This window comes from Hordeum vulgare, chromosome 5H (assembly GCF_904849725.1).
Source record: "Hordeum vulgare subsp. vulgare chromosome 5H, MorexV3_pseudomolecules_assembly, whole genome shotgun sequence".
In the NCBI taxonomy this organism is placed as follows: Eukaryota; Viridiplantae; Streptophyta; class Magnoliopsida; order Poales; family Poaceae; genus Hordeum; species Hordeum vulgare.
The window spans coordinates 542,121,416-542,193,504 of NC_058522.1; the positions used below are offsets into that span (position 1 = coordinate 542,121,416).

Consider the following 72,089-nt stretch of genomic DNA (forward strand, 5'->3'; position numbering starts at 1 on the left):
GGACTAGACCCAAACTAATAGACGTAGCATGTTGATCGTGTCATTTTGTTGCTACTGTTTTGTGCGTGTCAAGTATTTGTTCCTATGACCATGAGATCATATAACTCATTGACACCGGAGGAATACTTTGTGTGTATCAAACGTCGCAACGTAACTGGGTGACTATAAAGATGCTCTACAGGTATCTCCGAAGGTGTTCGTTGAGTTAGTATGGATCGAGACTGGGATTTGTCACTCCGTGTGACGGAGAGGTATCTCGGGGCCCACTCGGTAATACAACATCACACACAAGCCTTGCAAGCAATGTGACTTAGTGTAAGTTGCGGGATCTTGTATTACAGAACGAGTAAAGAGACTTGCCGGTAAACGAGGTTGAAATAGGTATGCGGATACTGACGATCGAATCTCGGGCAAGTAACATACCGAAGGACAAAGGGAATGACATACGGGATTATATGAATCCTTGGCACTGAGGTTCAAACGATAAGATCTTCGTAGAATATGTAGGATCCAATATGGGCATCCAGGTCCCTCTATTGGATATTGACCGAGGAGTCTCTCGGGTCATGTCTACATAGTTCTCGAACCCGCAGGGTCTGCACACTTAAGGTTCGACGTTGTTTTATGCGTATTTGAGTTATATGGTTGGTTACCGAATGTTGTTCGGAGTCCCGGATGAGATCACGGACGTCACGAGGGTTTCCGGACTGGTCCGGAAACGAAGATTGATATATAGGATGACCTCATTTGATTACCGGAAGGTTTTCGGAGTTACCGGGAATGTACCGGGAATGACGAATGGGTTCCGGGTGTTCACCGGGGGGCAACCCACCCCGGGGAAGCTCATAGGCCTTGGGGGTGGCGCACCAGCCCTTAGTGGGCTGGTGGGACAGCCCAAGAAGGCCCTATGCACCATAGGAAGAAAATCAAAGAGAAAAAAAAGAGGAGGTGGGAAAAGGGGGAAGGACTCCTCCTTCCAAACCTAGTTGGACTCGGTTTGGAAGGGGAGGGTTGCCCCCCTTGGCTCGGCCGACCCCCTTGGGAGTCCTTGGACCCCAAGGCAAGGTCCCCCTCCTCCCCCTATATATACGGAGGTTTTAGGGCTGATTTGACACAACTTTGCCACGGCAACCCGACCACATATCTCCATGGTTTTACCTCTAGATCGCGTTTCTGCGGAGCTCGGGCGGAGCCCTGTTGAGATAAGATCACCACCAGCCTCCGGAGCGCCGTCACGCTGCCGGAGAACCCTTCTACCTCTCCATCTCTCTTGCTGGATCAAGAAGGCCGAGATCATCGTCGAGCTTTACGTGTGCTGAACGCGAAGGTGCCCTCCGTTCGGCACTAGATCGTGGGACTGATCGCGGGACGGTTCGCGGGGCGGATCGAGGGACGTGAGGACGTTCCACTACATCAACCGCGTTCACCAACGCTTCTGCCGTACGGTCTACAAGGGTACGTAGATCGAATATCCCCTCTCGTAGATGGACATCACCATGATAGGTCTTCGTGCGCGTAGGAAATTTTTTGTTTCCCATGCGATGTTCCCCAACAGTGGCATCATGAGATAGGTTCATGCATAGATGTCTTCTCGAGTAGAACACAAAAGTTTTTGTGGGCGGTGATGTGCGTTTTGCTACCCTCCTTAGTCTTTTCTTGATTCTGCGGTATTGTTGGATTGAAGCGGCTTGGACCGACATTACTCGTACGCTTACGAGAGACTGGTTTCATCGCTACGAGTAACCCCGTTGCTCAAAGATGACTGACAAGTGTCAGTTTCTCCAACTTTAGTTGAATCGGAATTGACCGAGGAGGTCCTTGGATGAGGTTAAATAGCAACTCATATATCTCCGTTGTGGTGTTTGCGTAAGTAAGATGCGATCCTACTAGATACCCATGGTCACCACGTAAAACATGCAACAACAAAATTAGAGGACGTCTAACTTGTTTTTGTAGGGTATGATTGTGATGTGATATGGCCAACAATGTGATCTGATATATTGGATGTATGAGATGATCATGTTGTAATAGATAATATCGACTTGCACGTCGATGGTACGGCAACCGTCAGGAGCCATAGGGTTGTCTTTATACTAACGTTTGTGCTTGCAGATGCGTTTACTATTTTGCTAGGATGTAGCTTTTAGTAGTAATAGCATGAGTAGCACAACAACCCCGATGGCGACACGTTGATGGAGATCATGGTGTGGCGCCGGTGACAAGAAGATCGTGCCGGTGCTTGGTGATGGAGATCAAGGAGCACGTGATGATGGCCATATCATGTCACTTATGAATTGCATGTGATGTTAATCCTTTTATGCACCTTATTTTGCTTACAACGACAGTAGCATTATGAGGTGATCTCTCACTAAAATTTCAAGACGAAATTGTGTTCTCCCCGACTGTGCACTGTTGCTACAGTTCGTCGTTTCGAGACACCACGTGACGATCGGGTGTGATAGACTCAACGTTCACATACAACGGGTGCAAAATAGTTGCGCACGCGGAACACTCGGGTTAAGCTTGACGAGCCTAGCATGTGCAGACATGGCCTCGGAACACATGAGACCGAAAGGTCGATCATGAATCATATAGATGATATGATTAGTATAGGGATGCTTACCACTGAAACTATACTCAACTCACGTGATGATCGGACTTGAGCTAGTGTAAGTGGATCATGAACCACTCAAATGACTAGAGAGATGTACTTTTTGAGTGGGAGTTTAGCGAGTAATTTGATTAAGTTAAACTCTAATTATCTTGAACATAGTCTAAGTCCACTTTGAATATATTTGTGTTGTAGATCATGGCTCACGCGACAGTCACCCTGAATTATAATACGTTCCTAGAGAAAGCTAAGTTGAAAGATGATGGAAGCAACTTTGTAGACTGGGCTCGTAATCTTAAGCTAATCTTACAAGCTGGGAAGAAGGATTATGTCCTTAATGCTGCGCTAGGAGATGAACCACCCACTACAGCTGACCAGGATGTTAAGAACGCTTGGTTAGCACGTAAGGAGGACTACTCAGTAGTTCAATGTGCAGTCTTGTATGGCTTAGAACCGGGACTTCAACGTCGCTTTGAGCGTCATGGAACATTTGAGATGTTCCAGGAGTTGAAGTTCATCTTTCAGAAGAACGCCCGGATTGAGAGGTATGAGACCTCCGATAAATTCTATGCTTGCAAGATGGAGGAGAACTCGTCTGTCAGTGAACATGTGCTCAAAATGTCTGGGTACTCAAACCGTCTAGCTGAGCTGGGGATTGAACTCCCGCAAGAGGCTATCACTGACAGAATCCTTCAATCACTGCCGCCAAGCTATAAAGGCTTTGTGTTGAACTACAACATGCAAGGGATGAACAAGTCACCCGGCGAGTTGTTTGCGATGCTGAAAGTCGCAGAGTCTGAACTCCGTAAAGAACATCAAGTGTTGATGGTGAATAAGACCACTAGTTTCAAGAGAAACGACAAAGGCAATAAGGGTAATTCAAAGAAGAGCGGCAAGCCTGTTGCCAATCCGACGAAGAAACCCAAAGCTGGACCCAAGCCTGAAACAGAGTGTTACTATTGCAAGGGTATGGGTCACTGGAAGCGCAATTGTCCCAAGTATCTGGCTGATAAGAAGGCGGCCAAAGAAAAATCAGGTATATTTGATATACATGTTATTGATGTGTACTTAAGCAGCTCTCGTAGTAGTGCCTGGGTATTCGATACCGGTTCTGTTGCTCATATTTGCAACTCGAAACAGGAATTGCGGAATAGACGAAGGCTGGCGAAAGATGAAGTGACGATGCGCGTAGGAAATGGTTACAAGGTTGATGCAATCGCCGTCGGCATAGTTTCACTTCAGTTACCATCAGGATTAGTTATGAACTCGAATCATTGTTATTTAGTGCCTGCGTTGAGCATGAACATTATATCTAGATCTTGTTTATTGCGAGACGGTTACTCTTTTAAGTCAGAGAATAATGGTTGTTCTATTTCTATGAGTAACATCTTTTATGGTCATGCACCCAATGTGAGAGGATTGTTCATATTGAATCTTGATAGTGATACACACATACATAACATTGAGACCAAAAGAGTTAGAGTTAACAATGATAGCGCCATATTTTTGTGGCACTGCCGCTTAGGTCATATTGGTGTAAAGCGCATGAAGAAACTCCATGCCTATGGACTTTTGGAGTCACTTGACTTTGATTCACTTGACACGTTCGAACCATGCCTCATGGGCAAGATGACTAAAACTCCGTTCTCCGGAACAATGGAGCGTGCAAGTGACTTGTTGGAAATCATACATACCGATGTGTGCGGTCCGCTGAGCGTAGAGGCACGCGGCGGATATCGTTATTTTCTCACCTTCACTGACGATTTGAGTAGATATGGTTATGTCTACTTAATGAAGCACAAATCTGAAACATTTGAAAAGTTCAAGCAATTTCAGAGTGAAGTTGAAAATCATCGTAACAAGAAGATCAAGTTCCTACGGTCTGATCGTGGGGGTGAATATCTGAGTTTCAAGTTTGTGCTCACTTAAGACAATGTGGAATTGTTTCACAGTTGACACCGCCTGGAACACCACAACGTAATGGTGTGTCCGAACGTCGTAATCGTACATTATTAGAGATGGTGCGATCTATGATGTCTCTTACCGATTTGCCGTTATCATTTTGGGGCTATGCATTAGAAACAGTTGCATTCACTTTAAATAGGGCACCATCAAAATCCGTTGAGACGACACCATACGAACTGTGGTATGGCAAAAGGCCAAAGTTGTCGTTTCTTAAAGTTTGGGGATATGATGCTTATGTCTAAAAGCTTCAGCCTGAAAAGCTGGAACCCAAAGCGGAAAAGTGCATCTTCATAGGCTACCCAAAAGAAACAGTTGCGTACAACTTCTATCTCAAATCCGAGGGCAAAGTGTTTGGTGCTAAAAACGGAGCTTTTCTCGAGAAGGAGTTTCTCTCGAGAGAATTGAGTGGGAGGAAGATAGAACTTGATGAGGTTGTTGAACCTCTCATCCCTCTAGATGGTGGCGCAGGGCAAGGGGAAACCTCTGTCATTGCGACGCCGGTTGAGGAGGAAGTTAATGATGATGATCATGAAACTCCGGTTCAAGTTTCTGTCGAACCACGCAGGTCGACGAGACCACGTGCTGCTCCAGAGTGGTACGGTAATCCCATCTTGTCAATCATGTTGTTAGATAACAACGAACCTGCAAATTATGAAGAAATAATGGTGGGCCCAGATTCCAACAAATGGCTAGAAGCCATGAAGTCCGAGATAGGATCCATGTATGAGAACAAAGTGTGGACTTTGGAAGTACTACCTGAGGGCCGCAAGGCTATTCAGAACAAATGGATCTTTAAGAGGAAGACGGACGCTGACGGCAATGTGACCGTTTATAAAGCTCGACTTGTGGCAAAGGGTTTTTCACAAGTTCAAGGAGTTGACTACGATGAGACATTCTCACCCGTAGCGATGCTTAAGTCCGTCAGAATCATGTTAGCAATAGCTGCATTTTTCAATTATGAAATCTGGCAGATGGATGTCAAAATGGTGTTCCTTAACGGTTTCCTTAAGGAAGAGTTGTATATGATGCAACCCGAAGGTTTTGTCAATCGTAAGAATGCTAACAAGGTGTGCAAGCTCCAGCGATCCATTTATGGACTGGTGCAAGCATCTCGGAGTTGGAACAAACGCTTTGATGAGGTGATCAAAGCATTTGGGTTTATGCAAGTGGTTGGAGAATCTTGTATTTACAAGAAAGTGAGTGGGAGCTCTGTGGCGTTTCTAATATTATATGTGGATGACATATTGCTGATTGGAAACAACGTAGAGTTTTTGGAGAGCATAAAGGATTACTTGAATAAAATTTTCTCTATGAAGGACCTAGGAGAAGCTGCTTACATTCTAGGCATTAAGATCTACAGGGATAGATCAAAATGCCTGATAGGACTTTCACAAAGCACATACCTTGATAAAGTTTTGAAGAGGTTCAAAATGGAACAGTCCAAGAAAGGGTTCTTGCCAGTTTTACAAGGTACGAGATTGAGTAAGACTCAGTGCCCAGCAACTGATGAGGATAGAGAGCATATGAGCACCGTCCCCTATGCTTTAGCCATAGGTTCTATCATGTATGCAATGCTGTGCACTAGACCGGACGTTAGCCTGGCCATAAGTATGGCAGGTAGGTTCCAGAGTAATCCAGGAGTGGATCACTGGACGGCGGTCAAGAATATCCTGAAGTACCTGAAAAGGACTAAGGAGATGTTTCTCGTGTATGGAGGTGACGAAGAGCTCGCCGTAAAAGGTTACGTCGATGCAAGCTTTGACACAGATCCGGACGACTCTAAGTCACAAACCGGATACGTATTTACTCTTGATGGGGGTGCGGTAAGCTGGTGCAGGTCCAAGCAGAGCGTCGTAGCAGATTCTACATGTGAAGCGGAGTACATGGCTGCCTCAGAGGCGGCTAAGGAGGGTGTCTGGATGAAGCAGTTCATGACGGATCTTGGAGTGGTGCCAAGCACACTGAATCCAATAACCTTGTTCTGTGACAACACGGGTGCCATTGCCCTAGCAAAGGAACCACGGTTTCACAAGAAGTCCAGACACATCAAACGACGCTTCAACCTCATCCGCGACTACGTCGAAGGAGAGGACGTAAATATATGCAAAGTGCACACGGATCTGAATGTAGCAGACCCGCTGACTAAACCTCTTCCACGGGCAAAGCATGATCTACACCAGAACTGTATGGGTGTTAGATTTATTACAATGTAATTCACATGATGATGTGAGAGCTAGATTATTGACTCTAGTGCAAGTGGGAGACTGTTGGAATTATGCCCAAGAGGCAATAATAAATATAGTTATTATTATAATTCATGTATCAAGATAATCGTTTATTATCCATGCTATAATTGTATTGAATGAAGACTTATATACATGTGTGGATACATAGACAAAACACTGTCCCTAGCAAGCCTCTAGTTGTCTAGCCAGTTGATCAAAGATAGTCAGTGTCTTCTAATTATGAACAAGGTGTTGTTGCTTGATAACTGGATCACGTCATTAGGAGAATCACGTGATGGACTAGACCCAAACTAATAGACGTAGCATGTTGATCGTGTCATTTTGTTGCTACTGTTTTCTGCGTGTCAAGTATTTGTTCCTATGACCATGAGATCATATAACTCATTGACACCGGAGGAATACTTTGTGTGTATCAAACGTCGCAACGTAACTGGGTGACTATAAAGATGCTCTACAGGTATCTCCGAAGGTGTTCGTTGAGTTAGTACGGATCGAGACTGGGATTTGTCACTCCGTGTGACGGAGAGGTATCTCGGGGCCCACTCGGTAATACAACATCACACACAAGCCTTGCAAGCAATGTGACTTAGTGTAAGTTGCGGGATCATGTATTACGGAACGAGTAAAGAGACTTGCCGGTAAACGAGATTGAAATAGGTATGCGGATACTGACGATCGAATCTCGGGCAAGTAACATACCGAAAGACAAAGGGAATGGCATACGAGATTATATGAATCCTTGGCACTGAGGTTCAAACGATAAGATCTTCTTAGAATATGTAGGATCCAATATGGGCATCCAGGTCCCGCTATTGGATATTGACCGAGGAGTCTCTCGGGTCATGTCTACATAGTTCTCGAACCTGCAGGGTCTGCACACTTAAGGTTCGATGTTGTTTTATGCGTATTTGAGTTATATGGTTGGTTACAGAATGTTGTTCGGAGTCCCGGATGAGATCACGGACGTCATGAGGGTTTCCGGAATGGTCCGGAAACGAAGATTGATATATAGGATGACCTCATTTGATTACCGGAAGGTTTTTGGAGTTACCGGGAATGTACCGGGAATGACGAATGGGTTCCGGGTGTTCACCGGGGGACAACCCACCCCGGGGAAGCTCATAGGACTTCGGGGTGGCGCACCAGCCCTTAGTGGGCTGGTGGGACAGCCCAAGAAGGCCCTATGCGCCATAGGAAGAAAATCAAAGAGAAAAGAAAAAAAAGAGGAGGTGGGAAAAGGGGGAAGGACTCCTCCTTCCAAACCTAGTTGGACTCGGTTTGGAAGGGGAGGGTTGCCCCCCTTGGCTCGGCCGACCCCCTTGGGAGTCCTTGGACCCCAAGGCAAGGCTCCCCCTCCTCCCCCTATATATACGGAGGTTTTAGGGCTGATTTGACACAACTTTGCCACGGCAGCCCGACCACATATCTCCACGGTTTTACCTCTAGATCGCGTTTCTGCGGAGCTCGGGCGGAGCCCTGCTGAGATAAGATCACCACCAACCTCCGGAGCGCCGTCACGCTGCCGGAGAACTCTTCTACCTCTCCGTCTCTCTTGCTGGATCAAGAAGGACGAGATCATCGTCGAGCTGTATGTGTGCTGAATGCGGAGGTGCCGTCCGTTCAGCACTAGATCGTGGGACTGATCACGGGCGGTTCGTGGGGCGGATCGAGGGACGTGAGGACGTTCCACTACATCAACCACGTTCACTAACACTTCTGCTGTACGGTCTACAAGGGTACATAGATCGAATATCCCCTCTCGTAGATGGACATCACCATGATAGGTCTTCGTGCGCGTAGGAAATTTTTGTTTCCCATGCGACGTTCCCCAACATCTATACCATGGGCTCATATTAGTCGTGAAGAACTCACATACTTATTGCGAAAGTTTTTATTAGTAACCGAAACAAAGTGCTAAACGCATACTTCGAGGGGAAGGGTTGGTAGGTGTAAACCATCGCGCGATCCCGACCTCAACACAAAGGATGACAATCAATAGATCAATTATGCTCCGACTTCCTAACATAGCGGTTCACCATACGTGCATGCTACGGGAATCACTAACTCCAACACAAGTATCTCTAGATTCACAACACCCTACTAACATAACTCTCAATATTACCGAATCCACGTCTCAAAACTAATTGAGAGGAATCAAAACTTCTCTTCCTACTCAATGCACATGAAGATGGAGGTTTTTGCATCCTCTTTGGGTACCTAGCACATTTGGGACTACTTTCATAGCATAAGCCAACTACCAAATCATGCACCTCCGTGCTCTAAAGATATAAGTGAAGCACAAGAGCAAAAGTATCTAGCTCAAAAGATATAAGTGAAGCATAAGAGCAAAAGTATCTAGCTCAAAAGATATAAGTGAAGCACTATGAGCATTCTAGCAAAATCACGATGAGTGCATGTCTCTCTCTCTCAAAAAGGTGTGCAGCAAGGATGATTGTGACCAAACAAAAAGAAAAGACTCGTATGATACAAGATGGTCCAAGAAAAACGCATATCATGTGGTGAATAAAAATATAGCTCCAAGTAATGTTACCGATGGATTGAAGACGAAAGAGGGGATGCCTTCCCGGGGCATCCCCAAGCTTAGGCTTTTTGGTGTCCTTGAATTTGGCTTGGGATTCCTTGGGCATCCCCAAGCTTGAGCTCTTTCCACTCCTTATCTCTTTGTCCATTAGAACATCACCCAAAACTTGAGAACTTCACAACACAAAACTTAAACGGAAACTTGTGATAACATTAGTACAAGAAAACAAACTACCACTTCTTTTGGTACTGTAGCCACTTGAATTCCATCTATATTGATGATGGGCTACTGTATTCTCACTTTTCCATGGCTAGTACCCCCCGATAGTAACCATTGTTTCATCAAAACAAGCAACCAACTCAACAAAAACATACCAGTCTGTAGCAATCTGTATACTTCGTATACTTCTGGTACCTCAAAAAATCTGAAATATTACGACGGCCTGGGAAAAAAGCATATCAATCAGCACCAAAAAGAATCAACTCAAAAGCTCTTTCTGAATAAAAATGAAAAATCATCTCGTGAGCAAAAAGTTTCTGTCTTTTTCCAGCAGGACCAAACAACCACCAAGACTAGTCATAAAGGCTTTGCTTGGCTCAATCAAAAAAGAAACACACACAAAAAAACACAATTAGAACAGAATTATGAAAGTGTTCCAACAAGCGCTATTGTTTAACGCCCTTAGCTAGGCATAGAAGCGATAGAATCACGTATCGTCGTCTTTAGTGCTCAAACCATAAGTGGCCCTCATCATCTTAAGGTTTTCATATTTCTTGCTAGAAGATTCACCACTACTTTTAGGAACAAAAACAGACTTGGTGATTTTATTGTGGGCAAAATTTGGAGTATTCTGCACAGCAGCAAAAGCAGAACCCAAGTTGGTTATAACATCCTCTAGTTTGCCAATCCTAGCGGAATCATGACCTAGCTTTTTGTTAACTGTGGGTTCCTTCTCCTTTAAATTTTTCAAAACCATTCCCACCTTGGATCCGTACTGAGTGATTTAATTGTGGATCTTTTTATCCAAATTCTCAATGAGTTCAATTGTGGCAACTTTATTTTCAATAACATCCAGCCTATGCATCACATGTTCCAGAGTTAAGGTAGTTCCATTAACCAAGAGTGGGGGTGAGCCTACCAAATTTATCACAGCTCCGTAAGAATCAACGGTATGGCTAACCAAGAAATTTCCACCTACGATGGTGTCAAGAATATACCTATTCTAAGGAGAAACACCCACATAAAACTGCGAAGCAAGACGGTAGTGGATTGCTTATGAGTAGATCTACTCTGAGCGTTGCAAATCCTTTACCAAGCGTCCTTTAGGTTTTCTTTCTCAATTTGTTTGAAATTGAGGACTTCGCTCTCGGGAGTATCATTTGAAGTGGTGGATCTATCCATCAGCATAGACTATCCCACACAGACGAGCAGAAAGCAAGCGAGAGAAAAGGGCGAACAAAAAGGCGAACGAAAAAAGGCAAATTGGTGAAGTGGGGGAGAGGAAAACGAGAGGCAACTGGCAAACAAAGTAAATGCAAGAGATGAGTTTGCGACACCTACTTGGATGAGTTCTCAACTTGATCTTCCTCCCCGGCAACGGTGCCAGAAATTCTTCTGCTATCCCACAGACAACAGCGCCAGAAATTGACACGTTGACAGAGGCTGGGCTTGCCTTGTTTTTTCCCTTGAAGAGGAAAGGGTGATGCAGCACAGGAGCAGTAAGTATTTCCCTCAGTTTGAGAACCAAGGTATCGATCCAGAAGGAGGGTCTCGTCAAGTCCAGAGTACCTGCGCAAACACAAACAAGCTTGCACCCAACGCTTCAAAGGGGTTGTCAATCCCTTCAAGATTGTTTGCAAAGTGAGATCTGAAGGCGAAAAGTGCAACGAAGAAAAAAGTGTAAGGCTGAAACTATGGTGTGAGTAGACCCTGGGGGCCATAGTGTTCACTAGAGGCTTCTCTCAAAATAGCAAGTGTTACGATGGGTGAACAAATTATTGTCGAGCAATTGATAGAACCGCGCAAAGTCATGACGATATATAAGGCAATGATCATACATATAGGCATCACGTCCGAGACAAGTACACCGATACTTTCTGCATCTACTACTATTACTCCACACATCGATCGCTATCCAGCATGCATCTAGTGTATTGAGTTCATGACGAACAAAGTAACGCTTTAAGCAAGATGACATGATGTAGAGGGATAATCTCAAACCAATGATGAAAACCTCATCTTTTTACCCTTGATGGAAACAACACGATGCGTGCCTCACTACCCCTTCTATCACTGGATGAGGTCACCGCACGGTATGAACCCAAAACCAAGCACTTCTCCCATTGCAAGAATCATAGATCTAGTTGGCCAGGCAAAACCCACAACTCGAAGAGAATTACAACGATATGAAATCATGCATAAGAGAGATCAGAGGAAACTCAAATAAGATTCATAGATAATTTGATCATAAATCCACAATTCATCGGATCTCGACAAACACACCGCAAAAGAAGATTACATCAGATAGATCTCCATGAAGATCATGGAGAACTTTGTATTGAAGATCCAAGAGAGAGAAGAAGCCATCTAGTTACTAGCTATGGACCCGTAGGTCTATGGTGAACTACTCACGCATCATCGGAGAGGTCATTGTGTTGATGGAGAAGCCCTCCGTGTATGAATCCCCCCTCCGGCAGGGCACTAGAACGTGCCCCAGATGGGATCTTGTGGAGACAGAAGCTTGCGGCGGCGGAAAAGTACTTTCGATGATCTCCTGATATTTTCTGGAATTTATGGGAATATATAGGCGAAAGACCTAGGGCAAAGGGCGTCCAGGGGGCCCACAAGCCTGGATGGCGCGGCCTCCCCCCTGGCCGCGGGGTGGGGCTTGTGGGTCCCCTGAGGCTCCCCTGCCTTGGCTCCCAAGCTTCCCGATCTTCTTCCGTTCCAGAAGAAATCTTTTCGGGGATTTTCTTCCGTTTGGACTCCGTTGCAAAATCTCCTCTGAAAGGGGTAAAAAACATGGAAAAAACAGGAACTGGCACTTGGCACTGAGTTAATAAGTTAGTCCCAAAAAATATATAAAAGGCATGCAAAACATGCAAAGTTTGACAAGATAAAAGCATGAAACCATCAAAAATTATAGATACGTTGGAGACGTATCAATAATATGGTGGAACCCAATGAGTACGCATAACAGTTTTCAAAGCAGCCCAAGTAGTTGGAATATTAGCATGGTGTATTCTAAATGTTCAGACCACCAAACACAAGAAAAACTAGTGAATGAATAAACAGCAGCAGCAATACGTCTATCCTCATGAAATTGTAAGCATGTAAAACGTTGCTCTGTTTCTAACTCCCAAGTAAGATATATATCAGGAATATATCTACCATCAGATGTAGGAATATACAATTTAAGTTTAGGGAGATGGTCATGATTCCGTACTTGAGGTGGGGTGCAGCCCTACCATTGCGATTTTATCCATGTGGACGGCCCGATGCTTGTGGCTGTGGTTGTTGTCCCTTGTGCTGATTTGGAGCAACCTCTCCCTTATCATCGTTATCACCATGATAATCCTCATTCTGCTCAGCCACAGAAACCTCGCTAGTAGCAGCAGGAGCAACAACACCTGAATTATGTGCTTGGCCGGAAGGCACACGTCGCGCTCGTCCCAAAAAATCGGGGCCTCATTGTTGTTGTCGTTGTTGTTGTTCGAGAGGAACGGAAGCTGCAGGTGGTGGTGGTAGACGGGCAAGTACCTCATTTAATGTGGCATCCATCCTGGTGTCGAACATCTCCAAACCGTCTAACTTCTCCATGGCCTCTCCAAGGCTGGTCATGAAGTCTTGTACATGGCCAGCCATCATTTGCTGAAATTTATCATGGAGCTTCCAGTTGGTCAGGCTCTCCCAGTCGATCTCGTTGGCTTGTGATCCTGGCATGGTTAGCAGCAACAGAAACACCAAAATATGAACCTACAGACTACTAGTATTGGTGGTGGTGGTGGTGGTGGTGGTGTGTCACAAATCCATCAAGCAAATCTCAAGTTCTTACCAGTTCTTACCGACCAGCAGGTGGTGATCGGCAACCGGTGTAGTCAAAACTCTCAAAGCTTGGATAGAGCGATCGTCAGGTGGTGTCAAACACACGATGTAGACGTATGTGGAGCTTGCAAGGCTTATAATATGGTAGAAAAAAGGATCAACAATAATCAGTTTAGCGATGCAAAGTTGAAAGGACGCTCAACGACGATACCGTGCTATTCCTACGCTAGACCGTACTAGAGACGCGAGCCTAGAACACCAACAAAATCACGACGCTACACGTAATCAAGGGAAGAGCCACTCTGATTTTCCTTTTTTTCTTTTTAATGCGGTTTTTGTGCCCTATTTTTGTTCAGAAAATCACTATAATGGCGAGTGTCTCAAAACTCTTCCGAAGGACTCAAAACAGGATAGGCACGAAATTATTTATTTGACTAAAAAGAATTCTGGAGCAATTCAGGGGTGCAACAATAAAAAATTGTGACAAAAATTACTATGGTGGCGAGTATCTCAAAATTCTCTAAAAAGCCTAACAACACGACAGGGGAAAAAAATCACCCTCAGAAATTTTGGCCTAAAAAGTGCTCTGAAAAGCGTGCCAGACTCTTTCCAAAACCAATTCAAGTAAGGAAACGGGAAGCCGAAAACAAGAGGATCTCGAAATTAACCTAATACATGAAGGACTCAAACTAGGATTGGTGGTGGATATGTGGTGGTGATATATGAGAGCAAGGATGACGGTGGCGTGCTAGTGGTATATGGCAGCAAGAATGATGGTAGCGTGGTGGTGGTATATGACAGCGTTGAAAGATGGCGCGATGGCGACGTGACAACTTGTGAACAGAACTCGAAACTCTAAAGGACTAGACACTAAGACCAGCAACTCGACACGACGATGTAACCACAAATTCAACAAAGCAAAATACTTAAAAGACTATGCAAAGGCTAAGATTGGTTCGGATATGATGATCTAACCTTAATTTTTTTGTGGCTTTTCTGTGGACTATAGTATTGGAAATATGCCCTAGTGGCAATAATAAATTAGTTATAATTATATTTTCTTGTTCATGATAATCGTTTATTATCCATGCTATAATTGTATTAATTGGAAACTCAAATACATGTGTGGATACATAGACAACACACACTATCCCTAGTGATCCTCTAAGGACTAGCTCGTTAATCAAAGATGGTCAAGGTTTCCTCACCATAGACATGAGTTGTAATTTGACAATGGGATCACATCATTAGGAGAATGATGTGATGGACAAGACCCAAACTATGAACATAACATATGATCGTGTCAGTTTATTGCTACTGTTTTCTGCATGTCAAGTATCTGTTCCTATGACCATGAGATCATGCAACCCTCGGACAATGGAGGAATGCCTTGTGTGTATCAAACATCACAACGTAACTAGGTGACTATAAAGGTTCTCTACACGTATCTCTGAGGGTGTTTGTTGGGTTGGCGTGAATCGAGACTCGGATTTGTCACTCCGTATGACGGAGAGGTATCTCTAGGGCCCACTTGGTAATACTACATCACAAGAAGCTTGAACGCAATGTGACTAAGGAGTTAGTCACGGGATCTTGTATTACGGAATGAGTAAAGAGACTTGCCAGTAACGAGATTGAACTAGGTATGTAGATACCGTCAATCGAATCTCGGGCAAGTAACATACCGATGGACAAAGGGAACAATATACGGGATTGATTGAATCCTTGACATCATGGTTCGACCGGTAAAGATCTTCGTAGAATATGTAGGAGCCAATATGGGCATCCAGGTCCCGCTATTGGTTATTGACCGGAGAGTTTCTCGGTCATGTGTGCATAGTTCCCGAACCCGCAGGTTCTCCGCACTTAAGGTTCGGTGACGGTATATATAGAGATAGTTGAGTTATAGTGCTGGTGATCGAAGGTTGTTTGGTGTCCCGGATGAGATCGTAGATGTCACGAGGAGCTCTGCAATGGTCCATAGGTAAAGGTTTGTATATAGGAAAGTGGTATTCGGGTTTCGAAATAGTTTTGGGGTTTTCTGCTATTGTACCGGGAGTGCCGAAAGGGTTCTGAGGGTCCATCGGGAGGGGGCCACCCATCCCGGGGGACACGTGGTCCTGGGAGGTGGCACCCCAACCCCTAGTGGGCTTGGGAAGCCGGTCCCAAGAGGCCCATGCGCCCAAGGGTAGGTTGGAGGAAGCGCCTTGGTGGAGGAGGATTCCTCCCTAGGGTGTCCACCTCCCTTGTGGGAGGAGGGCTCCTCCCTAGTTTGTCCGAATGCTCTCTCCTTGGAGCAGGGGTCAAGGCTAGCCCTACCTACCCCTTCCTCCTATAAATAGAGAGGGAGAGGGAGGCAACCAATACACAATTGCTTGGCGGGGCCCTACCTCTCTCTCGTTGTAATTCTCCGCCATAGCGATCACAGTAGTGCTTGGCAAAGCCCTATTGAAATTGCACCACCACCGTCGCCACCATGTCGTCGTGCTACCGGAGTACTCAACCTTTACTTCACCATCACTCGCTGGTTCAAGGAGGTGAAGGCGTCATCGAGCTGTACGTGTGCTGAACGCGGAGGTGTCGTTCGTTCGACACTAGATCGGGAAGGGTCGTGATGGGATCGCGGGACGGATTGTGATGAGATCGCGCGACGGGTCGTGATTGGATTGTGAAGACGTTTGACTACATCAACCACGTTATATACACTTCCGCCTAGCGATCTACAAGGGTATGTAGATGCATCCCCCTTCTCGTAGATGTTAGTCTCCATAGATTGATCTTGGGTGAGCGTAGGAAATTTATTGTTTCCCATGCGACGTTCCCCAACAGTGGCATCATGAGCTAGGTCTATACGTAGATGACATCACGAGTCTGCACGTGCACCAAGATGGATAACCTTGCGCTTTCGAGGTTTCTTCGGAGCCAGAGGAGGTAGCCCCTCCTCGACCCCCTTTGGTGCCACCCTCTTCCTCGCCTGAAGAGAGTCTTTCTCTGCCTCCTCATCTACCTCCTCCCCCTCATAGGTACAGGAGGCATGGGTGTCCTTGGATTTTGTATCCAGGGGACCCCTTGAATGGAGACCCCCGCGGGTATCCTTCTTCTTGTTGTCCGGCGCCACATACGGCAGCTCTACTAGCATCTGATCTAGCTAAGGAATCCGGGGTTCCTCAGGCAGAGGAGCTGGGCCTTCTATGTTCTCGGCCAATTCTAGCCACTCCTTCGAAAGAGAAAGGATAGTAAGATCTTTAACAAAAATAAAGCTCCGGGTAGATAAAAGAGCTCGGGCGTACCTCACCGGGGGAGTGTTGTCGTATAGGCCGGTATCTTCGTCCTCGGTCGGCAATTCCTCCTATGGTTTAAGTAGTACCCGCCACATGTCCTCATGGGTGGTGCGGTAGAACTCAAGCACTGTCCAAGGCTCGTTGGCCTTGTGAGACCACATCGGGTTGTCCTGATGCTGGCAGGGAAGGATGTGGCGATGAAGCACGACCTGGATCACATCGGCCAGCCGGATATTGGATTCCACCATTTGCCTGATCCGGTTTAGCAGCTGCCGCAAGTCCGAAGACGACCCACAGTCTAGGCCTTTCCTAACCCATGAGGTCAGCCTCATCGGTGGACCATACCTGAACTCGGCGGGCGCTGCCCAGTTTTCTTCTTGTGGTTTTGTGATATAGAATCACTCCTTTTGCCAGCTCTTGATTTCTATCGAACAGTGTGCCCTTCGGCCATGTTACGCGGTAGATCTTGCTTATCAGGGCCCCGCCACAGTCGGCATGTTGGCTATTGACCGACTTCGGCTTAACCCCAAAGACCATGAGCCAAAGACCAAAGTGCGGATGAACCCATAGAAAAGCTACGCGGACGGTAATGAAGACCGATATGTGCATGATGGAGTTCGGGGGGAGATCATGAAAATCCACCCGATAGTAAAACATCAGACCCCTGACGAAGGGGTGAAGCGGGAAGCCAAGTCCCCAGAGGAAGTGGGGGACGAACACCACCCGGTCCCCGGGCCTTGGTGTAGGAACCACCTTCCCTTTTTCGGTACTCGGTGGGCGATGTCGGTGGCGATGTAGCCACAGTGCTTTAGCTCCTGAATATCTCCTTCGGAGACGTTGGAGACCTCCCATTTGCCATGAGTGCTCTAGCCATGACGGTGCTTGAGATGGAGGGTGACTTGAGGGATGGGAGGAGGAATGGATCTGGGCACTTGAGCGAGGAAGAAGAAGGAGCAAGGGTTTGGAATGCGTGTGGTGGGCTTTAGATCTCCTTTTTCCTTTTAAAAGGGAAGGTCGCGAAACCAAGGGTTTCCGCTTGCTATGCCACCAGCTCCTCCCCTTCCCAAAACAATCACACCGTTGGGACGTGCTTAGATTGGCTTGGGTAATTAAATCGAAATCCCCTTAAATACGAGACACGATCTCTGTTGATGATGGAATGTGCCGCAGGGAAAGTGGCCTCGATCCGCGACTCGAGCTTTACTCATTATTTGTTATTATGACTTAGAAGAGTTGTCAGATGGGTTACTATTCACCTTCATGCCTTTAAAAGCCTTAGGATTTAATGATGCCTGTTTTCGATAATATTATGTCGGTAAAACGACTAAACTGATGTCAGCCGAATATAAAGGGAACTCGTTGTGCAAGCCGATTTGTTTATGTGCTCGGGTGCCAAAGACCACACACATCGGCGTTGAAGGCCAGTTCGGGGACTACTCACGGATTTTCGGATTAAGGGGTCCTCGGGCAGTCGGGTTATCCCTCATGGGCCGATCATATGGGCTTCATCATTGAAGACCAGATTTGTTGGGGAACGTCGCATGGGAAACAAAAAATTTCCTACGCGCACGAAGACCTATCATGGTGATGTCCATCTACGAGAGGGGATGAGTGATCTACGTACCCTTGTAGACTATACAGCAGAAGCGTTAGTGAACGCGGTTGATGTAGTGGAACGTCCTCACGTCCCTCGATCCGCCCCGCGAACAATCCCGCGATCAGTCCCACGATCTAGTACCGAACGGACGGCACCTCCGCGTTCAGCACACGTACAGCTCGACGATGATCTCGGCCTTCTTGATCCAGCAAGAGAGATGGAGAGGTAGAAGAGTTCTCCGGCAGCGTGACGGCGCTCCGGAGGTTGGTGATGACCTTGTCTCAGCAGGGCTCCGCCCGAGCTCCGCAAAAACGCGATCTAGAGGAAAAACTGTGGAGGTATGTGGTCGGGCTGCCGTGGAAAAGTCGTCTCAAATCAGCCCTAAAACCTCCGTATATATAGGTGGGAGAGGGGGGGCCTTGCCTTGGGGCTCAAGGAGCCCCAAGGGGGTCGGCCGAGCCAAGGGGGAAGGTCTCCCCCCCCCAAACCGAGTTGGACTTGGTTTGATGGGTGGGAGTCCTTCCTTCCCTTCCCAACTCTTTTTTTTTCTTTCTCTTTTGATTTTTCTTTCTTATGCGCATAGGGCCCCTTTGGGCTGTCCCACCAGCCCACTAAGGGCTGGTGCGCCACCCTCAAGGCCTATGTGCTTCCCTGGGGTGGGTTGCCCCCCCCCCCCCGCGGTCAACTCCCGGAACCCATTCGTCATTCCCGGTACATTCCCGGTAACTCCGAAAACCTTCCGGTAATCAAATGAGGTCATCCTATATATCAATCTTCATTTCTGGACCATTCCGGAAACCCTCGTGACGTCCGTGATCTCATCTGGGACTCCGAACAACATTCGGTAACCAACCATATAACTCAAATACGCATAAAACAACGTCGAACCTTAAGTGTGCAGACCCTGCGGGTTCGAGAACTATGTAGACATGACCCGAGAGACTTCTCGGTCAATATCCAATAGCGGGACCTGGATGCCCATATTGGATCCTACATATTCTACGAAGATCTTATCGTTTGAACCTCAGTGCCAAGGATTCATATAATCCCGTATGTCATTCCCTTTGTCCTTCGGTATGTTACTTGCCCGAGATTCGATCGTCAATATCCGCATACCTATTTCAATCTCGTTTACCGGCAAGTCTCTTTACTCGTTCCGTAATACAAGATCCCGCAACTTACACTAAGTTACATTGCTTGCAAGGCTTGTGTGTGATGTTGTATTACCGAGTGGGCCCCGAGATACCTCTCCGTCACACGGAGTGACAAATCCCAGTCTTGATCCATACTAACTCAACTAACACCTTTGGAGATACCTGTAGAACATCTTTATAGTCACCCAGTTACGTTGCGACGTTTGATACACACAAAGTATTCCTCCGGTGTCAGTGAGTTATATGATCTCATGGTCATAGGAACAAATACTTGACACGCAGAAAACAGTAGCAATAAAATGACACGATCAACATGCTACGTCTATTAGTTTGGGTCTAGTCCATCACGTGATTCTCCTAATGACGTGATCCAGTTATCAAGCAACAACTCATTGTTCATAATCAGAAGACACTGACTATCTTTGATCAACTGGCTAGCCAACTAGAGGCTTGCTAGGGACAGTGTTTTGTCTATGTATCCACACATGTAAATGAGTCTTCATTCAATACAATTATAGCATGGATAATAAACGATTATCTTGATACAGGAATTATAATAATAACTATATTTATTATTGCCTCTAGGGCATAATTCCAACAGTCTCCCACTTGCACTAGAGTCAATAATCTAGCCTTCACATCATCATGTGAATTACATTGTAATAAATCTAACACCCATACAGTTCTGGTGTAGATCATGCTTTGCCCGTGGAAGAGGTTTAGTCAGTGGGTCTGCTACATTCAGATCCGTGTGCACTTTGCATATATTTACGTCCTCTCCTTCGACGTAGTCGCGGATGAGGTTGAAGCATCGTTTGATGTGTCTGGACTTCTTGTGAAACCGTGGTTCCTTTGCTAGGGCAATGGCACCCGTGTTGTCACAGAACAAGGTTATTGGATTCAGTGCGCTTGGCACCACTCCAAGATCCGTCATGAACTGCTTCATCCAGACACCCTCCTTAGCCGCCTCTGAGGCAGCCATGTACTCTGCTTCACATGTAGAATCTGCTACGACACTCTGCTTGGAACTGCACCAGCTTACCGCACCCCCATCAAGAATAAATACGTATCTGGTTTGCGACTTAGAGTCGTCCGGATCTGTGTCAAAGCTTGCATCGACGTAACCTTTTACGGCGAGCTCTTCGTCACCTCCATACACGAGAAACATCTCCTTAGTCCTTTTCAGGTACTTCAGGATATTCTTGACCGCTGTCCAGTGATCCACTCCTGGATTACTCTGGAACCTGCCTGCCATACTTATGGCCAGGCTAACGTCCGGTCTAGTGCACAGCATTGCATACATGATAGAACCTATGGCTGAAGCATAGGGGACGGTGCTCATATGCTCTCTATCCTCATCAGTTGCTGGGCACTGAGTCTTACTCAATCTCGTACCTTGTAAAACTGGCAAGAACCCTTTCTTGGACTGTTCCATTTTGAACCTCTTCAAAACTTTATCAAGGTATGTGCTTTGTGAAAGTCCTATCAGGCGTTTTGATCTATCCCTGTAGATCTTAATGCCTAGAATGTAAGCAGCTTCTCCTAGGTCCTTCATAGAGAAACTTTTATTCAAGTAATCCTTTATGCTCTCCAAAAACTCTACGTTGTTTTCAATCAGCAATATGTCATCCACATATAATATTAGAAACGCCACAGAGCTCCCACTCACTTTCTTGTAAATACAAGATTCTCCAACCACTTGTATAAACCCAAATGCTTTGATCACCTCATCAAAACGTTTGTTCCAACTCCGAGATGCTTGCACCAGTCCATAAATGGATCGCTGGAGCTTGCACACCTTCTTAGCATTCTTAGGATCGACAAAACCTTCGGGTTGCATCATATACAATTCTTCCTTAAGGAAACCGTTAAGGAACGCCGTTTTGACATCCATCTGCCAGATTTCATAATCGAAAAATGCAGCTATTGCTAACATGATTCTGACGGACTTAAGCATCGCTACGGGTGAGAATGTCTCATCGTAGTCAACTCCTTGAACTTGTGAAAAACCCTTTGCCACAAGTCGATCTTTATAAACGGTCACATTTCTGTCAGCGTCCGTCTTCCTCTTAAAGATCCATTTGTTCTGAATAGCCTTGCGGCCCTCAGGCAGTACCTCCAAAGTCCACACTTTGTTCTCGTACATGGATCCTATCTCGGATTTCATGGCTTCTAGGTATTTGTTGGAATCTGGGCCCACCATTGCTTCTTCATAATTTGCAGGTTCATTGTTGTCCAACAACATGATTGATAAGACGGGATTACCGTACCACTCTGGAGCAGCACGTGGTCTCGTTGACCTGCGTGGTTCGATAGAAACTTGAACCGGAGTTTCATGATCATCATCATTAACTTCCTCCTCAACTGGCGTCGCAACGACAGAGGTTTCCCCTTGCCCTGCGCCACCATCCAGAGGGATGAGAGGTTCGACAACCTCGTCAAGTTCTATCTTCCTCCCACTCAATTCTCTCGAGAGAAACTCCTTCTCGAGAAAAGCTCCGTTTTAGCAACAAACACTTTACCCTCGGATTTGAGATAGAAGGTGTACCCAACTGTCTCTTTTGGGTAACCTATGAAGATGCACTTTTCCGCTTTGGGTTCCAGCTTTTCAGGCTGAAGCTTTTTGACATAAGCATCACATCCCCAAACTTTAAGAAACGACAACTTTGGCCTTTTGCCATACCACAGTTCGTATGGTGTCGTCTCAACGGATTTTGATGGTGCCCTATTTAAAGTGAATGCAGCTGTTTCTAATGCATAACCCCAAAACGATAACGGCAAATCGGTAAGAGACATCATAGATCGCACCATCTCTAATAAAGTACGATTACGACGTTCGGACACACCATTACGCTGTGGTGTTCCAGGCGGTGTCAACTGTGAAACAATTCCACATTGTCTTAAGTGAGCACCAAACTCGAAACTCAGATATTCACCCCCACGATCAGACCGTAGGAACTTGATCTTCTTGTTACGATGATTTTCAACTTCACTCAGAAATTGCTTGAACTTTTCAAATGTTTCAGACTTGTGCTTCATTAAGTAGACATAACCATATCTACTTAAATCGTCAGTGAAGGTGAGAAAGTAACGATATCCGCCGCGTGCCTCTACGCTCATCGGACCACACACATCGGTATGTATGATTTCCAACAAGTCACTTGCACGCTCCATTGTTCCGGAGAACGGAGTCTTAGTCATCTTGCCCATGAGGCATGGTTCGCACGTGTCAAGTGAATCAAAGTCAAGTGACTCCAAAAGCCCATCAGCAATGGAGTTCCTTCATGCGCTTTACACCAATATGACCTAAGCGGCAGTGCCACAAAAATATGGCGCTATCATTGTTAACTCTAACTCTTTTGCTCTCAATGTTATGTATGTGTGTATCGCTATCAAGATTCAATATGAAAAATCCTCTCACATTGGGTGCATGACCATAAAAGATGTTACTCATAGAAATAGAACAACCATTATTCTCTGACTTAAAAGAGTAACCGTCTCGCAATAAACAAGATCCAGATATAATGTTCATGCTCAACGCAGGCACTAAATAACAATGATTTAAGTTCATCACTAATCGTGATGGTAACTGAAGTGAAACTGTGCCGATGGCGATTGCATCAACCTTGGAACCATTTCCTACGCGCATCGTCACTTCATCTTTCGCCAGCCTTCGTCTATTCCGCAGTTCCTGTTTCGAGTTGCAAATATGAGCAATAGAACCGGTATCGAATACCCACGCACTACTACGAGAGCCGGTTAAGTACACATCAATAACATGTATATCAAATATACCTGATATTTCTTTGGCCGCCTTCTTATCTGCCAGATACTTGGGGCAATTGCGCTTCCAGTGACCCATACCCTTGCAATAGTAACACTCCGTTTCAGGCTTAGGTCCAGCTTTGGGCTTCTTCATCGGATTAGCAACAGGCTTGCCGCTCTTCTTTCAATTACCCTTCTTGCCTTTGCCGTTTCTCTTGAAACTAGTGGTCTTATTCACCATCAACACTTGATGCTCTTTACGGAGTTCAGACTCTGCGACTTTCAGCATCGCAAACAACTCGCCGGGTGACTTGTTCCTCCCTTGCATGTTGTAGTTCAACACAAAGCCTTTATAGCTTGGCGGCAGTGATTGAAGGATTCTGTCAGTGATAGCCTCTTGCGGGAGTTCAATCCCCAGCTCAGCTAGACGGTTTGAGTACCCAGACATTTTGAGCACATGTTCACTGACACACGAGTTCTCCTCCATCTTGCAAGCATAGAATTTATCGGAGGTCTCATACCTCTCGATCCGGGCGTTCTTCTGAAAGATAAACTTCAACTCCTGGAACATCTCAAATGCTCCATGACGCTCAAAGTGACGTTGAAGTCCCGGTTCTAAGCCATACAAGACTGCACATTTAACTACTGAGTAGTCCTCCTTACGTGCTAACCAAGCGTTCTTAACATCCTGATCAGCCGTAGCGGGTGGTTCATCTCCTAGCGCAGCATTAAGGACATAATCCTTCTTCCCAGCTTGTAAGGTTAGCTTAAGATTACGAGCCCAGTCTACAAAGTTGCTTCCATCATCATTCAACTTAGCTTTCTCTAGGAACGTATTAAAATTCAGGGTGACTGTCGCGTGAGCCATGATCTACAACACAAATATATTCAAAGTGGACTTAGACTATGTTCAAGATAATTAGAGTTTAACTTAATCAAATTATTCGCTAAACTCCCACTCAAAAAGTACATCTCTCTAGTCATTTGAGTGGTTCATGATCCACTTACACTAGCTCAAGTCCGATCATCACGTGAGTCGAGTATAGTTTCAGTGGTAAGCATCCCTATGCTAATCATATCATCTATATGATTCATGATCGACCTTACGGTCTCATGTGTTCCGAGGCCATGTCTGCACATGCTAGGCTCGTCAAGCTTAACCCGAGTGTTCCGCGTGCGCAACTATTTTGCACCCGTTGTATGTGAACGTTGAGTCTATCACACCCGATCATCACGTGGTGTCTCGAAACGACGAACTGTAGCAACGGTGCACAGTCGGGGAGAACACAATTTCTTCTTGAAATTTTAGTGAGAGATCACCTCATAATGCTACCGTCGTTCTAAGCAAAATAAGGTGCATAAAAGGATTAACATTGCAATTCATAAGTGACATGATATGGCCATCATCACGTGCTTCTTGATCTCCATCACCAAAGCACCGACATGATCTTCTTGTCACCGGTGCCACACCATGATCTCCATCAACGTGTTGCCATCGGGGTTGTCGTGCTACTCATGCTATTACTACTAAAGCTACATCCTAGCAAAATAGTAAACGCATCTGCAAGCACAAACGTTAGTATAAAGACAACCCTATGGCTCCTGCCGGTTGCCGTACCATCGCTCCTGCCGGTTGCCGTACCATCGACGTGCAAGTCGATATTATCTATTACAATATGATCATCTAATACATCCAATATATCACATCACATCGTTGGCCATATCACATCACAAGCATACCCTGCAAAAACAAGTTAGACGCCGTCTAATTTTGTTGTTGCATGTTTTACGTGGTGACCACGGGTATCTAGTAGGATCGCATCTTACTTACGCAAACACCACAACGGAGATATATGAGTTGCTATTTAACCTCATCCAAGGACCTCCTCGGTCAAATCTGATTCAACTAAAGTTGGAGAAACCGACACTTGCCAGTCATCTTTGAGCAACGGGGTTACTCGTAGCGATGAAACCAGTCTCTCGTAAGCGTACGAGTAATGTCGGTCCAAGCCGCTTCAATCCAACAATACCGCGGAATCAAGAAAATACTAAGGAGGGAAGCAAAACGCACATCACCGCCCACAAAAACTTTTGTGTTCTACTCGAGAAGACATCTACGCATGAACCTAGCTCATGATGCCACTGTTGGGGAACGTCGCATGGGAAACAAAAATTTTCCTACGTGCACGAAGACCTATCATGGTGATGTCCATCTACGAGAGGGGATGAGTGATCTACGTACCCTTGTAGACCGTACAGCAGAAGCGTTAGTGAACACGGTTGATGTAGTGGAACGTCCTCACGTCCCTCGATCCGCCCCGCGAACAATCCCGCGATCAGTCCCACGATCTAGTACCAAACGGACGGCACCTCCGCGTTCAGCACACGTACAACTCGATGATGATCTCGGCCTTCTTGATCCAGCAAGAGAGACGGAGAGGTAGAAGAGTTCTCCGGCAGCGTGACGGCGCTCCGGAGGTTGGTGATGACCTTGTCTCAGCAGGGCTCCGCCCGAGCTCCGCAAAAAACGCGATCTAGAGGAAAAACCGTGGAGGTATGTGGTCGGGCTGCCGTGGAAAAGTCGTCTCAAATCAGCCCTAAAACCTCCGTATATATAGGTGGGAGAGGGGGGCCTTGCCTTGGGGCTCAAGGAGCCCCAAGGGGGTCGTCCGAGCCAAGGGGGAAGGTCTCCCCCCCCAAACCGAGTTGGACTTGGTTTGGTGGGTGGGAGTCCTTCCTTCCCTTCCCACCTCCTTTTTTTTTCTCTTTTGATTTTTCTTTCTTATGTGCATAGGGCCCCTTTGGGCTGTCCCACCAGCCCACTAAGGGCTGGTGCGCCACCCTCAAGGCCTATGGGATTCCCCGGGGTGGGTTGCCCCCCCCCCTCCGGTGAACTCCCGGAACCCATTCGTCATTCTCGGTACATTCCCGGTAACTCCGAAAACCATCCGGTAATCAAATGAGGTCATCCTATATATCAATCTTCGTTTCTGGACCATTCCGGAAACTATCGTGACGTCCTTGATCTCATCCGGGACTCCGAACAACATTCGGTAACCAACCATATAACTCAAATATGCATAAAACAACGTCGAACCTTAAGTGTGCAGACCCTGCGGGTTCGAGAACTATGTAGACATGACCCGAGAGACTTCTCGGTCAATATCCAATAGCGGGACCTGGATGCCCATATTGGATCCTACATATTCTACGAAGATCTTATCGTTTGAACCTCAGTGCCAAGGATTCATATAATCCCGTATGTCATTCCCTTTGTCCTTTGGTATGTTACTTGCCCGAGATTCGATCGTCAGTATCCGCATACCTATTTCAATCTCGTTTACTGGCAAGTCTCTTTACTCGTTCCGTAATACAAGATCCGGCAACTTACACTAAGTTACATTGCTTGCAAGGCTTGTGTGTGATGTTGTATTACCAAGTGGGCCCCGAGATACCTCTCCGTCACACAGAGTGACAAATCCCAGTCTTGATCCATACTAACTCAACTAACACCTTCGGAGATACCTGTAGAGCATCTTTATAGTCACCCAGTTACGTTGCAACATTTGATACACACAAAGTATTCCTCCGGTGTCAGTGAGTTATATGATCTCATGGTCATAGGAACAAATACTTGACACGCAGAAAACAGTAGCAATAAAATGACACGATCAACATGCTACGTCTATTAGTTTGGGTCTAGTCCATCACGTGATTCTCCTAATGACGTGATCCAGTTATCAAGCAACAACACCTTGTTCATAATCAGAAGACAATGACTATCTTTGATCAACTGGCTAGCCAACTAGAGGCTTGCTAGGGACAGTGTTTTGTCCATGTATCCACACATGTAAATGAGTCTTCATTCAATACAATTATAGCATGGATAATAAACGATTATCTTGATACAGGAATTATAATAATAACTATATTTATTATTGCCTCTAGGGCATAATTCCAACAAGATTATCTCACAACTGCGTGATCAAGATGGAAAGCCCTGAAGATAGGCGTGCACTCCAAGGCCGGAAGATCAGTTCGGCCCATCTACCCCTGGGTCTACGTGTTGGAAATATGCCCTAGAGGCAATAATAAAATGGTTATTATCATATTTCCTTGTTCATGATAATCGTCTATCGTTCATGCTATAATTGTATTGACAGGAAACAGTAATACATGTGTGAATGAATAGATCACAATGTGTCCCTAGCAAGCCTCTAGTTGGCTAGCTCGTTAGTCAATAGATGATCATGGTTTCCTGATCATGGGCATTAGATGTCATTGATAACGGGATCACATCATTGGGAGAATGATGTGATGGACAAGACCCAATCCTAAGCCTAGCACTAGATCGTATTGTTCGTATGCTAATGCTTTTCTAATGTCAAGTATCTTTTCTTTCGACCGTGAGATTGTGCAACTCCCGGATACCGTATGAGTGATTTGGGTGTATCAAACGTCACAGCGTAACTGGGTGACTATAAAGGTGCACTACGGGTACCTCCGAAAGTGTCTGTTGGGTTGGCACGAATCGAGATCGGGATTTGTCACTCCGTGTGACGGAGAGGTATCTCTGGGCCCACTCGGTAGAACATCATCATGAGCTCAATGTGACTAAGGAGTTAGTTGCACGATGACGTGCTACGGAACGAGTAAAGAGACTTACCGGTAACGAGATTGAACAAGGTATAGGTATACCGACGATCGAATCTCGGGCAAGTTCTATACCGACAAACAAAGGGAATCGTATACGGGATTGATTGAATCCTTGACATCGTGGTTCATCCGATGAGATCATCGTGGAGCTAGTGGGAGCCACCATGGGTATCCAGACCCTGCTGATGGTTATTGGCCAGAGAGGTGTCTCGGTCATGTTTGCCTGTCTCCCGAACCCGTAGGGTCTACACACTTAAGGTTCGATGACGCTAGGGTTATAGGGAATTGTTATACGAGGTTACCGAAAGTTGTTCGGAGTCCCGGATGAGATCCCGAACGTCACGAGGAGCTCCGGAATGGTCCGGAGGTAAAGATTGATATATAGGACGGATGGTTTCGGACACCGGAAGTGTTTCGGGCATCACCGGTAACGTACCGGGACCACCGGGACCACCGAAGGGGGCAACGACCCCGGGAGGTAAGGTGGGCCAAGTGGGGGTGGGAACCAGCCCCTAGGTGGGCTAGTGCGCCTCCCCACTCAGCCCATGGCGCAAGGGAAAGGAAAAGGGGGGGCAAACCCTAGGCCAGGTGGGCCTAAGGCCCACCAGTGGGTGCGGCACCCCCTCCTCCCCTTCTGGCCGCCGCACCACCCATCTGGGAGGGCTGCCGCACCCCCTAGGGTGGGAACCCTAGGGGTGGCACTACCTCTCCCCTTCCCCTATATATAGTGGGCACTTTTGGCCTTTGGAGGACACCGTTTTCTCTCTCTCTCTCGGCGCAGCCCTGCTCCTCTTCCTCCTCCTCTCCGTCGGTGCTTGGCGAAGCCCTGCCGGGAGACCTCGTCTCTCCACCGACACCACGCCGTCGTGTTGCTGGACTTCTTCCCCAACCTCTCCCTCCTCCTTGCTGGATCAAGGTGCGGGAGACGTCACCGGGCTGCACGTGTGTTGAACGCGGAGGTGCCGTTGTTCGGCACTAGATCGGAATCGCTGCGAGTACGACTCCATCAACCGCGTTCTAGCAACGCTTCCGCTTAGCGATCTTCAAAGGTATGAAGATGCTCTTACCCCTCTCTCGTTGCTGGTCTCTCCATAGGAAGATCTGAACACGCGTAGGAATTTTTTTGAATTTATGCTACGTACCCCAACAGTGGCATCCGAGCCAGGTTTTCTATGCGTAGATTCTATGCACGAGTAGAACACAAAAGTTGTGGGCGATGGTTTGTCAATTTGCTTTCCGTTACTAGTCTTATTCTTTTCCGGCGGTATTGTGGGATGAAGCGGCCCAGACCGACCTTACACGTACGCTTACGTGAGACTGGTTCCACCGACAGACATGCACATTGTGCATAAAGGTGGCTAGCGGTTGTCTGTCTCTCCTACTCTAGTCGGATTGGATTTGATGAAAAGGGTCCTTATGAAAGGTAAATAGCTTTGGCATATCATCGTTGTGGCTGTCACGTAGGTAAGAAGGCGTTCTTGCTAGAAACCCAAATCAGCCACGTAAAACTTGCAACAACAATTAGAGGACGTCTAACTTGTTTTTGCAGGGTTTTACATGTGATGTGATATGGCCAAAGTTGTGATGTTGCATGTATGATGTATGAGATGATCATGTTATTGTAATAGGTTTCACGACTTGCATGTCGATGAGTATGACAACCGGCAGGAGCCATAGGAGTTGTCTTAATTTATTGTATGAGATGCAACGCCATGTGCTTACTACTTTTACTTCATTGCTAACGGTTAGCCATAGTAGTAGTGATAGTAGTAGTTGGCGTGACGACTTCATGGAGACACGATGATGGAGATCATGATGATGGAGATCATGGTGTCACGCCGGTGACGATGATGATCATGCGGTGCCTGAAGATGGAGATCGAAAGAGCAAAGATGATAATGGCCATATCATGTCACTATATGATTACATTGTGATGTTTATCATGTTTTACATCTTATTGCTTAAAACGACGGTAGCATAATAAGATGATCCCTCTTAAAATTTCGAGAACGTATTCCCCTAAGTGTGCACCGTTGCGAAGGTTCATTGTCTCGAAGCACCACGTGATGATCGGGTGTGATAGATTCTAACGTTCGCATACAACGGGTGTAAGCCAGATTTACACACGCAAAACACCTAGGTTGACTCGACGAGCTTAGCATGTACAAACATGACCTCGAATACAAGAGACCGAAAGGTCAAACATGAGTCGTATGGTTGAATACGATCAGCATGAAGTTGCTCACCATGGTGACTAGTCCGTCTCACGTGATGATCGGACACGGGTTAGTCAACATGGATCATGTATCACTTAGATGACTAGAGGGATGTCGATTTAAGTGGGAGTTCATACTTAATTTGATTAAATGAACTTAATTGTCATGAACTTAGTCTAAAAGTTGTCTTTATAAATATTGTAGATGTCCAACGTCAACCTCAACTTCAACGCATTCCTAGAGAAAAACAAGCTGAAAGATGATGGTAGCAACTATGCGGACTGGGTTCGCAACCTGAAGCTCATCCGTGAAGAAGCTAAAAAGGCTTATGTCCTTAATGCGCCGCTCGGTGACCCTCCCGCTCCCGCAGCAGCCCAGGACATTCTAAACGTCTGGCAAGCGCGGAGTGATGAGTACTCTCTGGTCAGGTGTGGCATGTTATACAGTTTAGAAACGGGGCTCCAAAGACGTTTTGAGCAACACGGGGCATATGAGATGTTCCAGGAGCTGAAGCTAGTTTTTCAAGCTCATGCCCGTGTCGAGAGATATGAAGTCTCCGACAAGTTATTCAGCTGTAAGATGGAGGAGAACAGTTCTGTCAGTGAGCACATACTCAAAATGTCTGGGTTACACGATCGTCTGACTTCACTTGGAGTCGAACTTCCGGATGATGCTATCATTGACAGAATCCTCCAGTCTCTCCCACCAAGCTACAAAGGCTTTGTGCTTAACAACAACATGCAAGGGATAGAGAAAACCATTCCCGAGTTGTACTCGATGCTCAAGTCTGCAGAAGTAGAAATCAAGAAGGAGCATCAAGTGTTGATGGTCAACAAGACCACTAGTTTCAAGAAAGGCAGGGGTAAGAAGAACTTCAAGAAAGACGGCAAAGCTGTTGCAGCACCCGGTAAGCCAGATGCCGGGAAGAAGAAAAAGAACGGACCCAAGCCTGAGACTGAGTGCTTCTATTGCAAGGGAAAGGGTCACTGGAAGCGGAACTGCCCCAAATACTTAGCGAACAAGAAGGCCGGCAACGTTAAAGGTATATATGATATACATGTTATTGATGTGTACCTTACCAGCGCTCGTAGTAGCTCCTGGGTATTTGATACCGGTGCTGTTGCTCACATTTGCAACTCAAAGCAGGAACTGCGGAATAAGCGGAGACTGGCCAAGGACGAGGTGACGATGCGCGTCGGGAATGGTTCAAAGGTCGATGTGATCGCCGTCGGCACGCTACCTCTACATCTACCGTAGGGATTAGTTTTAAACCTTAATAATTGTTATTTAGTACCAGCTTTAAGCATGAACATTGTATCAGGGTCTTGCTTAATGCGAGACGGCTACTCATTTAAGTCAGAGAATAATGGTTGTTCTATTTATATGAGTGATATGTTTTATGGTCATGCTCCGCTGGTGAATGGTTTATTCTTGATGAATCTCGATCGTGATGTTACACATATTCATAGTGTGAGTACCAAAAGATGCAAAGTTGATAATGATAGTCCCACATACTTGTGGCACTGCCGCCTTGGTCATATCGGCGTTAAGTGCATGAAGAAGCTCCATACTGATGGACTGCTAGAGTCTCTTGACTTTGAATCATTTGACACATGCGAACCGTGCCTCATGGGCAAGATGACTAAGACTCCATTCTCAGGAATAATGGAGAGAGCAACCGACTTATTGGAAATAATACATACTGATGTGTGTGGTCCAATGAACGTTGAAGCTCGCAGTGGTTATCGTTATGTTCTCACTCTCACCGATGATTTGAGTAGGTAAGGGTATATCTACTTGATGAAGCACAAATCTGAGACGTTTGAAAAGTTCAAGGAATTTCAGAGTGAGGTTGAGAATCAACGTGACAGAAAAATTAAATGTCTACGATCTGATCGTGGAGGAGAATATTTGAGTCACGAGTTTGGCACACACCTAAGAAAGTGTGGAATCGTTTCACAACTGACTCCGCCTGGCACACCGCAGCGCAACGGAGTGTCTGAACGTCGTAATCGCACTTTATTAGATATGGTACGATCTATGATGTCTCTCACCGACTTACCGCTATCATTTTGGGGATACGCATTAGAAACTGCAGCATTCACTTTAAATAGGGCACCGTCTAAATCCGTTAAGACGACACCGTATGAACTATGGTTTGGCAAGAAACCTAAGTTGTCGTTTCTTAAAGTTTGGGGCTGCGATGCTTATGTGAAGAAACTTCAACCAGAAAAGCTCGAACCCAAAGCGGAGAAATGCGTATTCATAGGATACCCTAAGGAAACTATTGGGTATACCTTCTATCTTAGATCCGAAGGTAAAACCTTTGTTGCCAAGAACGGATCCTTTCTAGATAAAGAGTTTCTCTTGAAAGAAGTAAGTGGGAGGAAGGTAGAACTTGATGAGGTAATTACGCCCCCTCTCGAACAGGAAAGTAGCGCAGCGCGGGAAATTGTTCGTGTGGCGCCTACACCGACTGAAGAGGAAGTTAATGATGATGATCATGAAGCTTCGGATCAAGTTACTACTGAACCTCGAAGGTCCACAAGGGTACGCTCCGCACCAGAGTGGTACGGCAACCCTATGATGGAAATCATGTTGTTAGACAACGGTGAACCTTCGAACTATGAAGAAGCGATGGCGGGCCCGGATTCCAACAAATGGCTTGAAGCCATGAAATCCGAGATAGGATCCATGTATGAGAACAAAGTATGGACTTTGGTGGACTTGCCCGATGACCGGCGAGCCATAGAAAATAAATGGATCTTCAAGAAGAAGACTGATGCAAACGGTAATGTAACCGTTTACAAAGCTCGACTTGTCGCAAAGGGTTTTCGACAAATTCAAGGAGTTGACTACGAAGAGACTTTCTCTCCCGTAGCGAAGCTGAAATCAGTCCGAATCATGTTAGCAATTGCCGCCTTTTATGATTATGAAATTTGGCAAATGGACGTCAAAACAGCGTTCCTTAACGGGAACCTTAAGGAAGAGTTGTATATGATGCAACCAGAAGGTTTTGTCGACCCTAAGGGTGCTAACAAAGTGTGCAAGCTCCAGTGCTCCATCTATGGTCTGGTGCAAGCATCTCGGAGTTCGAACATTTGCTTTAATGAGGTGATTAAAGCGTTTGGGTTCATACAGGTTTACGGAGAAGCCTGTCTATACAAGAAAGTGAGTGGGAGCTCTGTAGATTTCCTCGTACTATATGTGGATGACATATTATTGATGGGGAATGATATAGAGATGTTGGAGAGCATAAAGGCCTATTTGAACAAGAGTTTTTCTATGAAGGACCTTGGAGAAGCTGCATACATATTAGGCATCAAGATCTATAGAGATAGATCGAGACGCCTCATAGGTCTTTCGCAAAGTACATACCTTGACAAGATATTGAAGAAGTTCAATACGGAAAACTCAAAGAAAGGGTTCTTGCCAGTTTTGCAAGGTATGAGATTGAGTAAGACTCAGTCGTCGACCACGGCAGCAGACAGAGAGAAGATGAGTTCTGTCCCCTACGCTTCAGCCGTGGGCTCTCTAATGTATGTCATGCTGTGTACCAGACCTGATATAAACCTTGCCATAAGCTTGGTAGGGAGGTACCAAAGTAATCCCGGTGTAGAACACTGGACAGCGGTCAAGAATATCCTTAAGTACCTGAAAAGGACTAAGGAAATGTTTCTCGTTTATGGAGGTGACGAAGAGCTCGTCGTAAAGGGTTACGTCGACGCTAGCTTTGACACAGATCCGGATGACTCTAAGTCACAAACCGGATACGTATATGTGTTGAATGGTGGGGCAGTGAGCTGGTGCAGCAGCAAGCAAGAAGTCGTGGCAGCATCTACATGTGAAGCGGAGTACATAACTGCTTCAGAAGCGGCTCATGAAGGAATTTGGATGAAGGAGCTCATCACCGACCTTGGAGTGGTTCCAAGCGCGTCGGGTCCTATGACACTCTTCTGTGATAACACTGGAGCCATTGCCATAGCCAAGGAGCCCAGGTTTCACCGGAAGACGAAGCACATCAAGCGCCGCTACAACTCCATCCAGGACCATGTCCAGAGTGGAGTGATAGATATTTGTAAAGTACACACGGATCTGAATATTGCAGGCCCGTTGACTAAACCTCTTCCACGAGCAAAACATGATCAACACCATGATGCTATGGGTGTTCGATACATCACAATGTAACTAGATTATTGACTCTAGTGCAAGTGGGAGACTGTTGGAAATATGCCCTAGAGGCAATAATAAAATGGTTATTATCATATTTCCTTGTTCATGATAATCGTCTATCGTTCATGCTATAATTGTATTGACAGGAAACAGTAATACATGTGTGAATGAATAGATCACAATGTGTCCCTAGCAAGCCTCTAGTTGGCTAGCTCGTTAGTCAATAGATGATCATGGTTTCCTGATCATGGGCATTAGATGTCATTGATAACGGGATCACATCATTGGGAGAATGATGTGATGGACAAGACCCAATCCTAAGCCTAGCACTAGATCGTATTGTTCGTATGCTAATGCTTTTCTAATGTCAAGTATCTTTTCCTTCGATCGTGAGATTGTGCAACTCCCGGATACCGTATGAGTGCTTTGGGTGTATCAAACGTCACAACGTAACTGGGTGACTATAAAGGTGCACTACGGGTACCTCCGAAAGTGTCTGTTGGGTTGGCACGAATCGAGATCGGGATTTGTCACTCCGTGTGACGGAGAGGTATCTCTGGGCCCACTCGGTAGAACATCATCATGAGCTCAATGTGACTAAGGAGTTAGTCGCACGATGACATGCTACGGAACGAGTAAAGAGACTTACCGGTAACGAGATTGAACAAGGTATAGGTATACCGATGATCGAATCTCGGGCAAGTTCTATACCGACAGACAAAGGGAATCGTATACGGGATTGATTGAATCCTTGACATCGTGGTTCATCCGATGAGATCATCGTGGAGCTAGTGGGAGCCACCATGGGTATCCAGACCCCGCTGATGGTTATTGGCCAGAGAGGTGTCTCGATCATGTCTGCTTGTCTCCCGAACCCGTACGGTCTACACACTTAAGGTTCAATGACGCTAGGGTTATAGGGAATTGTTATACGAGGTTACCGAAAGTTGTTCGGAGTCCCGGATGAGATCCCGGACGTCACGAGGAGCTCCGGAATGGTCCGGAGGTAAAGATTGATATATAGGACGGATGGTTTCGGACACCGGAAGTGTTTCGGGCATCACCGGTAACGTACCGGGACCACCGGGACCACCGGAGGTGGTCCCGGGGGACCACCGAAGGGGGGTAACGACCCCGGGAGGTAAGGTGGGCCAAGTAGGGGTGGGAAACAACCCCTAGGTGGGCTGGTGCGCCTCCCCACTCAGCCCATGGCGCAAGGGAAAGGAAAAGGGGGGGCAAACCCTAGGCCAGGTGGGCCTAAGGCCCACCAGTGGGTGCGCCACCCCCTCCTTCCCTTCTGGCCGCCGCACCACCCATGTGGGAGGGCTGCCGCACCCCCTAGGGCACTCCCTCTCCCCTTGCCCTATATATAGTGGGCACTTTTGGCCTTTGGAGGACACCGTTTTCTCTCTCTCTCTCGGCGCAGCCTTGCTCCTCTTCCTCCTCCTCTCCGCCGGTGCTTGGCGAAGCCCTGCCGGGAGACCTCGTCTCTCCACCGACACCACGCCATCGTGTTGCTGGACTTCTTCCCCAACCTCTCCCTCCTCCTTTCTGGATCAAGGTGCGGGAGACGTCACCGGGCTGCATGTGTGTTGAACGCGGAGGTGCCGTTGTTCGGCACTAGATCGGAATCGCTGCGAGTACGACTCCATCAACCGTGTTCTAGCAACGCTTCCGCTTAGCGATCTTCAAAGGTATGAAGATGCTCTTACCCCTCTCTCGTTGCTGGTCTATCCATAGGAAGATCTGAACACGCGTAGGAAATTTTTTGAATTTATGCTACGTACCCCAACACTACGTTGGTAACATGTAACCCTAGGGGACATGGTCTCTATATAAACCAGGGGCCCTTATACGTAGAGCCATCTTATCTCATCTAGGGTTTTAGCTCATACGATCTCGAGGTAGATCAACTATGTAATCATCGTTCCCCATCAATATAATCAAGCAGGACGTAGGGTTTTACCTGTTCAAGAGGGCCCGAACCTGGGTAAACATCGTATCCCCCGCTCTCGTGCAACCCATCGATCTAAGCTCCATAGTTCGGGACCCCCTACCGAGATCTGCCGGTTTTGATGCTGACACTAGGGGAACACCATGTCGAGCCTACTTTGAAGACATCCATGATTTGAAAACTAGATCTACGCATCCACATCAATAGATAGGAGTGTTAATGACAATTGTAGGCATTGTAGAACATTATATCGGAGAGGACACTCAAATGTGTAACCTACTTCCTCCGCTCTAAATTAATCAAATTTCTAACATCTTTTCTTGCAAAAATCAAAGTTCTAACTTTGGTTGTCTCTATCATCAGGGCTCCCCATCACCAATGTACTTCCTTCACTTCGGCCAGATATCTGGATGTCTTCCACAGGGGATGAGAACTTGACGTACCATTGGCTCTCGTTGGGTGCCCGAAGCCAATGAACAAAATCGTTTGCTCCAAGACAACCCCCCCCCTTGGTGAGCAATCCTAGTCACCATGGCAATACCAACCCGCGCGCAAACCCGCCTCTTTCAATTTGTTGTGCCCCACCCTATCAGCAAACCTACCCAAAAACCTATCACATGCCTTGATATCAACCTTCTTGCTAAGAGCATCTCTAGCACATCCCGGAAACAATTTTTTCACAGCGCAAAATGCATAGCAACAATAGATCCTGCAACCGACACCGAATATTCAAATTTGTTGTTCACGCTTTAAACATAGATCACCGGAGTTCAAACATAGCATATGGGAGTTCATCCTACTCCATACCATAGCATAGGGGAATACAAATCAAATTTAAAAGTTATGCTAATAAAATGGAAAGCACAATAGTATACTACATCTACTCATCATCGTCGTCCTCGCGCGGGGGGGGGGGTCATTGATGTGGAGGGCGTAGTACATGAGCGTGTCAGCGAGGGTCTGCACGAGCTGGAACTCCTCCAAGAGCCCAGTACGCACGCGACCATAGCTTGATCTCTGGCATCGGCGACGGTCTTGGCCTCCCACCAAGCCTTCTACACGTCCCGGCAACGCTTGAGCATCGGATAGAAGATCTGCTCGAGGCGGTGGAAGTTCTCCCACGCTGGCACTACGGTGTTGTGGGACTACGCGGCGCGGTGGCACGCCTGCTCCTTGCGCCATAACGACACTGGAGGGTGGAGGGAGGAGCTTCTGGCCTCGTCCTCATTGTTCCGCTTGCGGTAGCCGAACCCCCTGCGGTCGCCATGACCGGGACCCGCTGGCGCCATCTCCGACAGCTTCCAGTGGTTAAACTCAACGCAAATCGATGCCGAAGATCTAAGATTTCTCGTCCGAGGAGATGTTTTGTGACGGAGCTAGATGGGAGAGACCTGATGCATACCCTAAATTGACCCGGATCCGACATATATACCAAAATCGCGGGCTATTTACGAGCCCCGTGTAAATAATTTACGGATTGAACCCCTTTTAGCGGACCTGCTCAGGCCGTATTTTTAGGGCATCCCTAAAACGGACAAAAAAATACACTTCATCAAAGTTCTACGGGGTCTGCTAGAGATGCCCTAATCAGGCCTGCCTCTCCTTGATCTATCGCCGCTCAATCTGCTCCCCCTCCTCCTTCACTATCCCTGGTCGATGTGGCAATCTGGCGTGCGTGAAGATTCGTGCAGAGAAACCGACGACGATGGGAGCGTTCGTTGAGAGGTTGCAAATATCTGCAGTCAGCCAGGTATCATCAATTTTTGGCGATTGCTACGAATCAGCCGCATGATTTCTTAGAGAAATCATCCGGCTTGACAGCCGTTTGATCAGCGCGTTGGTGCCGTTGGATTACAGTGACGTGCGCAGCAGTAAGACGCGCGGCCGCTTTGACTCAGCGATGTTGCACCTCGGCAGAACCTCCCCTTCAGCTTTGATGGTGCACCGACGACGTCCGGTCAAGCTCCAACGCAACATCGACAACATCTGACGAAGTTCCAATGTAACTCCGGCAGAGCTCCAATGCAGCTCCCACGACGACCGACGAAGCTCCAATGCAACTCCGGTAGAGCTCCAACGCAGCACGGATGGCGTCCAGCCAAGCTCCAATGCAACTCTGGTAGAGCTCCAATGTAACACCGACGGTTTCGCTGAAGCTTCGGTAGAGCCGGCTCTCATGAAGCGCCATGGCAGCCGGAGTTGAGGGAGAGATGCCTCGTCGCAACAGCAGCTCCGTCGCCCACCAACGTGTTGTATTGCAACTCTGTCGTCTGTCGAGATCTGTGAGAACGCAACATCATGCGGGCTAGGGTTGGAAGCATCCCCGCCGCCGACGAGATCCACCAGTTGCAGCACTCCTCCTCGACAGCACCGGCGGCGTTGCTTCCGACGTGCTCGCGACGGCAACCGCGGGACAACACCGGACGCGTTGGAGCACCGGTGCTGGCACGACGGACCTCGATGTTGTGCAACTCCCCTCTCCTTGCGGCAATGGTGGAAATCCCCCATGGATTGCAACTAGGAGGGGGCAGCAACACGCATGGACTAGAGGTGGGCACATGCCTAGCGGCAGGGACGTTGGGGAAGAAGATGAAATTGAGGAGGGAGTGATGGAGAAAAAGAGAGCGCAGAGGGGAGTAGAACCAGAGGAGGAAGAAGACCAGAGACATGCTGCTTCGCAAGATAAGGGAAGGAAAGCGATGCGTGGGGCCTGACACGTGGCATGCATAGTGAGCGGCTTACGGAGAGGAAAAATGAGTCGGTTTATTTAAAGCGTTTTCCTTAATTTTCTTACTTTTTTGTTTAATCTTTTTAATGGAAAATGCTCAGTCAGCCCAAAAAATCACCACTCGATTCTAGTACAATGCTCGGTCCAGCTTGGTCGCCAAAAACAGGGGAGCCACGCCCAAGCTGTTTGTGAAGCTAGCTGATGGAGATGCTCACACACCGCTGCCGAGAATGGAAATGTGAGTTGGAAAAACATTCTGGCCAGCGCCGCTGCGTGCAGATTTGCGAGCAGTTCGTCACATGCGCCAACGGCCTGAACCGCCACGGCCGGCGCCGCTCACCCGTAGAATAGATCCTGTAAATCGACGCGCGCGTCGTGTCCCATGTCGTTGCATCTATATATAACCACCCGGTCGATGCGGCGGTCGAATCCCTCGATCGGCTTGACGGTCGGAGGAGGCGACACATGCCCGGCGGCGACGACGCCGGCATGGGAGCCTGCGGTGCCGACGGCCTGGAGCTTAGCCTCCGCCTTGGAAGCCCGACGATGGCCCCCGCCCCGGCGCCGGCGCCGGCACGGAGGAACCTCGCGATTGTGTACGACCGGCGCGTGCTGTGCGCCGTCGACGTGGTCGAGCTACAGGTTCGTCAACATGCACATGCGTTACGTTTACGTACGCCATGAATGAGCGGTGACCATGGCCATGGCCGGCTAATTAACTGCTAACCTGATTAATTGCAGGCAATGGCAATCATATCCATGGCGAACCAGGAAACGACGGGGAAGATCACAGACATGGACGAGGCCGGCATCGCGCAAGGGGCGTGGCGCGCCGCTCGCGCGCCGACGAGGGCACCTCCGAATCACGGCGGCATCGTGGCGCCGACGCCGGTCGGCGATCAGGGGGGGCTGTCGATGAAGCGCTCGCTGCAGCGGTTCCTCGAGAAGCGCAAGACGAGGGCCAGCACCGCGTCGCCGTACGGCGTGCACCGGCCCGCCGGGCCGCCGAGATCTTGATGGCCGAACAGATGATCCGATTGTCCCGCCAACATACAGGTGTCGCCGGCCGGCGGTGCGTGCGTGTCGCCGGCAATGGCTATAAGCCTTTTCCCCATTTCCTCGCGAATCGTGTGCCCAGGTTGTAAACACCGCAATATGCTACCATCCGATAAGCCTGACAACATTTTGGTATACTACCTCACAAAGAAGGCGCTTTGCTTCGGTCCTGCGAAATTCGTTGCAAAATCACCGTACGTGAGGCTCCTCCCGGCGTTCCATGTAAGAATACAGGATGGACATACGCAGGCGTGCGGGTTCATTAAAGCATCAACAACCGACATTACAAATCTGACCCCTATACGTCCGCCCATAACCTACCACACATCCACACATCTTAAAGACGGGTCTTGAGTCCATGTAAATTGTTCTAATTCAACAGTTCAAAACAAAGTAAAACAAATCATGATTCAACGGACATGTTAAAATAAAATAACGTCTGAGCATGATGGATGCCTGGACCGGATCACTCGCCGTACGCTATCCATACCTCCTTTATCCGGACCACATGATTTGCCCGCATCCTTGTCGCATGGCTCGCTGCTGCCCCAACCAACGTCGTTGCCTCGTACTCCCTTCGGTCGTTGATCTCCTTCTTCTTCATCTTCTTCTTAGCAAGACACTTCTTTGCATTCTAATCCAAGAGGGTTTCCAATATGATCTTCGCGATCTTCACGTCTTGTGCGAGTTACAGTCTCTCCTTCTCAAGCTTAATCGCTCCACATGACTTCGCCTTTTCGAGTTCTCATTTGATCGTTGCCTCTTATTTCTCCAACTCGATCTTCTCCCTCTTAATTTTCAGCTTCTTCTCTGTCCTCTTCCGGTCCCAATCCATACTTTTTTTTTGCACATCCAACATAAGCTTGTACCTTTCCACTTTCTTGTTGTCTTTTACCGAAAAAATGTGCGTCCATCTGGAGGACAGTTTTGTAGTCGCCACATCAGGGAGGCCCTTGCATTCTCCCGGTTGTTTACCATGACTTGTCGGTTATACTTTGTCACGGTGGCTCTCCCATTCTCCATGAAAATATCTTCCTTTTCATCGTCCAACCCAATTGATTAGTGGGAGCTTGAGCCAGCATTCCTCTTTTTGTCGGCCTTGAGATCGGCACAACGTGTGTCCATTTTGACCAGCCATTTAATATGATCCAACAATGACTAAAAGCAAATGACTTCTCCGTTTCATGATACATAGTGGTTACCACCGTCGTCTAGCAAACAACAAATGTATGAGCACGAGAATGCAAAACAAACAAGCATACACAAATGATGACAATATGAAGTAGCTTACGATGAGTTGCCTCTCCTATTCCACTTTGGGGGCGCCCGGTCACTTGTGAGTAGTACCCGGCATATTCACTTCCCCTTGAATGATCCTCCATCAATGTTGGAGAGATATCACATTGCGATTGGTGATGATAGGATGGGGCTCCACATATTCCTTGCATTCGTGATATTCTTTCAAATCTTCTTCCAATATTTGGTCCCCTCTCATATTGGATCCATTGTTATGGCCAACCAAGCTTTGGCCAACAAGATATTCACAAAAGTTGAGAATGTTAGACCTCTTGCCTTCCCCGTATTTGTATTCCTCTTCTTCTTGCTCAGTTTGGGGATCGATGTTGTCCAAACTTCAAACGAAGGGCAAGTTGGATCCCTCAATTCGTACTCCATTTGGGTCGGATCTTCACTTTCATTGATCATGTTCGACAGGAATACCTCCTAAATAATCTTGGTTTTGCAAGCATTCATCATGTTCAAAATGGACCAACGATGTATGCAAAACACTGAACATGCCATATGCAAAGTTGATCGGACAAGAGCGAATGAACATACTGAGTCTTGTTGTCATTTCGTCGAACAAGTCGTGGGCAGCCCACGCGCCGCCGATTCCCGTGCTTATCCGCGTCCGAACGAACTGTGACGAGTGACATACGTCCACCACCGGCATCTGCGTGGGTGGAAAGCTCTCTAGAATGCCCCAAACGGTGTCGGATCCTCCTCTATCTCAATCTAGTCCAACGACGCAATCCTTGTCGACGGGCAAATGGATGGTGTGTGGGGTTCCGGTGCAGCGTGGGGGACAAATGCTCGTCCATGTCCACATCCGCCCACTACGACGCCACAACGGCTTCCATCTCACTGTTGGCGGTGCCGGTTCCTCCGGGCGATGTTCTCCGACTTGCACGCCGAAGCCGAGGACGGACGCCGATGGACAAGGCGGACGCAGCCTTTGTCACGACGGTCAGGGAGGGGCTGGACAATATCTTGGGCGGCGGATTGGGACCGGGATGAGGGTGGGGAGTAAGGGTGACGGATGTCAAGTGCTCGTACGCGGGAAAGGAAGAAGGGAAGGGGGGAAGGAGGAAGGGTTTGCTGGATTGAATGCAATTTGTGATGGGGTAGGGTTGTCGTGTCCGACAATACAGACACGTTCGGATGCGACGCACGCGTTTGGACACACCAACCGCCCTATGTTCGTCCCAGATTTAAAATGGATATAAGTGGTACCGATCAGTCCGGACGTTTGAGGTCGTTCGAGAAACCCGTATGAACCGTCCCTCCGAGAGTTTGAAGTGGGTTTGAGACGCTCGACTATGGATTCTCTTTGGATCAAACGCAAAATTGTGTACTCTAGCTGTATCCAGATGATGCAAAATACAATCAGATCACGAGACGCAAGATCTATCTACGCAAAATACGATAAGATTGTGCTTTGAACACCATGTTCATGAGGGAAGCAGAGGTTAGGGGATGTGAAACCTGCTCTGTACGACAAAACGCACACATGGTCAATTTTCCCTTTTTTGGAAACTTTTTGTTAACAGACCTGCGATAATGCTTCAGCTGTGTCACAAAACCCTGTTGGGAGCCTAGGATGGATCTGGTATCCCGATGTTCAGGGTTGGATCTTAGGCCAACTCCAACGCAGGGACACAAATATATGTCGATTTTGCTTGATTTCCGTTTGTCTGTGTCGGCACTTTGACAGTTATCCGGGCTTGTCTCCTTCATTTGGCCAGTGAACCGGAGCGGCTAACCCATTCGGTCTCGTTCATACGTTTATTGTAAATTTTTCTCAATTTCTACATTGTATATACATATTTATCAAATAAACAAATAAAAATGAAACATTGCTCTCGATTTAACAAATAAGTCAAACAGTTTTATTACAACACAATAAATAAATATCTCATAGTTTACAATCACATGAATTTGAAATTGCAGCAAATTTATTAAAAGAAAAGGAGTAGATAGATCTATTGTTGCCTATGTAAGTTCATATATGCTCAAATAGATCATTTTGAAGTTGAATATGAGTTGTCCAATCAAACATTTCTTGGTGAAATTGGGTGAAATGTGCATATGTTGCTGCTGTTGGGGAACGTCGCATGGGAAACAAAAAATTTCCTACGCGCACGAAGACCTATCATGGTGATGTCCATCTACGAGAGGGGATGAGTGATCTACGTACCCTTGTAGATCGTACAGCAGAAGCGTTTAGAGAACGCGGTTGATGTAGTGGAACGTCCTCACGTCCCTCGATCCGCCCCGCGAACAATCCCGCGATCAGTCCCACGATCTAGTACCGAACGGACGGCACCTCCGCGTTCAGCACACGTACAGCTCGACGATGATCTCGGCCTTCTTGATCCAGCAAGAGAGACGGAGAGGTAGAAGAGTTCTCCGGCAGCGTGACGGCGCTCCGGAGGTTGGTGATGATCTCGTCTCAGCAGGGCTCCGCCCGAGCTCCGCAGAAACGTGGTCTAGAGGAAAAACTATGGAGGTATGTGGTCGGGCAGCCCTGAGAAAGTCGTCTCAAATCTGCCCTAAAAGCCCCATATATATAGGAGGAGGGAGGGGGACCTTGCCTTGGGGTCCAAGGGACCCTCAAGGGGTCGGCCGAGCCAAGGGGGGGAGGACTCCCCCCCCCAAACCGAGTTGAACTTGGTTTGGTGGGAGGAGTCCCCTTCCCTTCCCACTTCCTCCCTCTTTTTTTTTCTTTTCCTTTGATTTCCTTCTCTTGGCGCATAGGCCCCCTTGGGGCTGTCCCACCAGCCCACTAAGGGCTGGTGTGTCTCGCCAAAGCCTATGGGCTTCCCCGGGGTGGGTTGCCCCCCCCCCCGGTGAACTCCCGGAACCCATTCGTCATTCCCGGTACATTCCCGGTAACTCCGAAAACCTTCCGGTAATCAAATGAGGTCATCCTATATATCAATCTTCGTTTCCGGACCATTCCGGAAACCCTCGTGACGTCCGTGATCTCATCCGGGACTCCGAACAACATTCGGTAACCAACCATATAACTCAAATACGCATAAAACAACATCGAACCTTAAGTGTGCAGACCCTGCGGGTTCGAGAACTATGTAGACATGACCCGAGAGACTCCTCGGTCAATATCCAATAGCGGGACCTGGATGCCCATATTGGATCCTACATATTCTACGAAGATCTTATCGTTTGAACCTCAGTGCCAAGGATTCGTATAATCCCGTATGTCATTCCCTTTGTCCTTCGGTATGTTACTTGCCCGAGATTCGATCGTCAGTATCCGCATACCTATTTCAATCTCGTTTACCGGCAAGTCTCTTTACTCGTTCCGTAATACAAGATCCCGCAACTTACACTAAGTTACATTGCTTGCAAGGCTTGTGTGTGATGTTGTATTACCGAGTGAGCCCCGAGATACCTCTCCGTCACATGGAGTGACAAATCCCAGTCTTGATCCATACTAACTCAACTAACACCTTCGGAGATACCTGTAGAGCATCTTTATAGTCACCCAGTTACGTTGCGACGTTTGATACACACAAAGCATTCCTCCGGTGTCAGTGAGCTATATGATCTCATGGTCATAGGAATAAATACTTGACACGCAGAAAACAGTAGCAACAAAATGACACGATCAACATGCTACGTCTATTAGTTTGGGTCTAGTCCATCACGTGATTCTCCCAATGACGTGATCCAGTTATCAAGCAACAACACCTTGTTCATAATCAGAAGACACTGACTATCATCGATCAACTGGCTAGCCAACTAGAGGCATGCTAGGGACGGTGTTTTGTCTATGTATCCACACATGTAAATGAGTCTTCATTCAATACAATTATAGCATGGATAATAAACTATTATCTTGATACAGGAATTATAATAATAACTATACATTTATTATTGCCTCTAGGGCATAATTCCAACAGTCTCCCACTTGCACTAGAGTCAATAATCTAGCCCTCACATCACCATGTGAATTACATTGTAATAAATCTAACACCCATACAGTTCTGGTGTCGATCATGTTTTGGCCGTGGAAGAGGTTTAGTCAGCGGGTCTGCTACATTCAGATCCGTGTGCACTTTGCATATATTTACGTCCTCCTCCTCGACGTAGTCGCGGATGAGGTTGAAGCGTCGTTTGATGTGTCTGGTCTTCTTGTGAAACCTTGGTTCCTTTGCTAAGGCAATGGCACCAGTGTTGTCACAGAACAAGGTTATTGGATCCAGTGCACTTGGCACCACTCCAAGATCCGTCATGAACTGCTTCATCCAGACACCCTCCTTAGCCGCCTCCGAGGCAGCCATGTACTCCGCTTCACATGTAGAATCTGCTACGACGCTTTGCTTGGAACTGCACCAGCTTACTGCACCCCCATTAAGAATAAATACGTATCCGGTTTGCGACTTAGAGTCGTCCGGATCTGTGTCAAAGCTTGCATCGACGTAACCTTTTACGGCGAGCTCTTCGTCACCTCCATACACGAGAAACATCTCCTTAGTCCTTTTCAGGTACTTCAGGATATTCTTGACCGCCGTCCAGTGATCCACTCCTGGATTACTCTGGAACCTACCTGCCATACTTATGGCCAGGCTAACATCCGGTCTAGTGCACAGCATCGCATACATGATAGAACCTATGGCCGAAGCATAGGGGACGGAGCGCATATGCTCTCTATCTTCATCAGTTGCTGGGCACTGAGTTTTACTCAATCTCGTACCTTGTAACACTGGCAAGAACCCTTTCTTGGACTGTTCCATTTTGAACCTCTTCAAAACTTTATCAAGGTATGTGCTTTGTGAAAGTCCTATCAGGCGTTTTGATCTATCCCTATAGATTTTAATGCCTAGAATGTAAGCAGCTTCTCCTAGTTCCTTCATAGAGAAACTTTTATTCAAGTAACCTTTTATGCTCTCCAAAAGCTCTACGTTGTTTCCAATCAGTAATATGTCATCCACATATAATATTAGAAACGCCACAGAGCTCCCACTCACTTTCTTGTAAATACAAGATTCTCCAACCACTCGTATAAACCCAAATGCTTTGATCACCTCATCAAAGCGTTTGTTCCAACTCCGAGATGCTTGCACCAGTCCATAAATGGATCGCTGGAGCTTGCACACCTTGTCAGCATTTTTAGGATCGACAAAACCTTCGGGTTGCATCATATACAACTCTTCCTTAAGGAAACCGTTAAGGAACGCCGTTTTGACATCCATCTGCCAGATACTTGGGGCAATTGCGCTTCCAGTGACCCATACCCTTGCAATAGAAGCACTCTGTTTAAGGCTTAGGTCCAGCTTTGGGTTTCTTCGGCGGATTGGCAACAGGCTTGCCGCTCTTCTTCGAATTGCCCTTCTTGCCTTTGCCGTTTCTCTTGAAACTAGTGGTCTTGCTCAACATCAACACTTGATGCTCTTTACGGCGTTCAGACTCTGCGACTTTCAGCATCGCAAACAACTCGCCGGGAGACTTGTTCATCCCTTGCATGTTGTAGTTCAACACAAAGCCTTTATAGCTTGGCGGCAGTGATTGAAGGATTCTGTCAGTGATAGCTTCTTGCGGGAGTTCAATCCCCAGTTCAGCTAGACGGTTTGAGTACCCAGACATTTTGAGCACATGTTCACTGACAGACGAGTTTTCCTCCATCTTGCAAGCATAGAATTTATCGGAGGTCTCATACCTCTCGATCCGGGCGTTCTTCTGAAAGATAAACTTCAACTCCTGGAACATCTCAAATGCTCCATGACGCTCAAAGCGACGTTGAAGTCCCGGTTCTAAGCCATACAAGACTGCACATTGAACTATTGAGTAGTCCTCCTTACGCGCTAACCAAGCGTTCTTAACATCCTGATCAGCCGTAGCGGGTGGTTCATCTCCTAGCGCAGCATTAAGGACATAATCCTTCTTCCCAGCTTGTAAGATTAGCTTAAGATTACGAGCCCAGTCTACAAAGTTGCTTCCATCATCTTTCAACTTAGCTTTCTCTAGGAACGTATTAAAATTCAGGATGACACTTGCGTGAGCCATGATCTACAACACAAATATATTCAAAGTGGACTTAGACTATGTTCAAGATAATTAGAGTTCAACTTAATCAAATTATATGCTAAACTCCCACTCAAAAAGTACATCTCTCTAGTCATTTGAGTGGTTCATGATCCACTTACACTATCCCAAGTCCGATCATCACGTGAGTTGAGTATAGTTTCAGTGGTAAGCATCCCTATGCTAATCATATCAACTATATGATTCATGATCGACCTTTCGGTCTCATGTGTTCCGAGGCCATGTCTGCAGATGCTAGGCTCGTCAAGCTTAACCCGAGTGTTCCGCGTGCGCAACTGTTTTGCACCCGTTGTATGTGAACGTTGAGTCTATCACACCCGATCATCACGTGGTGTCTCGAAACGACGAACTGTAGCAACGGTGCACAGTCGGGGAGAACACAATTTCGTCTTGAAATTTTAGTGAGAGATCACCTCATAATGCTACCGTCGTTCTAAGCAAAATAAGGTGCATAAAAGGATTAACATCACATGCAATTCATAAGTGACATGATATGGCCATCATCACGTGCTTCTTCATCTCCATCACCAAAGCACCGGCACGATCTTCTTGTCACCGGCGCCACACCATGATCATCCATCAACGTGTTGCCATCGTGGTCGTCGTGCTACTTATGCTATTACTACTAAAGCTACATCCTAGCAAAATAGTAAACGCATCTGCAAGCACATATGTTAGTATAAAGACAACCCCATGGGTCCTGCCGGTTGCCGTACCATCGACGTGCAAGTCGATATTTCTATTACAACATGATCATCTCATACATCCAATATATCACATCACATCGTTGGCCATATCATATCACAATCATACCCTGCAAAAACAAGTTAGACGTCCTCTAATTTTGTTGTTGCATGTTTTACGTGGTGACCAAGGGTATCTAGTAGGATCGCATCTTACTTACGCAAACACCACAACGGAGATATATGAGTTGCTATTTAACCTCATCCAAGGACCTCCTCGGTCAAATCCGATTCAACTAAAGTTGGAGAAACCGTCACTTGCCAGTCATCTTTGAGCAAAGGGGGTTACTCGTAACGATGAAACCAGTCTCTCGTAAGCGTACAAGTAATGTCGGTCCAAGCCGCTTCAATCCAACAATACCGCGGAATCAAGAAAAGACTAAGGAGGGCAGCAAAACGCACATCACCGCCCACAAAACCTTTTGTGTTCTACTCGAGAAGACATCTACGCATGAACCTAGCTCATGATGCCACTGATGGGGAACGTCGCATGGGAAACAAAAAATTTCCTACGCGCACGAAGACCTATCATGGTGATGTCCATCTACGAGAGGGGATGAGTGATCTACGTACCCTTGTAGATCGTACAGCAGAAGTGTTTAGAGAACGCAGTTGATGTAGTGGAACGTCCTCACGTCCCTCGATCCTCCCCGCGAACAATCCTGCGATCAGTCCCATGATCTAGTACCGAACGGACGGCACCTCCGCGTTCAGCACACGTACAGCTCGACGATGATCTCGGCCTTCTTGATCCAGCAAGAGAGACGGGGAGGTCGAAGAGTTCTCCGGCAGCGTGACGGCGCTCCGGAGGTTGGTGATGATCTCGTCTCAGCAGGGCTCCGCCCGAGCTCCGCAGAAACGCGATCTAGAGGAAAAACTATGGAGGTATGTGGTCGGGCAGCCCTGAGAAAGTCGTCTCAAATCTGCCCTAAAAGCCCCATATATATAGGAGGAGGGAGGGGGACCTTGCCTTGGGGTCCAAGGGACCCTCAAGGGGTCGGCCGAGCCAAGGGGGGGAGGACTCCCCCCCAAACCGAGTTGGACTTGGTTTGGTGGGAGGAGTCCCCTTCCCTTCCCACTTCCTCCCTCTTTTTTTTTCTTTTCCTTTGATTTCCTTCTCTTGGCGCATAGGCCCCCTTGGGGCTGTCCCACCAGCCCACTAAGGGCTGGTGTGTCTCCCCAAAGCCTATGGGCTTCCCCGGGGTGGGTTGCCCCCCCCCCCGGTGAACTCCCGGAACCCATTCGTCATTCCCGGTACATTCCCGGTAACTCCGAAAACCTTCCGGTAATCAAATGAGGTCATCCTATATATCAATCTTCGTTTCCGGACCATTCCGGAAACCCTCGTGACGTCCGTGATCTCATCCGGGACTCCGAACAACATTCGGTAACCAACCATATAACTCAAATACGCATAAAACAACGTCGAACCTTAAGTGTGCAGACCCTGCGGGTTCGAGAACTATGTAGACATGACCCGAGAGACTCCTCGGTCAATATCCAATAGCGGGACCTGGATGCCCATATTGGATCCTACATATTCTACGAAGATCTTATCGTTTGAACCTCAGTGCCAAGGATTCGTATAATCCCGTATGTCATTCCCTTTGTCCTTCGGTATGTTACTTGCCCGAGATTCGATCGTCAGTATCCGCATACCTATTTCAATCTCGTTTACCGGCAAGTCTCTTTACTCGTTCCGTAATACAAGATCCCGCAACTTACACTAAGTTACATTGCTTGCAAGGCTTGTGTGTGATGTTGTATTACCGAGTGGGCCCCGAGATACCTCTCCGTCACACGGAGTGACAAATCCCAGTCTTGATCCATACTAACTCAACTAACACCTTCGGAGATACCTGTAGAGCATCTTTATAGTCACCCAGTTACGTTGCAACGTTTGATACACACAAAGCATTCCTCCGGTGTCAGTGAGTTATATGATCTCATGGTCATAGGAATAAATACTTGACACGCAGAAAACAGTAGCAACAAAATGACACGATCAACATGCTACGTCTATTAGTTTGGGTCTAGTCCATCACGTGTTTCTCCCAATGACGTGATCCAGTTATCAAGCAACAACACCTTGTTCATAATCAGAAGACACTGACTATCATCGATCAACTGGCTAGCCAACTAGAGGCATGCTAGGGACGGTGTTTTGTCTATGTATCCACACATGTAAATGAGTCTTCATTCAATACAATTATAGCATGGATAATAAACTATTATCTTGATACAGGAATTATAATAATAACTATACATTTATTATTGCCTCTAGGGCATAATTCCAACAGCCGCTCCATACATAGACTCAACGTTCTCATCCTAATAATCAAACCCTTGATAAAAAATGTTGTCATCACGCTTATTCTCTACAATCATGTTGCGCATGATCATATAATATGCCATCACCTTGTGCTTCATGTTCTAGAGTCCCGAACAATAGTCCATCCAGATTAAAGCACACCAAAAGCATGCTCAACATCCTTCCTAGCACTCTTTTGTTCTTGGGAAAACCTAGCTCTCTTCTTTCCGATGGGCTCCGAGATTGCCTTCACGATAGTTGCCTATCGAGGATATATACCATCAAATGATAATATCCCTTGTTGTGTTGGTGGCCATTGACCTCGAAGCTAACATCTTTCAGAAAACCTAGCAAATATCAAAGAGATGTGAAGCACGTTGATATCATTGTGAGAACCTGCCATTTTAAAAAAAGAGTGTCAAATTCAAAGATCTTGTGATTCCACGGCTTCAAGTATGACCATGCAAGCCTTAACGTGTCCCTTATATTGCTCCTACCAAGCAAATGGACAGTTCTTTCATGTTCAATGCACACAATCTATACTTTCAAGCCTCCCCGAAAAACTCTCGACTCATAGATCACTAACAACCGAGTTGTATTCGTAGCATTTGGTTATCTCAAGTACTCCTTGGCAAACAATACAACCACAGCTTTGCAGAACCTGTGCAATGTCCCAAAGCATGTGGACTCACTCATGCGGACATACTCATTCACAAGATCACCTGGAATGTCGTATGCAAGAATTCAAACAACTGCAGTACATTTGTGATAAAAAAGAAGCTAATATTTCCAAGGGCATCGGGCTTGCATTGGAAGTAAGCATCCTACTCCATCACTCACTCCTAAAGAGGCTTGAACACATGCCTCGCCATTCGGAAGCATCTTCAAAAAAGTTTGGCATTGAAAAGTGGGCTTGTGAGCTGAAAATAATTGTCGTAAAGTAGGCAATGTCCGCTTTCTTTATTACGATTCAAACCAGGAGAATGGCCTGGGATGAATCCCCTAAAAATTGGTCGTCGGTGACCATAGTAGCAACCACGAATTCCTCATCGTCAGACAATGAACATAGATGTTATTAAAAAATTCATATGAGCTATCCATCATTGCCCCTTTGGAGTTATCGTGAACCCGTACCTTATGGTGTGGAGGAGTCTCCGGTCGGACAAACACATTGCAGGCGTCGACAGTCTTGGGCGTGGATGAGGGGCACCCGGTGAAAGCACCCGCCCTCGACACGTCGCAGTAGGCATGTGGAAGCCCGTGTCCTTCTATGATGTTGGTCGAGGTAGAGGTGCTGCCATTGACCCAGGCCTCTGCGTGCCTTGTCCTCTGACAACGACGAGTAGCGCCAAAAACAGCGGCAAAGAGTGGGCGGTGGTGACACTGGGGTCGTCGGTGAATGCGGCAGCAGGGTTGTGTTGGAAATATGCCCTAGAGGCAATAATAAATTAGTTATTATTATATTTATTAGTTCATGATAATCGTTTATTATCCATGCTATAATTGTATTGATTGGAAACACACTTCATGTGTGGATACATAGACAAAACACTGTCCCTAGTAAGCCTCTAGTTGACTAGCTCGTTGATCAAAGATGGTCAAGGTTTCCTGACCATAGGCAAGTGTTGTCGCTTGATAACGGGATCACATCATTAGGAGAATCATGTGATGGACTAGACCCAAACTAATAGACGTAGCATGTTGATCGTGTCATTTTGTTGCTACTGTTTTCTGCGTGTCAAGTATTTGTTCCTATGACCATGAGATCATATAACTCACGGACACCGGAGGAATGCTTTGTGTGTATCAAACGTCGCAACGTAACTGGGTGACTATAAAGATGCTCTACAGGTATCTCCGAAGGTGTTCGTTGAGTTAGTATGGATCGAGACTGGGATTTGTCACTCCGTGTGACGGAGAGGTATCTCGGGGCCCACTCGGTAATACAACATCACACACAAGCCTTGCAAGCAAAGTAACTTAGTGTAAGTTGCGGGATCTTGTATTACGGAACGAGTAAAGAGACTTGCCGGTAAACGAGATTGAAATAGGTATGCGGATACCGACGATCGAATCTCGGGCAAGTAACATACCGAAGGACAAAGGGAATGACATACGGGATTATATGAATCCTTGGCACTGAGGTTCAAACGATAAGATCTTCGTAGAATATGTAGGATCCAATATGGGCATCCAGGTCCCGCTATTGGATATTGACTGAGGAGTCTCTCGGGTCATGTCTACATAGTTCTCGAACCCGTAGGGTCTGCACACTTAAGGTTCGACGTTGTTTTATGCGTATTTGAGTTATATGGTTGGTTACCGAATGTTGTTCGGAGTCCCGGATGAGATCACGGACGTCACGAGGGTTTCCAGAATGGTCCGGAAACGAAGATTGATATATAGGATGACCTCATTTGATTAACGGAAGGTTTTCGGAGTTACCGGGAATGTATCGGGAATGACGAATGGGTTCCGGGAGTTCACCGGGGGGGCCCACCCACCCCGGGGAAGCCCATGGGTGTTTGGGGTGCTGCACCAGCCCTTAGTGGGCTGGTGAGACAGCCCAAGAAGAGCCTATGCGCATAGGAAAGAAAATCAAAGAGGAAAGGAAAAAAAAGAAGGAGGTGGGAAAGGGAAGAAGGACTCCACCTTCCAAACCAAGTGGATTTCGGTTTGGGAGGGGGAGACCTTCCCCCTTGGCTCGGCCGACTCCCTTGGGAGTCCTTGGACCCCAAGGAAAGTCTCCCCCCTCCTCCTCCTATATATAGTGGGGTTTTAGGGCTGATTTGAGACAACTTTGCCACGGCAGCCCGACCACATATCTCCACGGTTTTACCTCTAGATCGCGTTTCTGCGGAGCTCGGGCGGAGCCCTGCTGAGACAAGGTCATCACCAACCTCCAGAGCGCCGTCACGCTGCCGGAGAACTCTTCTACCTCTCCGTCTCTCTTGCTGGATCAAGAAGGCCGAGATCATCGTCGAGCTGTACGTGTGTGGAACGCGGAGGTGCCGTCCGTTCGGCACTAGATCGTGGGACTGTTCGCGGGATAGTTCGCGGGGCGGATCGAGGGACGTGAGGACGTTCCACTACATCAACCGCGTTCACTAACGCTTCTGCTGTACGGTCTACAAGGGTACGTAGATCACACATCCCCTCTCGTAGATGGACATCACCATGATAGGTCTTCGTGCGCGTAGGAAAATTTTTGTTTCCCATGCGACGTTCCCCAACAGTGGCATCATGAGCTAGGTTCATGCGTAGATGTCTTCTCGAGTAGATCACAAAAGTTTTTGTGGGCGGTGATGTGCGTTTTGCTGCCCTCCTTAGTCTTTTCTTGATTCCGCGGTATTGTTGGATTGAAGCGGCTTGGACCGACATTACTCGTACGCTTACGAGAGACTGGTTTCATCGCTACGAGTAACCCCGTTGCTCAAAGATGACTGGCAAGTGTCGGTTTCTCCAACTTTAGTTGAATCGGATTTGACCGAGGAGGTCCTTGGATGAGGTTAAATAGCAATTCATATATCTCCGTTGTGGTGTTTGCGTAAGTAAGATGCGATCCTACTAGATACCCATGGTCACCACGTAAAACATGCAACAACAAAATTAGAGGACGTCTAACTTGTTTTTGCAGGGTATGCTTGTGATGTGATATGGCCAACGATGTGATGTGATATATTGGATGTATGAGATGATCATGTTGTAATAGAAAATATCGACTTGCACGTCGATGGTACGGCAACCGGCAGGAGCCATAGGGTTGTCTTTATACTAACGTTTGTGCTTGCAGATGCGTTTACTATTTTGCTAGGATGTAGCTTTAGTAGTAATAGCATGAGTAGCACGACAACCCCGATGGCAACATGTTGATGGAGATCATGATGATGGAGATCATGGTGTGACGCCGATGACAAGAAGATCGTGCCGGTGCTTTGGTGATAGAGATCAAGAAGCACATGATGATGGCCATATCATGTCACTTATGAATTGCATGTGATGTTAATCCTTTTATGCACCTTATTTTGCTTAGAACGACGGTAGCATTATGAGGTGATCTCTCACTAAAATTTCAATATGAAATTGTGTTCTCCCCGACTGTGCACCGTTGCTACAGTTCGTTGTTTCGAGACACCACGTGATGATCGGGTGTGATAGACTCAACGTTCACATACAACGGGTGCAAAACAGTTGCGCACGCGGAACACTCGGGTTAAGCTTGACGAGCCTAGCATGTGCAGACATGGCCTCGGAACACATGAGACCGAAAGGTCGAGCATGAATCGTATAGTTGATATGATTAGCATAGAGATGCTTACCACTGAAACTATTCTCGACTCACGTGATGATCGGACTTGAGATAGTGGATTTGGATCATGTACCACTCAAATGACTAGAGAGATGTATTTTTTGAGTGGGAGTTCTTAAGTAATATGATTAATTGAACTAATTGTCATGAACATAGTCTAATGGTCTTTGCGAATTACGATGTAGCTTGCGCTATAGCTCTACTGTTTTATATGTTCCTAGAGAAAATTTAGTTGAAAATTGATAGTAGGAAACTTTGCAGACTGAGTCTGTAAAACCGAGGATTGTCCTCGTTGCTGCGCAGAAGGCTTATGTCCTTAATGCACCACTCGGTGTGCTGCACCTCGAGCGTCGTCTGTGGATGCTGTGAACATCCGACATACACGTTTCTGATGACTACACGATAGTTCAGTACAAAGTACTTAATGGCTTAGAAGCAAGGCGCCGAAAACGTTTTAAAACGTCACGGAACATAAGTGATGTTCTAAAGAGTTGAAATTGTGATTTCATGCTTGTGCCCTTGTTAAGAGGTACGAGACCTTCAACAAGATTCTTTGTCCACAAAGTAAAGGAGAAAAGCTAAATCGTTGAGCGTGTGCTTAGATTGTCTGAGTACGACAATCACTTGAATCAAGTGGGAGTTAATCTTCCAGATGAGATAGTGATGGTTCTCCAAAGTCACTGCCACCAAGCTTTGAGAACTTCGTGATGAACTATAACATGTCAAGGATACATACAATGATCCTTGAGCGATTTGCGATGTTTGACACTGCGAAAGTAGAAATCAAGAAGGAGCATCAATAGTTGATGGTTTGTAAAACCACTAAGTTTCAAGAAAGGCAAGGGCTAGAAGGGATACTTCGTGAAATGGAAAAACAGTTGCTGCACTAATGAAGAGACCCAAGATTAAACCCAAACCCGAGACTAAGTGCTTCTGTAATGAGGGGAACAGTCACTGAGGCGGAGCAACTCTAGATACTTGGTAGATAAGAAGGCTGGCAAAAGTCAAGAGAAATATATTAGATATACATGATGTTGATGTGCACTTTACTAGTACTCCTAGTAGCATAAGGGTATTGGATACCGGTTCGGTTGCTACGTGATTAGTAACACGAAATGAAAGCTACGGCATAAACGGAGAGTAGCTAAAGGCGAGGTGACGATACGTGTTGGAAGTGTTTCCAAGGTTGATATGATCAAACGTCGCACGCTCCCTCTACCATCGGGATTGGTGTTAAACCTAAATAATTGTTATTTGGTGCTTGCGTTAAGCATGAACATGATTGGATCGTGTTTATTGCAATACGATTATTCATTCAAAAGGAATAATGGTTACTCTATTTGCTTGAATAATCACCTTCAATGGTTTATTGAATCTCGATCGTAGTGTTACACATGTTCATGATATTGGTGCCAAAAGATACGAGTTAATGATGATAGTACCACTTACTTGTGGCACTGCCGCTTGAGTCATGTTAGTATAAATTGCATGAAGAGGCTCCATGCTGATGGATCTTTGTACTCACCTGATTTCGAATCACTAGTGACATGCAAATCATACCACATGAGCAAGGCCTTGTTTTCATTGAGATGAAATAAGAAAGTAACTTGTTGGAAGTGATACATTTTGATGTATGCAGTCCAATGGTTGCTGAGGCACGCAGTGGATATCATTATGTTATTATTTCACTGACGATTTGAGTAGATACAGGAGTATTTACTTAATGAATCACAAGTCTGAAATGTTGAAAAGTTCAATTCTGTTTCAGAGTGAAGTTCGTCATAACAAGAGGATAAACTGTCTACGATATGATCATGGAAATGAATATCTGAGTTACGAGTTTTGGTACGCAGTTAAGACAATGTGGAAATTGTTTCGCAGTTCATGCCACCTGGAACATCATAGTGTGATGATGTGTCTGAACGTCATAGCCACGCACTATTTGGTATGGTGCATACTATGATGTCTCTTATCGAATTACCACTATCGTTTATGGGTTATGCATTAGAGACAACCGCACTCACTTTAAATAGGGCACCGCATATTTCCGTTGAGATGACACAGTATAGACTGAGGTTTAGAGAAATCTAAACTGTCGTTTCTTGAAAGTTTGGGGCTTCGACACTTATGTGAAAAAGTTTCAGTCTGATAAGCTCGAACCCAAAGCGGATGAATGCATCTTCATAGGATATCCAAAACAGTTGGGTACATCTCCTATCTCAGATCCGAAAGCAAAGTGTTTGTTTCTAGAAACGGATCCTTTCTCGAGGAAAGGTTTCTCTCAAAAGAATTGAGTGGGAGGGTAGTAGAACTTGATAAGGTTATTGAACCGTCACTTCAACCAGTGTGTAGCAGGGCACAAGAAGTTGTTCCTGTGGCGCCTACACCAATTGAAGTGGAAGCTGATGATGGTGATCATCGAGCATCGGATCAAGTTACTACAAGCCTCGTAGGTTGACAAGGTCGCGTACTACTGCAGAGTGGTACGGTAACCCTGTCTTGGAGGTCATGTTGTTGAGCAACAGTGAACCTACGAGTTATGGAGAAAGCGATGGTGGGCCCAGATTCTGACAAATGGCCGGAAGCCATGAAATCCGAGAGAGGATCCATGTATAAAAACAAAGTGTAGACTTTGGAATAATTACTTGATGGTCATAGGACTATTGAGTATAAAAATGGATCTTTAAAAGAAGACAGACGATGATGGTGATAAGTCACTATTAAGAAAAGCTCGACTTGTCGCAAAGATGTTTTCGACAAGATCAAACAAGTTGACTATGATGAGACTTTCTCACTCGTAGCGATGCTAAAGGTCTGTTAGAATTATGTTAGTTGTTGATGCATTATTTATGAAATATTGCATGTAGGATGTCAAAACATCGTTTTCTCAACGGTTTCCTTGAGCAAACATTGTATGTGATACAACCAGAAGGTTTTGTCGATCCTAAAGATACTAGCAAGTATGCAAGCTCCAGTGATCCTTCAATGGACTGGTGCAAGCATCTCGGAGTTGGAATATACACTTTGATGAGATGATCAAAGATTTTGGGTTTGTACAAGGTTTATGAGAAACTTGTATTTCCAAAGAAGTGAGTGGGAGCACTATAGAATTTCTGATAAGTATATGTGGTTGACATATTGTGGATCAGAAGTAATGTAGAATTTCTGTAAAGCATACAAGGTTGTTTGAAAGGAGTTTTTCAAAGGAGTACCTGGATTGCGCTACTTGAACGTTGAGCATCAAAGATCTATGGAGATAGATCGAAAGCGTTTAATAGAAGTTTCAACAAGGTGCATGCCTTGACAAGTTTTTGAAGGAGTTCAAAATAGATCAGCGAAGAAAGAGTTCTTGGTTGCGTTGTGAGGTGTGAATTTGAGTAAGACTCAAAACCCGACCACGGAAGAATAAAGAGAATAGACGAAGGTCGTCTTCTATGCCTTAGCCGTAGAATCTAAAGTATGCCATGTTGTGTACCGCACCTGATGTGTGCCTTGACTCAAAGTCTGTTGAGAGGTACAGAGAGTGATCCATGATTGAATCACTAGCAGCGATCAAAAATTATCCTTAATAACAAATGGACTAAGGAATTTTTCTCGATTATGGAGGTGGTTAAAGAGTTCGTCGTAAAGGGTTACGTCGATGCAAGCTTTGACACTAATCCGAATAACTATGAGTAGTGAAACGGATTCGTATAGTAGAGTAGATATTTGGAGCATTTCCGAATAGCACGTAGTAGCAGCATCTATAAGATGGCATAAAGATTTGTAAAGAACGCACGGATCTGAAAGTTTCAGAACCGTTGACTAAAACCTCTCTCACGAGCAAGACGTGATCAGACCCCAGAACTATATGGGTGTTGGATTCGTTGAAATCACATGGTGATGTGAACTAGATTATTGACTCTAGTGCAAGTGGGAGACTGTTGGAAATATGCCCTAGAGGCAATAATAAATTAGTTATTATTATATTTATTAGTTCATGATAATCGTTTATTATACATGCTATAATTGTATTGATTGGAAACACAGTGCATGTGTGGATACATAGACAAAACACTGTCCCTAGTAAGCCTCTAGTTGACTAGCTCGTTGATCAAAGATGGTCAAGGTTTCCTGACCATAGGCAAGTGTTGTCGCTTGATAACGGGATCACATCATTAGGAGAATCATGTGATGGACTAGACCCAAACTAATAGACGTAGCATGTTGATCGTGTCATTTTGTTGCTACTGTTTTCTGCGTGTCAAGTATTTGTTCCTATGACCATGAGATCATATAACTCACGGACACCGGAGGAATGCTTTGTGTGTATCAAACGTCGCAACGTAACTGGGTGACTATAAAGATGCTCTACAGGTATCTCCGAAGGTGTTCGTTGAGTTAGTATGGATCGAGACTGGGATTTGTCACTCCGTGTGACGGAGAGGTATCTCGGGGCCCACTCGGTAATACAACATCACACACAAGCCTTGCAAGCAAAGTAACTTAGTGTAAGTTGCGGGATCTTGTATTACGGAACGAGTAAAGAGACTTGCCGGTAAACGAGATTGAAATAGGTATGCGGATACCGACGATCGAATCTCGGGCAAGTAACATACCGAAGGACAAAGGGAATGACATACGGGATTATATGAATCCTTGGCACTGAGGTTCAAATGATAAGATCTTCGTAGAATATGTAGGATCCAATATGGGCATCCAGGTCCCGCTATTGGATATTGACTGAGGAGTCTCTCGGGTCATGTCTACATAGTTCTCGAACCCGTAGGGTCTGCACACTTAAGGTTCGACGTTGTTTTATGCGTATTTGAGTTATATGGTTGGTTACCGAATGTTGTTCGGAGTCCCGGATGAGATCACGGACGTCACGAGGGTTTCCGGAATGGTCCGGAAACGAAGATTGATATATAGGATGACCTCATTTGATTAACGGAAGGTTTTCGGAGTTACCGGGAATGTACCGGGAATGACGAATGGGTTCCGGGAGTTCACCGGGGGGGCCCACCCACCCCGGGGAAGCCCATGGGTGTTTGGGGTGCCGCACCAGCCCTTAGTGGGCTGGTGAGACAGCCCAAGAAGAGCCTATGCGCATAGGAAAGAAAATCAAAGAGGAAAGGAAAAAAAAGAAGGAGGTGGGAAAGGGAAGAAGGACTCCACCTTCCAAACCAAGTGGATTTCGGTTTGGGAGGGGGAGACCTTCCCCCTTGGCTCGGCCGACTCCCTTGGGAGTCCTTGGACCCCAAGGCAAGTCTCCCCCTCCTCCTCCTATATATAGTGGGGTTTTAGGGCTGATTTGAGACAACTTTGCCACGGCAGCCCGACCACATATCTCCACGGTTTTACCTCTAGATCGCGTTTCTGCGGAGCTCGGGCGGAGCCCTGCTGAGACAAGATCATCACCAACCTCCGGAGCGCCGTCACGCTGCCGGAGAACTCTTATACCTCTCCGTCTCTCTTGCTGGATCAAGAAGGCCGAGATCATCGTCGAGCTGTACGTGTGTGGAACGCGGAGGTGCCGTCCGTTCGGCACTAGATCGTGGGACTGTTCGCGGGATAGTTCGCGGGGCGGATCGAGGGACGTGAGGACGTTCCACTACATCAACCGCGTTCACTAACGCTTCTGCTGTACGGTCTACAAGGGTACGTAGATCACACATCCCCTCTCGTAGATGGACATCACCATGATAGGTCTTCGTGCGCGTAGGAAAATTTTTGTTTCCCATGCGACGTTCCCCAACAGGTTGGGGCGGTGGCGAAGCAGCCGGAACTGGGTACTGGCGACGAGGTCACGGTGTATGCCGTAGATGGCGGGAGGTGAGAAATGTTTGTTGTGCCAAAGACCGGCAGGTCAGGGGAGGACAAAAGGAGGGGAGTGAAGTCCGTTTTAAACCCTAAACTCGTACGCGTCGTCGATTTTGAACCCCAACCTCCAAATCCCGGAAATCGGCACCCCCAACTCTCTAATCCCGGTTGCTTAGGCCCTCATCGTTGTCTGATGAGAGGATTTGCTGCTTAAGTACTCCCGGCGGTGGGAAATCCGTGGGCCCTCTCTCCCCATCTCTCCCCATCTCCCTCCCGGCGACAGAGCAGCGCCGCCACCGCAAGGACGGAGAGATAGGGTTCCTCCCGGCGACATGTCTTTCTCCTCTGGTGCTTCGTCGGCTTCTTCTCACGGCGGAGGCCTTCGAAGGAGAGGCGGGGCTGCCAGGTCTCCAGTTCCATATAGGGAGCCACCGCTGGGGTATGAGACGGCAAGGAAATGCGAGCAGTGCAGCAAGAAGGCGCCGCGGTGGATCTCCTGGAGTCCGGCGAACCCTGGCAGGAGATACTATTCCTGCGTAGATACTCGGGTATGCTTGATTTCTCGAAATTTTTGTTTCTGTTCTTTTTTTTCTTTCGTCTGAATCTCTGAACTTTCTATGATGAACTGAACAGCATGGCTTCATTGACTGGCATGACAACCCAACGACGCCATTTTTGCGTCAATTGTTGGGTGATCTACGGGATAAAGTGTGGAGGTTGGAGGATGAGCTTTCTGGTTCTTCAAGAGAAGGAGAGGTTGCTCTTTTAAGAGAGGAATTGCAGAAGAAAATGAGTTGGTTGCAGAAATTAGAGCTAGATGTGCTAGTAAAGATGAGATGCAGATGTACAAGTCTTTGATTTATGGCATGGTTTTCTTTGTTGCTGGTTTAGTTGCAGGGTTCCTCATATGTAAGCAGTTCCTTTTATTGGAAAGATTAGGGCTGGCTAGTGATGTACTGAATGAATGAGGTTGTAATGGATATATTGTGTTGTTTTGGAAGTAATGAAATTGGCAGTAATAAAATTGGTAGCATATCTTGGCATCTCCACATTAACACAAGTTGAAACAACTGACAGCAAAAGCAAAATATGTTCACAAGTTCACTCAATAGTCATAATGCAAGCTGTAGTAACACAGGTTCAGAATGCCAGCTCCACATTAACACAAGTTCAAACAGCTAAGAGCAAAAGCAAAATATGTTCACAAGTTCACACAATAGTCATAATAAAACTAGTTGCCATTAACACAATTACTGAAGATCTAAACCATTAGCTGGAAAACATCTTTAGCAATTGCCACTTGCAGTAAAGTATGACATCCACCCTGTTCCTCTCCCTGCTCCTCTCCTTCTCCCTGGAGCTTGTGAGCTTGATGGAGCTCCTCTCCCTGCTGTTGATGCTCCTCTCCCTCTCCCTGGAGCTTGTGAGCTTGATGGAGCTCCTCTCCCTGCTGTTGCTCCTCCTCTCCCTCTCCCTGGAGCTTGTGAGCTTGATGGAGCTTCTCTCCCTGCTGGTGCTGCTCCTCTCCCTCTTCCTGGAGCTTCTCTCCCTGCTGTTGCTGCTCCTCTCCCTCTTCCTGGAGCTTCTCTCCCTGCTCTGCTTTTTGATGCATCAGTCTCTGCTTGCTGCAAATACAACAGAGGAAAGAAGAAATGCTTAGTAGCTCAAAAGTATAGAAAACAGAGAACTGCAAGCAGCTCAAAGTATAGAAAACAGAGAACTGCAAGTAGCTCAAAGTACCTCTGTTTCTCTCTGATTTCTCCCTCTTTTCCCAAGATGTGACCTTGTTTTTTGGTTATATCTCCATTTTTTTACAAGAACTTTTGTTGTGTCCCTGACCCCCACATGATCGAGAAGTAATCTGACAGCCATGCTTGCTCAACTTCTTATCCTTAGGTGCTTCTCCCTCTTCTCTCCTCCTATCATTGTTCTTTTTCCTAGCTCCTGGCATGGCAATGTACCCAGGTGCCATAGGCCTAGGCTTATCAGAAAGAGGCCAACTTTCTTCCCCTTGCACAGGTTGTAGACAGTGTTCATATATTTTGTTGAATGTTTCTATGTAGTAGCACTTGTCAATATAGTCCTCTATATTCCTTCCACTCTTGTAGATAGCTGCAATGGCAATGACAACAAGGCAGGCCTGCCAGCTGAAAATAACCACAAGTGCAGTTCCTCCTTTCAAGATTCACTGTGTATTGTTTTCTTCTCCCTTTCATGTGTCTCACCTCAAAGCCCTCCTTGCCATTCCATAGCACCTCAATATATTGTGTCATCTTAATGCTCACATTCAATTTCCTCAAAATATTAGGGAAAATTTTACCCTTCCATTTTGCACTTTTGGATCTCTGCTCTTGCACTCTCACATACAATTTTCTTTGCTGCCTTGCATTTTGAAACTGACACATCAGCAAACATGTCTTTCAGCACTGTGGCTTTAATGCTGTCAATTTTCCAAAGTGGATTGGCTATGATGATGTGCTCATATCTTTTTGCAATCACCTTGGCAGTAAGAAGCTTATTCTCTCTGTTTTGTGCACACTGGTGTTCATCTTCAATGGTGATTATTTGAAACCTAGAACATCTACTTGTCTTTGCTGCATACAACATCCATGGGCAATTAGGCCAGTCACATTTAGCTCTCACCCTCTACTCCTCAGATTTCACAAAAGAGTTGCTCCTTTTAGTAGCAAGCCCATACCTCTTCACTGCTTTCACCAACTGATGCTTGCTTTTGAAAACCATTCCCAAACTAAATTGTGGAATTTCTGAATCGGGATTAAACCTAATGTACTTGTTGTTCCTTCTCATCATCTGTCCACCTTCATCTTCATCATAAGAGTAGTCCTCATCAGAGGACTGAAACTCCATGTCTTGTACAACTTCTTCAACATTAGCCACTAGCTCAATAGGAACTGGACCTGATGACTCCTTTGCAAACCAAATTTCTGAAGCTTTCATCTTCTTCTTGAATTTTCTGGCATGCTTTCTCAGCTCAACCACCTCTGATTCTTCCCCGCTATCATCAGTATGTGCCACATAATCAGGGTCATCTGAATCCTCAGAGTCTTCACCATTTTCTACAACTTCTGAAATTGGAGGTATAACTTGGCTAGCAACTACTGGCTGAGATGGATTGACTACTTGAGAACATTGGGAAAGATCATCACTTCTGAAATTATGCTTCACAGGGCTTTTGATCACTTGAGTAACCACTCCACCTTCATTTGGAACCAGAATATGTTCCAAAATTCCTGACTTTTGGACTGGACCAACTTGTTGCACATTGCTTTGCATAACATCTTCTTCTTCTGCAGTGATAACTGCATCTGGTTCACCCTCACTGCCATTGTTCACTAGGTCATGCAATTCATCTTTTTCAAAATCAGAGGTACTATCTTCCTCATCTGCATCATCTTGCTCATCATTGTACTCCACATAGATGTCAGCAACCCCTGCATCTGTAATGTAATCTGACATCTTCATGCAACCTTCATCAGTATAGAGAAAAAGTAATCCATTAACCAAATCTCTCACTGGCATAAGAAAATACAGTTTCATGCTCTCTTTCACTGTCAAATGATCAGCCAAAAATCCCTTCAACACAGGCAGTGACAACTTATCCCTCTCAACCACAGACATTGCAGTATCTCCTCCAACATAATCAAGAGATGGGCCAATACGGATGAACTCCCCTCCAAAGCGAAACTTCACATTCAGCAGCTCTGCTGGATCCATGCTGAATATTTAGAAATAGACTGAAATGAACAGTGGGATTCAGTTAGTTCAGATGATTTACTTTGCTACAAAATAATGCATATCATTAATCAGTCCCAAAACCATACTCTAGATTAATAGTACAAGATGTTGCCCCCAAAACAATACATTAAACGAAAACAAATCCCCCCCAAAACCGCACCTTTCACCCCCTGTAAAACCCTAAACCTAACTCTAGGAAGGAGGTCAAAAAACTCTAGATTGTTTGTAGAGGAAGAGGATAACGCACATGTTCGTTTGCCGCGGGCGTGGTCGTCGGAGGTCGCCGCGATCATTCCTCTGCATCGCCATTGCCGCCGCAGGAGGAAGCTCATGTGTCCACAGAGAGGGGAAAGGGGCGAACAGAGGGAGAGGCGTCGCTGCGACCTAGTCCGGCTGAAACATTTAGTGTTTCCAGCGACCAAGCAGGATGGGACCCACAAAACCCTGCTGACTAAGCGATCCCAGCATTTTCCCCGTTTGGATACAACGATGAGGGCCAAAGCAACCGGGATTAGAGAGTTGGGGGTGCCGATTCCCGAGATTTGGAGGTTGGGGTTTAAAATCGACGAGGCGTACAAGTTCAAGGTTTAAAACGGACTTTACTCGTGTTGCGAGCATCCGTGTCTTGTGCGCGTGTATGCAAACCCGATCTAAATTTGGGCTAGAAATGAGTCATAGCGTATAGAAAAGGACACTCGTCCGTTTTTGTTTCCGTGTTGGACCGTGATTTCTGTCCATTTGGACTCAAACGGGCAGGAACGAACCAAATACGCACTTGCATTGGAGTTGGGCTTAGGCTTCTGGAAGCAGCAGTCTTGACAAGTGTCAAGTTGTCTGTAAGAAAGATGGCCTACTGAAGATGGATCTGTCTAGCTAGCAAAGCAGCAGGGTGCAAAGCTTGAGCTTCAGCCTGCAGAGGTGATGTTGCAGTGGAACTTGAGGCTAAGATTACCACATCGATTTTCTACCCTCCATCTTCAGTTTGAACATGCGCACCTAATCCTGTGTGGATTTTTTTTTCTGCCCTCCATCTTCAGTTTGAACATGCGCACCTAATCCTGTATGGATTTTTTTCTGTCCTCCATCTTCAGTTTGAACAGGCACCTAATCCTGTAGGAGCTGGATCTGCATTGTTCAGCAAGGATCTTCTATTCCAAGAAGCATTTGAGTAGACCTAGGACTGGTTCATGCGATGAGAAAATTTGAAGTCCACATAACCCCCGGGGTTCCTGGTGCCAGCAGGTAATGAGCAAATCCTCAATCAATCGTACATGTTTTGCGGGAGGTTATTTTTTAAGAACATGCATAGGAACTGCATGTCAATGCATCAAGATATACTCCTATAAACGAGTCTGAACAACGCTGCCAAGCAAGGCATGGTACGACTGAAGAAATGGGAACTGTACAATGCTGTACCAAAAGAAGAGAAAAACTGCACAAGACTTGATATCATTATCATGGTCGAGTGAGCTACCCGACCAACAGCCATGATCATTCATGCTCGATTTTCTTCGCCCCGACGCAGCTCTATCATGATCATTCATCTTCTAGGTATAAGCAGATCTGATCGTCATCCAAACTTATCACTGTTGTGCTGGCATCTCAGATCGTCATCACTGTCCAAACTTAATCTGTTGTTAATCTGTTGTCAGCAGCCGCTGGCCTACGTTGCTTTCCCTGTTCTCGTATCTGTAGGATATCAGTATGTGTGTTGTATGTTGGATATCAGTATGACTGCATTTTTTTTGTGTGCCTCATTTTCACTTCTGTTTCACTCACTGTGCTGTAAAACGTTGCATGTGCATTATAGCTGGGCCTGTGGGTGGAGACGACACCAACTCAGATTATGATATGGAACCCTGCTGGCAAATTTATTTGTTGTATATGTTCTACTCCCTCTGTTCCCTTTTATAAGACGTTTTACACATTTCAGACACGCACAAAACAGTTCAGAGTGGGCTGGCTAAAACCTCTTACAAAATAAAACGGAGGGAGTATTACAAATATGCGCAACTAGATCGTGTCAAGGCAATCTTTTGATTCATTGTCCCACATAATCAATGTTTTGTGAGTTCCAGAAATTTGTAAAAGTTCGGAGGTAAACAGAATGCTGCCAATCTGCAACCGTGATAGATACAATAACAGAGTACTTCCCAGTTAACCAAAGCTTTCATTCATGGAAGCAAGAAAAGCTTGCATCCAGATTACATATATCTCAGCATATGCAACAGGGTGCAGACTCGGAAATGCATTTTTCACAAAAAAAATGCATTATCTGAATTCTCTCTTCTCAACTAAACTGAGACAAGCATACCAGCAACAAAAGGTAAAACTAAGGAAACAATTGTTGAAAGATGCTCCATTGCTTCTCTAAGCAGATGAAGTTGTTCGGTTTGCCTCCCTTTGATCATCTGAAGAGCTTGAGTAAAAGCAACATCCCAGTTCGCCTTCCTGGGGGCATGATTAAGATTTATGATGGCTGCTTGTAGGGTGGACCTGTTCACCTTAACTGAACAGAGTGATATCAGCATAGAAGTACAAATTAATGGTTACTAAGTTGCTATCCTCCACATGACAATACAGAAAAATAAAATGAAATCCGACGTGATCGTCGTCGCGAGAACTGAGCCCTCCCGCTTGCTCTTTGTTCCCTCCTCTAGCCCCGAGGAGGCGACACCGAGGCTCCCTCCTCTCCAGAAAACACCGTCGCTGTTGAAGAAGCCCACCCTTCTTACCAGAAGGTGACATGCCATGCATGCCTTTCTCAACTTGAAAGATTAGAAAAAATAGCCTAGTACTAACAGGATTTCTCTCTCTGTTACCAGCTCACCATGAACATGTAAAGAGGTTAAGACTTGTGGCTCATAAACCCTTATATTACCAACTCCTTCCGCTTGGTGCATAACAGATTAGCAGTGAACAGGGTTTCTTTAGCTTCAGACTATTCATCCAACAGGCATTCGCTTGCTGCGGAAACCAAAGACTTATCAATGATAAAATGAAATATGCACCTTGATATATAATCTTCTGTGGAAAAAGGACAAATGTTCCTCCTATCTATTATCAGGAAAAAAGAGTACAATTATACTCTCTCCGTCCGGAATCACTTGTCGCACAAATTGATAAAAATGAATGTATCTAGAACTAAAATACATCTAGATACATTCATTCATATGACAAGTATTTCCGGACGGAGAGAGTATTAACCTCAGATTACCTGCTGAATGCCTGCAAATCACTTGCAGCTCAACTTTCACGAGAGCAACGCTCGTCACATCTTTCCACGGCTTTGGCGAAACAGGCCTGCAAATCACATTATTGGTACTCCCTTCTTTCCAACAAAATGCATGTCAACATACACATAACTGCAATGTTGGAAATTATACACAAAACTTGCTCTCTAAAGAACTTGATAAGCTGAGAGAATGGACAATCTATCTCTTGCATGTTTTCAACTATACTTCATGGATATCCTTTTTTCAAATTAAGGAGCACTGTCCCAACTTCCATTCATTGTGAAAACTGATAAACAGTATCCTTCAGCAAATTACAGTGCATCACCAGCATAAACGAGAAAAAAACAAAAGACATAAACGAGCCAACTCCAGCTATTACAGAAAGGCGCTAGCACAGGCACAACTACAATACAAAAACTACACTGCAAGACTCCAGCTACCACATGTTTCCCCGGCTGAAATACAACTCAAAACAACCAGCACATCAAGCTCCTACTTAAGCTGCTCCGCTACAGCATGGAAAATTAACCTTCATGGGTATCTGAAAATGCTTCTGATATTTCTGTCTAACAGGGACCCCAAGACGAACTTACGCTGCTCCTTTGAACCATGGCGAGGGCCGTCCTGGACTCCTCGCCTGTCCGGGGCGCTTCCTGATCCTACAATAATGGAGATTGGGGGGGAACAGGGGAGGACGAGCTTCAGCTGGCGGGCATGGCGACGAACAAGGGAGGAGAAACTAGGGATTAGGTGAAACTTCCGGCGCCATCTTCATATCGCATCGCGCCTGCCACCAAGCCCACCTGGCAATCGACCAGAGCCACGTAGGCTAAACCACCTGTAAAACACACTTTAATAAGCGTGAGGGGGTGCTTTCCCTGGTTTTCAAGAGCTCGGGGGGTTAATTAACCGGCATTTGAGCTGAGGGGGTGGATTACCCTGGTTCTGAAACTCCAGTGGGTTATGTGGACTTCTTTCGATCTATATTAGTTCCTTGGCCCTGGGATCTTGAAGGCTGGGTGATGTATGCTTCTGCTTCCTAGCCATCATTTCCATGTGCATCTGCTTGGGTTTCAGGGGATGAGCAATGTGAGATTGCTTGTGCTGCATGAACAACCTGAAAAGGAGATCCTGCTTTCCTGCCAACTATGTGATTCACTTCTCAAACGTAGATGTCTTGTGATCGATTTTGCAACTTTACGCCTCTACCACATAACCCATATAGCATTTCTCAGTGAATAAATGAATGCTGCATCAACCGCATGTAACTAGCAGTCCAATTATACACATACAACAAAATAGAGGATAATAATATCTTGAATTATATGACTGAAATTGTTAAATTTACTATTATGGGCGCGAAAATATATTGTAAGGACCCTGTCAGTATCAGCTTGTGAAATCAATAGTATAGTGTTTCATAGCAACTCCTCAAAGATAACTTGCAGCATACTGAAGCATCAATGAGAAGATTAGGAGCAAAACCTATGGTGAGATAGTACTGTGATCTAGCCGCCAACCAAATTCGCGGTCCATTTAGCCGATCTTACCTATCCTAGAGCACATAATCTTAGTAAATTTTATATGCGGAAAGTAAGTAACTAACTATAGAACAAAGCTATCGTAATTCATGCATGTCTAAGATGGTACCTTTCAGAGAAACTAATTCACCAGACTAATTTCACCTGCTTGGTTATTTGTTAACTTCTGCTAAGAAGCATAATAGCAATGTTTTGTTAGACTAGATAAATACTCGTGCAATGCTACAGAGAATATATGTTAGTGCATTGCTAAGAAATTTCTTTTATTGCATGAGTTGGTTAAACGTTTGTGTCATCATAGTCTCTAACTTTGTGCAAGTAAGAATAAATAAGGATGCATCAAACAAATCAACAAAATATGAGAACGCCATACATATGTCTGCTACATAGAATGTATGATAATTGCAGTAACTAATTTCTTGCCGACTTAAGAGGTAATCTATGAGGGTGAATGGGCCGCCAACAACTCAGATCTTTATATATCTTTTGTCAGATATGAGGGGTTTGCCTTACCCCAATCAACAACACTGTGCCACACACCAAAACTACACCTTAGAAGGCACTAACTGCTATCATATCATCAGCAATTTATTTATTCTGCACATACCAACGTAATATGATCAAGAAATGTATTTATTTCCCCTAACCTTTTTGACACCAAACATTTAAACTGTTCAAGCTTAAAAACTACTCCCTCCGTCCGAAATACTTGTTGGAGAAATCGATGTATCTAGACATATTTTAGTTCTAGATACATCCATTTTTATCCATTTCTGCGACAAGTAATTTCGTAGGGAGGGAGTATAAAGGAAAGATCTCGCTTGTTATTTGCCAGTAGATGTTTTCCGCGTTTTCCTAAAAATGTTTTCTCAATCAAGAATAGTACTTGTACACTTTCTGTTGTTAGTTGTTACCTTTCACTTGTAAGCAGAAAGAAAAGATGTTCAAGCAATACATTGGAAAGTCACAACAGCATCCAGCAAACAAGTCATTAGCCAAGCATATTGCGTCATGTATCACCTCAATGTACATCTTCCAGAAAATATTTGGACTTAAAGCTATCCCTAAGTGTCAGTCAACTAATCTAGAATCTCTACATGAACATGGTAAATACTCCCTCCGTTCCTAAATATAAGTCTTTTAAGCAATTTCACTAAAGGTCTACATACGGAGCAAAATGATTGAATCTATACTCTAAAGTATGTCTATATACATCCGTATGTAGTCCACTAGTGAAATCTCTACAAAGACTTATATTTAGGAACGGAGGGAGTAATATAGTAGATTGCGTAGGAGCATAACTCCTTTACCTGCATGCAAATTTGCTGCTTCCAAGGGTAAAACCCCCTCATTCTTGTTGCAAAAAATCCGTAAAAAACTGTATTGCCCATTTCCTTATTTTCTGATCAGTCAAAAATAATTAACATCCCTATGAAGGGGTTGCAGCTGAATTTACACCCTTTGAATCCTCACTCTCTTGATCCTCCGGATCCAGCTGTACAGGCTTCCCACTTCGCCGGCGCCTTATGATCTCCCGTGACTCCTCCATCAACCTAGCATACTTGCTCCTCACCTCCAGCATAGGGTGCTCCTCAATTGATGTGTGTCCCCCAGCCATGTAAGCCTCTTTGAGGACAACAAAGCATGATTTCTCCTTCAACAGCAAGTAGAATATATGTGGGTGCCGCTCAAACACCCGGTGAAACTTCTGCGACAGCCCCAGGTGCGTCCTGAGGCAGAGTAACCGTCGCCTCTCAGCAGAGCATGTCACAAACAGACTGAGCAGCTCATGGAGCACCCCGACCGCACGCTTCTCTGAAACATCGCTACCCCGATGAATGTTGCTGAAGTCCTCATAGGGAGAGATATAAGGCAGCTTCTGGAACCCCTCCATCCAGTCTCCAATCTTCCGCTTCAGCCGAAGACCCTTGGACGGGAACAGCGGGAAGGGCACCTCCTCTGCCGATCCGGACCGCCGCATGGCACCCATTTGAAGCACCGAAAGTGGCATTTCTTGATCCTTGGCATCATCCATGAGCCCCAGCTCCCTACCGTGGTTCTCATCCTCCGGACATACAACATCTCCGGTGGTCAGAATCCTGAATCCATCTTGTCCAATGTCGAAATCCGGGCGCTTGAAGTAGTCCTCTGGGATGCCGAGGTGCCAGAGCATGCCATGCGCGACGCTGAGCGGGAGGCGGCGGGCCGGGGACATGAGGAGGAGGCGGCGGAGGCGGGAGGTGATGTCGGGGCGGCGGGCGGCGAAGACGTCCCGCTCCTCCCGCTGGAGGCGCGCGGCGGAAGGAGAGAGGCGGAACCAGGGGTGGTTGTGCTCGGGCCCAACGGACTCGACGAAGGCCGCGGGGAAGCGGCGCAGGAAGGAGGCGACGCGGCGGTCCGAGGTCTCGAGCGAGCGGCGGAGCTTGGAGACCGCGGAGACGGGGGTCGGCGACGGGGAGAGGAGGCGCGCGAGGGAGGCGAGCGGGCGGAGGTCCCGCGCGTGCGCGAGCACCGGGACGGCGTCGAAGGACGCGTCCTTCTTCCACCGCATCTTCACCTCGACGTACCCCATGGCCTGGACGAAGGCGAAGAGCAGGGGCAGGGGCTTGGGCGGCCGCGGCGGCCGCGCGAGGGACCGCATGGCGCGGGGAAAGGGTTCCCGCGAAGGGGTTTGGGAACGGGAAGGATGCAGCCGGCGGTGAAGAGGAGGGAGGGGGCGGGGGTGGAAGAAGAAGGGTACAGAGTAGTTGGGCAGTGAAGAGAGGCAAAGGCGCCCTACAGGGGGCGGCGGCGCTGCAGGAGATCCCCCGTCTCTGTTCTGTTTTGGTTTTTTTTTAGGGTACCGTCTCTCTGTTTTTTTTAGACAAAACTCGCCAGTCTTTATTAAACTGAGTCAACCATTATTAAACCGAGTCAACCTCTACACGAAGGAAATCTAAGTCTCCGGATAGGCCTAACCAAACATCACGAGCATATCCAAGTAAAAGAGCATGCCTAACGAGTTTGTGAGCCTCAATATTCGAGCTCCTAAATTCATGAATGAAATTACAAGTAGT

At 46.4% G+C, this 72,089-nt stretch overlaps 2 protein-coding genes and 1 long non-coding RNA gene across 3 annotated transcripts; 1 reads left to right on the plus strand and 2 right to left on the minus strand.

Annotated features, from left to right (window-relative positions):
• Window positions 1-39,364: 39,364 nt before the first annotated feature.
• On the plus strand, window positions 39,365-40,153 carry LOC123398707 (protein TIFY 5A). The gene is made up of 2 exons (XM_045093154.1): window positions 39,365-39,574; window positions 39,674-40,153. Exons 1-2 carry the CDS (start codon window positions 39,398-39,400, stop codon window positions 39,947-39,949), a joined length of 453 nt encoding a protein of 150 aa, XP_044949089.1. The 5' UTR covers window positions 39,365-39,397; the 3' UTR covers window positions 39,950-40,153.
• Window positions 40,154-67,700: 27,547 nt separating this feature from the next.
• LOC123452587 lies at window positions 67,701-70,213 on the minus strand. The gene is made up of 2 exons (XR_006632620.1): window positions 68,431-70,213; window positions 67,701-68,330 (listed from the first exon to the last, which is right to left on the minus strand). It is a non-coding gene; the product is annotated as an uncharacterized LOC123452587 (long non-coding RNA).
• A 131-nt stretch (window positions 70,214-70,344) lies between these two features.
• Window positions 70,345-71,797, minus strand: LOC123452586 (protein WHAT'S THIS FACTOR 9, mitochondrial). The gene has a single exon (XM_045129264.1). It carries the CDS (start codon window positions 71,672-71,674, stop codon window positions 70,463-70,465), a length of 1,212 nt encoding a protein of 403 aa, XP_044985199.1. The 5' UTR covers window positions 71,675-71,797; the 3' UTR covers window positions 70,345-70,462.
• Window positions 71,798-72,089: the final 292 nt, after the last annotated feature.

What these genes read in the sequence shown, in the direction of transcription:
- LOC123398707 (XM_045093154.1), top strand. Translation starts at nt 39,398, where the DNA reads ATGCCCGGCGGCGACGACGCCGGCATGGGAGCCTGCGGTGCCGACGGC. An exon ending in TCGACGTGGTCGAGCTACAG is followed by an intron (nt 39,575 to 39,673) that starts GTTCGTCAACAT and finishes GATTAATTGCAG; the next exon opens with GCAATGGCAATCATATCCAT.
- LOC123452586 (XM_045129264.1), bottom strand. Translation starts at nt 71,674, where the DNA reads ATGCGGTCCCTCGCGCGGCCGCCGCGGCCGCCCAAGCCCCTGCCCCTG.